This window comes from Chlorocebus sabaeus, chromosome 20, assembly GCF_047675955.1.
Source record: "Chlorocebus sabaeus isolate Y175 chromosome 20, mChlSab1.0.hap1, whole genome shotgun sequence".
Taxonomy (NCBI): domain Eukaryota; kingdom Metazoa; phylum Chordata; class Mammalia; order Primates; family Cercopithecidae; genus Chlorocebus; species Chlorocebus sabaeus.
The window spans coordinates 116,795,518-116,865,508 of NC_132923.1; the positions used below are offsets into that span (position 1 = coordinate 116,795,518).

At 49.8% G+C, this 69,991-nt stretch overlaps 3 protein-coding genes across 5 annotated transcripts; 1 reads left to right on the forward strand and 2 right to left on the reverse strand.

Moving 5' to 3' along the window:
- Nucleotides 1-2,424: 2,424 nt before the first annotated feature.
- Nucleotides 2,425-9,671, reverse strand: UBXN10 (UBX domain protein 10). 3 transcript variants are annotated; one of them, XM_007980218.3, is made up of 2 exons: nucleotides 9,600-9,671; nucleotides 2,425-5,234 (listed from the first exon to the last, which is right to left on the reverse strand). In XM_007980218.3, the coding sequence occupies exon 2, from the start codon at nucleotides 5,217-5,219 to the stop codon at nucleotides 4,371-4,373; it is 849 nt and encodes a 282-aa protein (XP_007978409.2). In that variant the 5' UTR covers nucleotides 5,220-5,234; nucleotides 9,600-9,671; the 3' UTR covers nucleotides 2,425-4,370. The 3 variants fall into 3 exon arrangements, with proteins under 3 accessions (XP_007978409.2, XP_072863848.1, XP_007978410.2); XM_073007747.1 differs by lacking the exon at nucleotides 9,600-9,671 and adding an exon at nucleotides 9,234-9,586; XM_007980219.3 differs by lacking the exon at nucleotides 9,600-9,671 and adding an exon at nucleotides 7,168-8,873.
- On the forward strand, nucleotides 9,292-33,157 carry PLA2G2C (phospholipase A2 group IIC). The gene is made up of 5 exons (XM_073007748.1): nucleotides 9,292-9,394; nucleotides 18,749-18,864; nucleotides 21,438-21,582; nucleotides 23,682-23,785; nucleotides 32,066-33,157. The coding sequence occupies exons 2-5, from the start codon at nucleotides 18,825-18,827 to the stop codon at nucleotides 32,230-32,232; spliced, it is 456 nt and encodes a 151-aa protein (XP_072863849.1). The 5' UTR covers nucleotides 9,292-9,394; nucleotides 18,749-18,824; the 3' UTR covers nucleotides 32,233-33,157.
- Nucleotides 33,158-45,880: 12,723 nt separating this feature from the next.
- PLA2G2F (phospholipase A2 group IIF) lies at nucleotides 45,881-57,193 on the reverse strand. The gene is made up of 6 exons (XM_007980224.3): nucleotides 57,125-57,193; nucleotides 56,740-56,865; nucleotides 56,046-56,098; nucleotides 52,621-52,765; nucleotides 51,542-51,651; nucleotides 45,881-48,018 (listed from the first exon to the last, which is right to left on the reverse strand). The coding sequence occupies exons 2-6, from the start codon at nucleotides 56,853-56,855 to the stop codon at nucleotides 47,843-47,845; spliced, it is 600 nt and encodes a 199-aa protein (XP_007978415.2). The 5' UTR covers nucleotides 56,856-56,865; nucleotides 57,125-57,193; the 3' UTR covers nucleotides 45,881-47,842.
- Nucleotides 57,194-69,991: the final 12,798 nt, after the last annotated feature.

A 69,991-nucleotide genomic window follows, 5' to 3' on the forward strand; every position in this document is an offset into this window, starting at 1 on the left:
TTAAGTGAAACAGTGATCTTAGTTTTATCTCTTAATTAAAACAATGAATAGCTTTGATTTTCTCTGTACACTTTGTCCAAACACACTCATGCATTTCCTTGATGTGAATGTTCCTGCTGGTCAGTGTCTTTCCCCTGCCTGCCATGTGCTTTGCTGCTGTGGTGTTTCTTTGTTTGTTTGTTTTTGCAGAAACAATCCACGTTGGCGATATTGGTCAAGCTAAGTCCACTTGGGTAAATTCCAACTTGTCAAATTATTCTTTTTTTTTTTTCCTTAAGAAAATGGATTATATTCCAGAATCTGGCCACCTCTCATGACATCTCTGGCTACCACCCTGGCCCGAGCCACCATCACCTCTCGCTGAGTCACCTTCATATCTCCAGCGCTTAGTCTTCCATCTTCCACCCCAGACCCTCAACACGGCAGCCAGAGGGCATCTCTGAGCAGGACAGTCTGAATGAGGCTTGCTCAGTTTTACCCGTGGGCATTTGTCACCACAGTCGTTCAGCCTCTTGGGATAGGATTTAAGTGTGTCCAAAAATACCTCCAGAGATTTGTGCTTCCGTGTCGACTGTTAGGAGGGCTGCTGCTTCCTAAACTGTTTGAATGTAAAGGCACACAGATGAACGTCAGAAAGGGCTGGGAGAAGCTTTCCCTAATAGGAAAGTGGCACGCCACCCGTGTAGACAAAAAATAAAACACCCAATTTTAGTTTTATGAGTTGCTGTCTTGTGTGTTGGTAACTGAGTCACCAAAAGTCTGTTCTCCTTTGATTGCTAACTCCTCCGAAGTGACCCTGGGTCTTCCCTGTTACATGGTGGGGTTTGGTTGGTTCTGGTTTCTGGATGAGAGTCAATAGGCTCGTGAACTTTCAACTTCATTGTGGGGTGTTGCCTTAATGGACTAAGAAAACAGATATTCCTGCTTAATTCTCAGAATGACTTCTAAACTAATGCTAAAGCAAAATAATATAGCTTTCTTCATTATTCCATTTAAAAGGTAGAAAAGTAGATCCTCTTACCATGTAAAAGGCTCTTTTATCTGAACTTATTATGAGGACTTTATTTTAAAAACTATGTGAAGATAAACATCTTTGTCCCAAGAGGCAGAGTGGCTTTATTTGACATTAGAAACCCATTTAAAATGGCAGATAAGAGCATTAACAAAAGCATAGTTCCTCGAATGCCTGCTTTTGTGACGTGGGTGGATCTGGCTGTAGCCTTTAAGGTTATTAATTGGCATGAATGCCCCAAGGCTGCTCTCAGTTTCTCTGTCTGTGAAGCATTTTATGTGGGAGCTCTGGGGTGACTCTGGGTCCACAGTCATGTTCACAAGCCATCTCTTCCGCAGGACTGCCCTGGCTTGACGGCTGTTGGCTGGGTCCCCAGATACTCTCAGGGCAAGAACTGTTGTGTTATAACCACCTGCCATCTGTTGGTGCAAATTTTCTGGATTCTAGATGATGAATCACTTACTTCTCCTGCTGTTCCTTCTGCTGCCAAAACTAATTTACCTATTGGACTTTATCAGGAATATACTGGAGTAACCTATCATGAAGGTTTGTCCTATGCAAAGTTCCTACTCCATCACTAGAAAAGGTGGGGAAGGGTTTTCTTAGCATCTCCAGAGGTAGGGAGAAGACCCAGTAGTAACAATGTGGGATCCTCACTCTGGGGTCCTTTGCACATAAAGCTATAGCCACTGACTTCAGTAAGGTTTGAGTTGAGAGTTCAATGGTGGGTTCATATTTTCTTGCTAACACTTTCTTGCCAGGACACCCATGCTTGTCTTGAAGTGTGGCACCTGGTAAGTGCTCAATGACCATTGGTTAAATGAATAACTGAGGTCTGTGACCCCAAATGGGGCAAGGCTGACCCACCCAAAGCCACCAAGGGGAGTGTGTTAGGCCAGTTGACCCCATTTAGGACAGGGGGCCTCAGCTGCAATGCCACATGAGGAGCCATCAGGAACTCTGAATCCTGATTTAGTTTGTTCTTGCCAACCCTCAAAATCAGAGTACTTGGAATGATGTTTAGGAAAAATTCAGGTGACTCTTATCCAGACAAGCTAAGCGCTGTGACAGAAGCTGAGAACAGGAGCCCCGGAGCTTCTGCAGTGGGCATCGGAAGTGTCCAGGGAGGAGGACATGGTCCTAACAGTGGAACAAGTGCTTTCCCAGTGAGAAAACTGAAGATCAGGCTAACACACCCCTTTGTCCAGTTGTGTGTGGGAGGTGAAGTCTTAGGTTAAAATACGAGATGCACTTCTCCACTGACTCAGTTTCACACAAGTTGGTTTTTATTGTTAGTAACATCATCTTTTGTCCAAAAAAAAAAAAGTTTATTATGATGGTTTGAGTCTAGCTTTATTCATATATCCTAAAATATTTCTATGCTTATGCCTTCCACTTTTTCCCAACCCCAAAATTCTAAGCTCACCAGCAGCAGCAAATCCTAAGCGTAGAAGATTCTAACTCCTTCAAGCTTGCTCCATTTCACTCAAGTTTTCTAAAGCTTTCCTGTCTGGAGAAATTACCAAGTCCCAGGTGGGTGGCATTTTATTCTTACCACGGAGTAGGTGTGATTTTATGGGAGGCTCTTCCCCCAGCCTCCTAGATCAGACGTAGAGTTACATGCCCGAGTCCTGGTGGGAAGTGAAATTCCTGTACTTTTAGGTTCTGGGCTCAAGTTCCCTCTGCTGTGGTCATTAACGGGAAGAGGTGGCCAGTTGTGTGGGCCTGCCCGAGGCACCACTGGCCCCAGCTGACCTTTCCAGTCAAAGGAATGGCTGACCAAACCAGGATGGTATTAAGAAATTCTGTAAAACGTTCAGAAATAACCTATTCTAGAGTGATCTGGGTGGTGTGGGATACAGTTAGGACAAGGCCAGCCACTTTCTTCTGAGCAAATGGCAGTGGTGCCCATCTCCACTGCTAAGCCTCAGTATGCAACAAAAACACTCCCAACCATGCACCTTATCTGAGCACAGGATGCGCTTGTTGCTGGGGTAGCCATATTTATATGCTTCTGGAACTCCTGATTCCTGCCTTCTCTCTGTATACCCAGGAGGCGGGGGCACACACCAGAACTCAGGGCTTCGTGATGACCAAGCTCTGGGGGAACAACATGCCCAGAACGTCTGAGTGTTCCCTACTCTGAAGGATGATTTGGCCATAAAAGGGATCAGATGAGTCACGGAGTCCGGCTGAACTTGCAGTAGAAGAGAACATTGGCAAATCGTCCATATCATCACTTCAAAGTTGGAAACACAAGACTCCATGGTCTTCAAAGCAGCTCAGGCTAAGACAGGCTGATGTACTTCATGACGGCCAACCAGATGCTTGGGGCACATGGTCTTTCAGTACAGGCACAGCAGAGTAACACCAGACCAAGGCAACCCCCTCCTCCTCCAGAGGTTCTAAGTCAGAACAGGCACCTCTGTCACAGCTCCAAAGGACACTCCATGTTTGAAGTGGGCAACACACTGAAACTGGGGAATAAAACAACTGCTCCAACCCCAGATAAGCCAAGGAAGTTGTCAGTACAAACCCGTTTAGACTTAGAGGCTTGCACATTTTAAAAACAAAAGATTCCATTACTGACAAAAGCAAAAGAAATCAGATTGCACTGGCTTTTTCTGTTTTGGAAGATTTCAGCCCACAAAGTAGCTACCAGAAGTTGTAAACCTAGTCAGTCTCTATTTAAAAGTAGCTACTGGGTAATCCATGCTCACGGAAGCAACTTACTTTCAAGCTCTAGAACTATTTTAGAAAAGCTGATGTTTTGGGGGAAGAAAACCCATTCTTCCCTTCGATGCCACCTCATACAAATAATAAATCCCTAAGAAACTAACCATGTATGACCAAGGGCTACTTCCAAAGACGGGGTCAACAGCCTGTTTCTTTAAAATACTTGCAAGAAACACAAATGCCAGTTAGATAGTTCCTACACCCTGGTTATTTACCAGACTAGAATCCACTCTGGGAAGTGTTTAATACTGCATCAAATACAGAAAGGAAAGCATTGGCTTCAAGAGAATCGGAGTTCACTGTAAAGGCAAGCTGGTGTTCCAAAAGGACCATTAGTTTAGAAGGACCCCAAACTCTGGAAAGGAGAAGTCGTGATCACCACTGTTTCAGGAACAGCCTTGGTAACTTGCCAGTTATGCTGGTGGCGGAGAGAATGGAACAGCTGGAAGGGAGCCTTCTCAGCGCACTTGGCGCAGGCACAGATTTCACTGCTTCAGAGGACATGCAGTGGACACGAGAGTCCCACGCTTCCCAGTTGCACCAGGTCCACATGGCACTCGAAACAGGCTGTCTGGGAGGCCACGACGCCCAAGCATGCTCCTTTGCTCGGAGACCCAGGACCTCAGCTGGGTGGCCAGCTTTCCCCATCTTCCAGTGAGATGCCCAGCACAGACTTGTGGGGGATTCGGCACTCTTGTAGAGATTTGGTGAGGTCAGAAAATCGCCTCCTGGGCACCTCCATTGTTTCAATGCTGCAGTGTTGGTAGGAGGTTTTGTTTTTCTGTTCCGCCACAGCAACAATGGTTTGCAAATCATCAGTTGGCCGGAAATGGCGTACAAACCTTTGGCCTGTTGGTGATCTGACAGCAAGCAGCAACCTTGGTTCTTCGTCCGATGGTTCCTCCAGGTTTCCAGCCCTGGAAGAGCCCTGTTTCTTGGTTCGGATGACGAATTTCCTCTCCATGGCAAAAGCTTGAGCTCTGGAATCTTGTTCACTTGTCTTCATGCTGCAGGTCTCCTCTTGGTAAAGAGCCTGGATACTGCTCAGTTGCAGTGAGCTGGCCTTTTTGGCGACGCTTTCCACAGCCTCCTCCTCCGGGTTCTTTCTGTTGATAGAAGGAAGGACTGGATACTTATTGAGAGAAGAGGAAGCTCCAATGGGAACTTGCTGCAGCAGCTCAGGGATCTCATCAGAGGCTCCCTGGTTTGGAGATTTGGGTGCACAGGCTCCTGGTTTTTGGCTGCTTGGCAACTCATAGGGAATGGCTGGAGGCGGAGATGGTATATGATGAGCGCACACCTCTGCGCCCTGGGATTTTTGCAGACTTGGTCTTGTCCGTCCCTTGGCGGACTTGGGCCTTATCATGTGCATATTTAGTGAGTTTGGCTGCCAAATGAGGTTGTCAACTGCTGTGCTGACAACAGTGCTACACTCAGGTGGTGCTATATTCACAGGGGCTTCTGTGGCCATTGCTTCTCAAGACCCCTAAGGAAGCAGGAAAAAAACAGGAGACCGTGGGTTAAACTTCCTGGGACTCCTAGATCCAAGCCATTCCCTCCCTGAGTGCCCAGAATAAGCACAAATTTCTGGCATCTAGAAAGGGGCACCAGCTGCAATTTATTCATTCAGGCATGCATTCATTTATTTTAGGCACTTGGGAGACATCAGCGAAACGAAGTCCTTGCAATGTAAATCATTATAGTGAGGAGAGACAGGGGTTAAAACCCACAAGTAAATAGTCATTTTCAAAGAGTAACAACTGCTATCAAGAAAATAAAAAGTATTGCACCTAAGCGTGATTAAGGTGGGGGACTAATTCTTACTCTTTTAGGAGGGGGGAAGTTTCTGGTAAAAACCAGAAAACCTGCTGTGTTTCAATAAAACTTCATTTTTGGACTCTGAAATTTGAATTTCAGATAATTTTCATGTGTCACAAAATACGCTCTTTTGATTCTTCTTCAATGATTTTAAAATGTGAAAGCTATTCTAAGTTCATGAGCCACACAAAATAGGTGACAGGCCAGATTTGGGCTGTGGGCCATCATTTGTTGGTCGCTGTCCTATAGCAACTCTGGGCATATGCTAATTCTACAGATGTGTGAGCCAGAAAGGTAGAGTGATTTCCTGATGGTCACACAGCCAGCTGGTGGCAGAGCAAGAGATAGGACCCAGGTCTTGTGACACCCGGTCCTGTGTCCTCTGTACCCATACAAGCTGCTTCCTGAGCCCAGCACATCACATTCTGTATGTCTACTAGCTGCTCACATTTCCTTCTTTCTTTCTTTTCTTTTTTTTTTCTTTTTTTGAGACAGAGTCTCACTCCATCACTCAGGCTGCAATGCAGTGGCGCGATCTCAGCTCATTGCAATCTCCGCCTCCCAGGTTCAAGCAATTCTTGTGCCTCAGCCTCCCGAGCTGTTCAGACTTCTGTCTTCCCAGCTACCTGATAGGCACCCTGGGGCCTCTGTATCTGGATCTCCCACCAAGAGTCTATGTGAGTGCTGGTTAAATCCGCCAGAAGCAATGAACCGAAGCATGGTGGGAGGCGTGAACATTTCTCTGTGCAGACCCGGAATTGCTAAACCATGACACCTCCTCTTTCATTGCCATCTTGGTGGCCACTTCACTAACACTACTACCAGCACCTCCTCCTCCCAATCTCCAGTTCCATCTTTCCCTAAACATTGCAGACATCTTGTTGGGCTCCCTGCCTCCCTCTGAGTCCTGACCACCACTGTGACTCCTGACTTTTCTGCTCACAAGTGAACCTGGCCTCTCCTAGCCTTCTAAAGACCTTCTGGTGACTTTCCAGTGATTCATGATCCCCAAGAAACAGCATATTTGGGAGCAAAGGACAGAGGACCGGGTGTCACAAGGTGTGGGTTCAATTTCAGCTTCTCTGCCACTGGCTAGCTACCTGATCAAGGGGCAATCACTCTACCTTTCTGGCACAAAACTTTCCTCATCTATCAAATTAGCTAAATGATCTTAGAAGTATTACTTAAATACCTCAGAACATCAGTCTTTTTGTCTGTAACATGAGGATAATAACATGAAATAATGTAGGTAAGGCGGGAAGCACCAGGCTTAGTGCATGGTAGAAACTTAATTAAACGTTAAGGGATTTTTTTGTTGTTGTTGTTGTTGTTTGCTTTGGGTTGTCTGTTTAGTGCTTTCTGTGTGCTAAATTCAAAAGCCTTCCTTGTTTTGCTCTAGAACTTTTCCCCTTGTGTCCTTGGTGATTCTACTCCTAGTCAACCAGCTGGGTGAGTCCTGAAACTCATGCCTGCCCTGTCCACTACACAGAAACACAGGGAGGTGGATTGCAATGAGCTACCACCTATTCAGTTGCCTCAAAAACATGTGAAAAAAAAATCCTGAGTTGATCACTTCTCTTCTAATTCCACATTTTACTTACCTCAAATTCACTTCCCGTAGAATGATTACTTCCTGCAAATTCATTCCTTTCATCACAAAATCTTCAACGTAATCTGAGCCTCTCAGGGTATGTATTCTAACCTTACCATTCCGTGCATGTAACCACTGCTGCCTAATTTTAGGGAGTATCTGCTTCCTCTCCTCTCAAACCAGGACCAAACAAAACACAGTATCCCTGTATCTTCCTGATGTCCTGCTCAATTCAAAATCTGGGACAAAGCTACCCTCTTTTAAAGGCCTCTATGTCGGCTGCATTCTACTCACAGCCTGAGTCTCTCTCCACTCCCCATTTTCCACTTCTCCCTCGTCTTTCACACCCAGTCTGGCTGCTAGTAGCTCAGGAGCCTTCTCCTTAGCAAAGTTTTGGCATCAAAAAAGACTGCCCATCTCCTTGTTAATTTCATCTATTTTCTGATCAACTGTGAAGAATGTGTTTTTCCCCCTTTAGTCTCATTCTCAAGTCTTTCTCTGGCAATTAGCAGCTCTGCACTTTCACTCAGGATGGCAGGAGAAGGTCATAACTGTCCAACTGTTCTGCCAAAGATAAGCTCCACAGGCAAACCCACGCCCCTCTCGGCCCACCCTCCCCACTTGTGGAATGGCTATTAATTTGCCACAGCTTCTACAGAATTATCACAGGCTTGGCTTCCAACACCCACACATGCCTCAGGAAGGTTTAGCTGTCAGTGAGTTTGGTAACTTAGAAACCTCTTCCTTAACAACTTTGATGAGGAGAGTCATGTGTTCTCACAGGCTCTCTGTGGGATTATTTTTAACAGTAAAACTTGAGTATGTGCATGCACTTTCTATACCTTTTGGTTCTATATAATTATCCATGTTCAGGGGGTGTCATATTCAAGACACCCTGGTCATAAGATAACATGACTGTGAGCTATCTCAGAGAAAAACCTCAATTATGACTAATTCCTAGGAGCCCACTCATGGTTATTTAGAGACTAACACCTCCTTCAGGTAAAACCATTATATCCAACCTGCTTTCATAACCCACTGCCTCCTCCCGAGCACAGGGACCATCTGTTACACGGAGGGAACGCCAGCTCTCCCCAGCAGCCATCACACAGGGATGGGACGGTTGGGGAAACAGGTGTCTGGGGATCTGGGCCAACTGTGCCTTTATATTCACACCTCGGGTCCTGAACTCTGCCCGCCGCCCTCAGTCCAGGAAGGCTCCTAGCAGCAGCCATCATTATCCCTGCTCAGTTCATTTCACCACCTCTAGGCCTGGCAGCCGCTCAACCACAAACTGATTTGACAAGATCTAGGCGTAGGCATCTACCAAGCTGCCAAGCTGAATAGGCGAGTGGCCTGTTTACTTAAACACAATAGCTGCGCCCCAGAGGCCTGCTAGGAGTCAGGAAGCAAACACTGCCAACTGTTTCCAAGAAGTTGCCAGAAGGGCAGGTGCCCATTCCTTAAGATTCATCAGCAAATCAACCGGAAAGAAGGAAATGTGGACGGGGGAAGCTAAAGCAGGGCTCCCGCTTTCTAAGGGTGCCCACCACCCACCACAGGGTCAGACCACCCTATTTCACTCACAACCCAAATCTAAACCTACAGTATATGCAGTAAAATATAACCACCTACATACCATCTGCTGGTATATACCAAGATACATACATTTGAATTGGTCTTTTAAAACTGTATCAGTTAATCCTATCCGTTGCCACTCCCCACCCCCAACCCACACCCCCACCAGGCTTTCAGGATAAAAATGCTCTGAAGAACCAACAGGAGATGGTGGTTGGCCTGAGAATGAAAAACTCTGGTACCATTCCCAGTTCTACCCCAAACTAGTGATTAGAATACACTGTCCTATGCAGAGTGCCACACTGAACCACAAGCCACCAAGTGATCAAATGTTTGGAAAGAGAATTAGGGATGATTCCAGAGACAGAAGGGCAAGGAAGTGGTGGGGATAACTCAATTATGTCCAAGTTCCAGCGCCCTAGAAGGCAACAGGCTTAAGGGGTGGAGGAGGGATCTGGGGGAGGGGCGAGAAAGAGCGTTTAGAAAGTGAGAACTGACTTCAGTGAAAGAGCACAGGACTGGGGGAGGGTCCATCTGGTTCCCGTCTCTGCCCTGCCGGAGACTGGGACGTCCTTTTCTCTCCCTGGGTCTGTGTCCCCATTGCTACATCCCAGCCTGGAGGGCATGGCCCAGCGGTTGCATAGGTCCCTTTGGTAAAGGTGAGCTCTGGCCAGACTTGCTTTGCCTCGGGAGCAGACTTTTCTCCAGGTCCCTCGCCTGTCTCCCAGGGTTCGCGTCCCTGGGGCTGGGGCTGGGGAGGCCCTCAAGGGTGACGTGCTGGGGGCTCGGGGACTGGCTTCCCCCGGCCCCTTCCAGGCCCGGTGGAGGCCAAGGGCAGGCCGCCGGTCTGGCAGCCGCGCTCACCTAGCCGTTCCGCTCCATCCGCCGCCTGCGCCCAGCTCTGTCCCGCTGGTAAACAGCCCTGGTCTCCCGGGCAACGCCGCGGGGTGGGGGGCCACGTGCTTCCGCCGTGACCGGAACCGGCCTGGGTCGGGTGGGGTCCAGTTGGGTCTGGTCGGGTCGGGTCGGGTGGGGTCAGTGGGGGCCGCTGGGCCAGGAGCGCGGAGGCCATGAGCTCCAGGTCGGTGGATTGCCAGCCGTATTGCCTGGCCTGGAGGCGACAGGGACCTGCGGGCTCCTTCTCTCCTCTTCCTAGCATCACCTGCCTCTGTTTCTCGCTGGGGAGAGTGTCTGGGAGAAGGAGAGCCCTAGCCGGGGCGTGGAGGCGCGGGGAGCAGCACACTAGTCTCAAACCCCGTTTCTCACCTTGGGTCAGGTCCTGAGCCGCTTCTCAGTGTCCCTGGTTTTAAAATGAGGCTGTGGGACTGATGGATTCTCGGAACCCTAGACTCTGAGTGGATGCTTCTAGGGTATCTGAGTTGCGGGGAGCAGGGTCCCCATCCTCAGTACAGCCCTTTCAGCGCCAGATCCCTGACCTCCTCATTTTCACATCAGCCTGCCACTCCGGGCCACACTGGGAACCTTATCAACAGCATCTGCACCTCCTTTGATGTCCCCAGCCACAATCTCTTCCACTTCCAGCCGCTTGAGTCACTTCTGCTGTATCTGTTTTTCACCATCTTTGGGCTACCTGTCCATTGCTGTCTCTGCTTTCCCCCTCGCTATCAACCTGCTTCTTCCCTGTCCTGGCCCATCCCTCAGCATTCTCAAAAGGATCCTCCCTGCCCGAGTCCTGCTCTCCTTCCATCTGATGAAACCCCAAACCAATTCAGTCCGCCTACACACCGGTACTGAAGAAGTCTTTGCCAGCCACACACCTTGGTGTAACAAACACGAGGTCTCTAACCTCAATTAGACCATCAGCCCTGCACTTCCATCCCCGACCGACCATTGGGTTCTCTCTCCCTCCTTTCTTCTTTCTTCCTTTTTTTTTTTTTTTTTTGAAGGGGAGACAGGGTCTTGCCCCTTCACCCAGGCTGGAGTGCGGTGGTGCAATCACAGCTCACTGCAGCCTGGACCTCCCCAGCTCAGCCTGCCTTGTAGCTGGGACTACAGGTGTGCATCACCATGCCTGGCTAATTTTTATTATTTTTTGTAGAATAGGGTTCTGCCATGCTGCTGAGGTTGGTCTCGAAGTCTTGGGCTCAAGTGATCCTCCCGCCTCAGCCTCTCAAAGTGCTGGGATTACAGACATGAGCCACCTCACCCAGCCTCTGCTTTCTTCTCAATAGCTATTTCAAAACGTCGTTTTGCTCCCGAAACCTCCTACCTTTCCCTCTCCCACCTCCCTCCCTCCCTCCTCCCTCTAAGAAGATACCTTTACTGCCCTCTTAAGAGGAAAAAATAGAAGCCATCAGATGGAAACTTCCTCAGCCTTCTGCCATCAGGCCTGCAAACTTGCCTGCCTACGCTTCCTTGTTTTTCTCCCTTCCTCCAGTTCTAATGTCTTCTGATTCTCTCCAAGGTGAATTGCTCCTCCGTGGGTGCTTGGAAGCCCATTTCTGACCACACAGTCACACATATACACACCCTCACACTCCCTCTGACCCTAGAAGATTCCTCCCGACCCTCCTCATCTGCCTAATTCCCATTCACCCTTCAGGTCCCAACCTCATGGATGAAGTCTTTCTTCCAAGGTGGAATTAAGATTTCTTCGAAAGAAGTCTTAACTGGACTACTGTCTGCCAAACTCTGTTCTAGACTCATGGGATACACAGATGAATAATTTACTGACAGTATCATTAGAAGATAATGTTAGTAGACGTGCACGAACCATAGATTCAGGCCAAGCATGGTGGCTCACGTCTGTAATCCCAACACTTTGACAGACCGAGGTGAGAGGATCACTTGAAGCCAGGAGTTTGAGACCAGCCATGGGCAACATGGTGAGGCCCTATCTCTCCAAAAACAAAGAAAAAAAGAACGATAGATTCATTATCTAGCGTGTGGCAAAATATTTGCTATCTGGTCTGTCCTGGACATGTGGACACAGGATTGCGACAGGAGCGCAATTCTAACCGTCTTTCAAGACGTTCACAATCTGGTTGAGAGAATGCTTTTCACGCTGATGAACAGTTACAAATCAGATTATTTTCAATACAATTTGAGCCCAGGGTAGAATAGCAGGCATAGGCTGGACACAATTAGGTACCGAGTGATTAGCACAGACAAGGCAGTTCTTTGGGGGCCATGAAAGAAGATCATTTCAGTGGTGGTGTTTCTGCTCATCTCAGAAGGGAAGGCCGTGACCCATGGGAGTTGCTGGGGAGGGCCTGGGCTGGGCCGGGCCTCTCGTTTGGGTTGCCCCCTCACACACTCTGGTAATCCAGGAAGCTTCTGTGGCCCTCGGAATGTGTAAAAGATGGTGGTTTTAGGAGCTGCTGGTTTTGCAACTGAGTGCTGGCGGCTTATTTCTTGTTAATGATTCTGTCAAAAGTGTCTTAGCAATGCTCTTCAGCCCTTCAGCGCCCACCCAAAAAAGATTAAAGTGGATTCTTCATCAGCTATTTTAAAATCACCTAAGAATTATGCAATCCTTTGGAGAATCAAATTGGCTTCTCACCTCGGGTGTGTGTGCGTGTGTGCGCGTGCATGCCTTTGCCAGTGCACAGTGAAATGGCGGTCTGTTTAATGTCAGCAGTACGTGCAGTTAATGTCAGCAGTACTTGCAGTTAATGTCAGCAGTACATGCCTTTTGCTCTGCAGTGTTGTGTAATGCGCAGCCCCAGGGGGAGGCAGGAGAGGAGGAAAGGAAGGCGCCAGTCCATTGCTGTGCCTCTGCTGCCTTTGTCCCCAACCTTCTATAAAGAGGATATCTTCAAAGGATGGACCCCATAATGCCTGGTGTCTGGCACATACCCAGAGGGGATCTCAGTAAACATGGGCAGAGGTCATTGCCCTGCCAGCTGAAATGTAGACTCACCTTCCTTTCCAGCCATGTCCCGATCTACTCTCCAGCTCTCTCCCTGGGCTACAGCCAGCTTGCTCCCCAGATGGGCCCCAGCTTTTTCATCTCCAGTGTCTTTGCTCATCTCTACCCCACCCTGCTCCCTTCCTTGAAGTTAAGCCAAACTGACTGATCCTCCAAGGCCCATCTTAAAAGCCATCTCTTCTGTGAAGCCCTTTCCTGACCACAGCCTCCCCACAAAAGCTCATGTGCTCTCTCTGGTCCCCTTTGGTCCAGTGGAACATGCCCAGGATGGCGCTGTGCACCCTCCCTGAGTTGGCTCCTTTCATCTTCACAGTGCTCCTTCATGGAGGCATCATAGCCCTCCTTTGGTTTAGAAAACAGTGGAGCCTCAGGGTTCCCCCTGGTGAATGAGCAGCAGAGCAATTTTATAACCCACATCTAGCTGTTTCCAAAGCCCACCCTGGACCCCAGAGTCCCATGTTCGAGCTCCTCACCTGCATGTTCCCCCATGGTCCTTATCTGTACTGTCCGTTGCACTGGTCGTAGGGACCGCAGGCATGGCCTCTGATGCCAAAACTTGAGTCTGAATCCTGGCTCCACCACTTGTCAGCTGAAGACGTTAGGTAAATGATTCACCTTCGCTGGAAGCCAGTTTCCACATCTCCAGAATGGAGATGATAAGCACAGGATTGTTGTGCGGCTAAAATGAGAAAACACACGTGCCAAGGGCTTAGTGAGGGCTAAGTCTCATGACATCATCTTCACTTACAATGTACATCTCCTTCAGTAGGTGATGAGCTCCTTGAAGGCAGGAACTTGCCTGTCTCAGAATCCCCTGCTTTGCCCACACAGTGCTTACTTTGTGATAGGTACTCAGCCATGATGATGGTGGTGCTGATTCCAAGGCTAGCGTTTCCACTGAGTGATCCAGCAAGCTGCTTATTGGTATCCTCCCCAGCCATATTTGGCTTGGAGTTCAAATGACCTCCCCAGGGGCTGGCTGAAGGTGAGAGCCCCAGTTTCTTAGCAGCTTGTCCTCACAGAGTGGTTGGCCCCATTTAGAATTAGTGACTTCTAGATTTCAGAGTCGATAGCCAGTGTCCTGCTCCGCCTGTCCTTGGTCTCATTAGACATGTGGATTGAGATCATGGGTAACCTTTAAGCAGAAGGTGAACCAGGTGGATATTCTAGTAGCAAGGCCAAGAGGCTGGCAGTTAGTCATGGCTCCTGTGATCAGCTTCCCGAGGGGATCTGCAAGAAGGAAGTTTCTGGATGATGAAACTTAACCCTTGAAGTACAGTCATGGATCACTTAACAATGGGGATACATGCTGAGAACTTCATTGCTAGGCAATTTTGTCATTGTGCAAACATCTTGGAATGTGCTTACCCAAACCTAGATGGTCTAGCCTACCACACAGCTAGGTTATATGGTATAGCCTGTTGCTTCTGGGCCACAAACCTGTACAGCATGTTACTGTTCTAAATACTGTAACACAAGGGCAATTATAACACAATAGTACGTATTTGTGTATCCAAACAGATCTAAACACAGAAAAGGTACAATTTAAAATATGGCATAAAATATAAAAAAGTGTATGCCCATATAGGGCAGCTACCTTATAATCTTATGGGACCACCGTTGTATGTGTGGCCTGTCATTGGACCAAAACGTCATTATATGGTGCATGACTGTACCACAGTTTTTTATTATTTTCCCCGTTTTGTTGGAAAATATCCAAAAATGTATAGCCTACTTTCCAGTCTTGTTAAGCAGAACATATCAAACACTGTAACTCACCTTGGCTACTGTTGACCAAGTGTTTTCACCTTCAAGAGCCTGTGGAATCTTGCCGGCATTCTGTCGGGGGCCAGAATCATTGTCTGTACCTCTCTGGTGGAGGAAGCTGAGGCTCAGGTAGTTTAAATCTGTCAGGAAGTGGCGGAACAGCTCCAACCCCTTTCTTTGACATAGGCTCCTGAGTTCGTTGCTCTCCACCCTTGCAGTCTCTTGCACAATGCTACCTTTCCTTGGCAACTCGCAGTCAATAATTGTGCTCCAGGTGCACTAGTTTGATGTGGATGGAGTCAGCTGCCCCAACACACAGTGGCCCAGGCTCCTAGGCTTCGTTGATTATCGCTTTAATCACCCCTCTCTTACCTTCCTATTAAGAGAAGCTGCTCTAACTCCATTCCTGTCTGGCTGCTGGGCCTGATAAATGAAGCTGAGCAGCCTGTTGGAATTGCATCTAAAATAAGAGTCTAAGAGTGTTGTGATACTTGCTTCACTGCTTGGGTTGTTTGGGGTTTTGTCTTCTCGGTGGTGTTTTGGATAGACATGGAAGCAGGAGAGCTTTCAAGGATTAGGAGTGCCAGCTTTGGAGTCAGACACACCTGGGGTTAAGTCCACGACCCGTCAGTTTGCAGGGCAAATGACCTGACCTGTGCCAGCTTCAGTTACCCGTATTGGTAAACTGGAATTAATTGTATATGTCTCATTGGGAGGATTCAAAAGGATTCAAGGAGAATCCTGATTCACATCCTGTGCTTAGCCTCCTGTTGGTATTCGAGGGGTTGCAGTTATTGTTTTTATTTCTGTAACTTGAAGTATGATAAGATTCTTATCACTCATTCTCTCATTCATTCATGCCTCAAATATTTATTTACTGCCCGTCTCTCCATGCCTAGTTTCCTTATCTGCAAAACGAGGGTAATAATGGCACTTATCTAGCTGGGAGATATGAAGATTTAGTGAGTAAATATATGCTCTGAACCCCTGCAAGACATAACGTAAGTGTGATATATACGTTACCCATCATCGTCAGTAGTATTAGTTCGTGCCAGGCACTGTGCTAAGAAGGCACTAGGGATAAAGAGGTGAACAAAACAGACATGACCTCTGTCCTTAATGAGCTTGCAGGCTCCATCCACCTTGTTTTCTCTATGGGGAGGAAAGCCAACCAGTGTTTCATCACTGTTGATAAAAGCTGAATTGATGGGTCCAGCAAATGACCCAGATGGTGGCTCCTAAAGACCCTGCAACTTACTGGCTGCTGCCCTAGGGGCTGGCGTGGGAGGCAATGCCATGCTTTCTACATTCTTACCTCTCATCAAACCTCTGGCCCTCTGGTCCTGTGCTCTTGCTTTAGCTTAAGCACAGTTCTAGGCAGCCCCAAATGACTTATCAAATGGAGAGAACCATGCCTGAGTCATAGCTGTGAAGGTCAGTGCATGAAAATGCCCTCAAACCTTCAAAATGCCACACGAACGAGAGGTCTAGGCAGAGAGACTGGCAAGGAGGAAGAGCACTGGATTTGGAGAAAGGGACCAGAGTTTAAGTCCTGGCCCACCTCATAGCTGTGTAGATTTTTTCAGGTTACTTCGCTCTCTGAGACTTGGTCTCCTCCTCTGTCAAATGTGAATGTGATAGAACCCGCCTGGTAGGGTTGTAGTGAGGAGTAAACAGGAGCAGAGCATAAACTTAAGGGGAATTTAGGCCTTCTCAAATACCACGTCTCCTGGGAAGATTTCTGTGACCTTCTCAAGAAAGTTTACTGCTCCTTCCTCTGAGCTCAGAGGCATTTATTTATACAACCACTGGAGCAGTGCTCCTCACTCCACATGGATGCAGACTGAGGTCCCTAGAAACAGACTGACACAAAAAAGTATGTTGCTGGGAGGTTCCAGGAGATACAGCTGTCAGGAAGTGAGCAAGGGAAGAATGGGGAGAGGGAGAAGCTGACATGCAAGGGATAAACTGACACAGAGGGAGAAGCTAACACAAAAGGGAGAAGCTGGAACAGAGGGAGAAGCTGACACACAACAGAGAAACTGGCACAGAGGGAGAAGCCTATGCACAAGGGAGAAGCTGACAAGAGGGAGAAGCTGAACACACAGAGAGAAGCTGACACACAAGGGAGAAGCTGACACAGAGGGAGAAGGTGACATACAAGGAAGGGAGAAGCTGACACACAGAGAGAAGCTGACATAGAGGGAGAAGCTGACACACAAGGGAAAAGTTGACACAGAGGGATAAGCTAACACACACACACAGAAAACCAACATAGAGGGAGAAGCTGATACAGAGGGACAAGCTAACACACACACATGCACAAACTGACATAGAGGGAGAAGCTGACACAGAGAAGCCAACACAGAGGGAGAAGCTGACACAGAGGGACAAGCTAACACACACACACAGAGAGAAACTGACATAGAGGGAGAAGCTGACACACAAAAGGGAGAAGCTGACACAGAGGGAGAAGTTGACACAGAGGGAGAAGCTGACACACACCCACAGAGGCCAACATAAAGGGAGAAGCTGACTCAGAGGGACAAGCTAGCACACACACACACAGAAACTGACATAAAGGGAGAAGCTGACACAGAGGGACAAGCTAACACACACACACAGAAACTGACATAGAGGGAGAAGTTGATACACATAGGCAGTTGCTGAGGCCACAGGGAGCTCTGGGGCTGGGACTGCCTTTCAGAGCTATCCTGAAAAAGGCAAGGGATGGCCCTTTAAACCATCACCCCAACCAGGGATTGGCTAGAGACTCCTTCTTCTGTCTTCCCTGGGAGGGGCCGTAACCGTGGGCCACGCGGTACCTGCAGCAAAGGGTGGTTCCCAGTGAGGGAGAGCGTCAGCAGCTGCTGGTACCCTAGCCCTAAAGAGGGGGCCTGCCAGGACTGTGTGAAGATTCGGGAACTAATGGAGAACCAAGCAGAATTGCTGCCCACATGGGGCTTTGGGGCTATATTTGGTCTCTGTTTACCTATTTGGTCTCTCCAGCCAGCTTGGCAGCCTTCCTTGGGTCAGAATGTTCTCATTAGAAGAGCTCATAGTTGGTGCTTAGTAAGAGTCTATTGGATTTCATGACCAGTAATGCACCCAGGTCCCTTTCTGGGTCTCTCTAAAGTGTCATCACCTGCTCATTCAAAAGAACGAGCCCGTTTTTCGTGGGCTAAACCTGCACATGATTATTTTTTTAGACTCAAAAGAGAAAAAGGAAGCAAGCCTGTAGAGACAGAACCTAATTAAAAAACATCCCGCACAGCAGTTGAAGTGAAGGTTGGCTGGGACCAGGCCTGGTCAGGGCCGGGCCTCGCAGCATCCACCAGAACGTTGCCAAAGGGGGAAGATAGCAAAGACACCCTGATTAACTCTCCCAGGGATCTGCAGCAGGATGGTCATTTTGAAGTTTTCCTGGGAAGCTTTGCCACCAGGTGTAAATCTAGCCCAAGCTCTGCACCTGCCAAATTCTCTATTGTTTCACACTCCAAGTCCTGACATTACCAGGTGTAGCCTGATTTATGATGGGCTATAAAGACTGATCCCTGGCAGTTCCATGGCAGGGCTGCAACCCACATTCTCCTCCACTGTCCTCATATGGGTATCATTACCCATACTAATCGGAATATGAATTCTGTGTCTACCTGTGACTGCATTTTATAGTACAAAACGGTTTTACTTTCATTATTCCCACAGGTCCCACAATGGGTCTGTGAAGGAGATGGCTATGTGATCGTGAGGAATTTGTTCAACCTCTCTGGGTCTCAGTTTACCCATCTTCAAAACGATAATAGAACCTCAGAAGGAGTTGTAAGGGTTAAACCGTATAATACCTGTGAAGCCCTTAAAATAAAGGCTTGAAATTATTGACAGGAATTTCTAGTCTCACTCTACAGGAGAAGAAACCAAGATGCAGAGAGGTAAAGTTGATGAGTAAGATGCCCGGGTATCAAGGAAGGAAGGTGCTGTGGGACTAGATGCAAACCGAGCTAGGCATTCCTGTGTGGGATTTCTATTGTGAACAACATAGGTGTCTTTCCCGCTGGGGAGCAGAGGAAATACGGACTCCTCAAAAGAAAAAAAGAAGAGATAAAGGGATGATGTTGCTAAGAAAGAAATTTGGAAAAAAAAAAAAAAAAAACCAACATTTGCACTTTTAAAACCATGGAACCCTTCTTATTTTTATATGTTCAGGTCTAAATGCCAGAAAGGATACCATATTCAAAGGGAATGAGATTTGAAAACGATTTCTTTGAGTCCTCTGCCGAGGTCTTTCCAAGGCACTGCAATTAGGGTTTTGCACCCAAATACCCTTGCCTCATTTTGGTCGTTTTGTCCCGAACAGAGGTTCAACTGGGAGACCCCCTCACACACAGGTGAAGGCGTGGCCGTGGAACCTCAGACCCCTGGTCTCCTCAGAAATGAAGGTCATTGCCGTCCTCCTCCTCCTCTTCTCCTGCTGTAAGTAGAGGGCTTGCTGGGACAGCACCAGGCTTCTGTCTTCCTGTTTATGTCAGTGGGAGGGGGGACTCGCCAGGTGGTACCAGGTGAAGGAAGTCACAAGTCACTCAGAAAAGAATCAGGAATGGGCCGGGCGCGGGGGCTTACGCCTGTAATCCCAGCACTTTGGGAGGCCAAGGTGGGCGGATCACAAGGTCAGGAGATCGAGACCATCCTGGCTAACATGGTGAAACCCGGTCTCTACTAAAAATACAACAAGTTAGCCGGGTGTGCTGGCGGGCACTTGTGGTCCCAGCTACTCAGGAGGCTGAGGCATGAGAATGGCGTGAACCCAGGAGGCGGAGCTTGCAGTGAGCTGAGATCATGCCACTGCACTCTAGCCTAGGCGACAGAGCGAGACTCCGTCTCAAAAAAAAAAAAAAAAGAATCAGGAATGGAACGGGCTCCCCCCAACGTCCTCTTGCTTCTGTTTCTGCTATGAAATGGGCTGATCCCAGTGTTGGGATTTTATAAAGTGTCTAGGAAATCGGAGGTTGCCAACCATTTGCTAGAAAGGGAGTTTGACTACTATTTTACGCCCCTCTCCCCCAAGAGTCTCTTTTCCTTTGGATGCTAGTAGCCTTTATTTAAGGCCATTTGGATTCAGAACAAAAATGCAGACATACATCCAGCTAATTTAAGAATGATTAATGCTTATCAGAAAGACATTTTTATGGTGACTTATGGGATAATTGGTAGCTATAATTCATTGCTTATTGCTTACCTCTGCAAAGTGAAAAAAGACCACCTGGGAAACAGTTTGGGGTGTACTGGAGACTCACAGACTCCTTTGCTGGATTGGTAGAGTGGAGGTTTGTCCAGATCCATTTTCCTGTCTCTTTCAATTGAGTCACAATAACTTTTGAGTCCCTAAGTCAAAGATGTCAAAAACAGACTTCCTTTCCCCGCAGTGAGTAGTGGAACTTACACTTTTCAAGGTGATAGCGCAGGAGGATACCCGTATGCAGGGATGACCGCCTCTGCAGCCCCTCAGTCTGAAGATCAACCCCTGAGTGCGGCTCCAGGGACTGCTTGGGCAGCAGTGACCACCCCTGGGCTTCTTCCCCTCACACCCCTGTTTAGACTAAACACAATAGTGAGATCGAAGGCTCCTGAGCAAACTCCCCCAGACTCTATTCTGTTTCTCTTCTTCAAGTTCATGTCTTTATTGTATTTTTATTGCAAATTTACAACATGCTTATAATTAAAAAGTAAAATAAATGAGTATATAGCAACAAGGTAAAGCTCCTCCTCATCCTCCCCAGACCCTAGTGTTTTCCCTACCTCCAGAGGTGACCACTCTTAAGAGTTTGATATACATCCTCTATACAACCTTTACACACACACATGTAAAACACCATAATAGAAATGGAACACATGCTGGGTCAGATGCGGTGGCTCATGCCTGTAATCCCAGCACTTTGGGAGGCCGAGACGGGCAGATCACCTGAGGTCAGGAGTTCGAGACCAGCCTGGCCAGCTGGCCAAGATGGTGAAACCCCGTCTCTACTAAAAATACAAAAAATTAGCCAGGCGTGGCAGCGGGCACCTGTAATCCCAGCTAATTAGGAGGCTGAGGCAGGAGAATTGCTTGAACCCGGGAGGCAGAGGTTGCAGTGAGCTGAGATCGCACCATTATACTCTAGCCTGGGCAACTACAGTGAAACTCCATCTCAAAAGAAAGAAAGAAAGAGATAAAGAGAGAGAAAGAAAAAGAAAAGAAAGAAGGAAAGAAAGAAAGAAAGAAGGAAAGAAAGAAATAAAGAAAGAGAAAGAAAGAAAGAAAACACATACTTATTGTGCAAAGACATGAGACAGCAGAGATGTATATAAAATGAATGTTGACTGTTTCTTTCTCTCTCTTCAATCCCAATTGCCTAGAGATAGTGCTATCAAGTGTAGTTTATTTTTGAGACACATAATTTTGTTATTATCCCCCTGTCAGCGGACATGTGGGTGGTTTCCAACTTTTTTATATCACAGATAATGTTTCAGCAAACCACTTTGTGTATGCATTTGTGCCCACTCTCATAAGCATCTTGTAGAAGCAAAAACAGATGAGTTCATGTGTACTTGCCTTTTAAAAAAAATAATATTTGAGGATACCTTTCCTGCCTCTTAAGTATTTTGTTTCTCCTGTAAGATAGTGAAGGCCTGATGACATCTGGAGGGACTGGCATTTCTGGCTTTGAACTTTTCCCATTCATGTTGCATCAGACCCGAGGGTGTTCTGCCTAGGAAAGTGGATTCCAGCTTTGAGGGGGAAGACTATGGTTGATGGGAGAGCCTTGTTCCGAACCTCATGGGAACTGGGTATTCATCCGGGTTAGCAAAAAACTAGCTGTGTTAGAGGAGCAAATCTGAACTTATTTTCTTCCCCAGGAAAAGGGCTAATGATTCCAGCCATGACCCTTGCACTTCGCTTTGGGGATCTGGTGATATTTCGAATTTTCAGCATTCTAGTAAGGGGAGGGGACATCAAGGCAGCATCGTGCTCATTGCAACTTCCTTCTTCCTTGTTTCCTCATCGGCAGTGGCAGCCCCCACCCACAGCAGCTTCTGGCAGTTTCAGAGGATGGTCAAACACATCACGGGGCGGAGTGCCTTCTTCTCATATTACGGATATGGCTGCTACTGTGGGCTTGGGGGCAAAGGGGTCCCCGTGGATGACACTGACAGGTGGGTGCAGAGACTCTGAGGCCACCTATCATTTGTTTTGCATTAAAGTTCAAGCTCGAAGCCAGAGAGAGGGTGTTAGAATTCTTGCATGGCAAGTAACAGAAAACAGTTCAGGCTAATGGAAGGAAGAACTGAACGGGATTCGGAGGATGGGTCTTGAGAAACCCAGCGTCGGGGCCAGCTTCCTGAGTGTGTGATCTGTGAAGTTTCACAGGGCCCAGCACTCATAAAGGCCTAAATGTGGTCTACTGCTCTGCTGCCGCCATCTTGAAATTCTGAATAAAGGGCCCCACGTTTTCATATTGCTTTGGCCTCTGCAATTATGCATCGGTCCTGCCCAGAGCTCTAGAAGCTGTTTCATCTCATAGTAAAAGTGCTCTGCTTCCAGCTCTCCAGCTTTTAGGACTATAGGCACAGCACAACTGACTCACTAGTCCTACTTCCATATTCTAGGAGAGGGAATCCAAGTGGCCCAGTTTGGAGAAGTTGTCCGTCTGGGTGAGGTTGCATGGCACAAACCTGCTTCCCAGGCCTGCTCCGAAGGATGGGGGTAGGGGAGTGTGAGTTCCTAGAAAAAGTAGAAGTGGGTGTCATGTGGTGAGTGTGTGTGTGGGGAGGTAAGAAACGGGACAGTTTGCGTGTCATTTCATTTGAAGAAATAAGAAAGCAAAATGTTCCTTGCCACATTTAACCTAGTGTGGAGAAACATGTCCCCACAGTGGGGCCTTAAATATCACTCCTGGAGCTCAAGCCTTGTGGGTTGGGCTCATGGAACCATGGGAGGACCTCAGAGCCCTGGAAGGTCAACTGACACTTACAAAATGCCCATTATATGCCAAGCACTGGGACTGGCGATTGGCACACGAACCTAATTTAATTCTTTCAGGAAATGCACGAGACAGTGATACCAGCCCATTTGACAGGTGAGGACAGTGAGTTGCTAAACCACTTCCCGAAGGCAATGCAGCTTCTAAGTGGCAGGGTTAGAATTGAACAAGAATTTGCCTGTTTCAAAGTTTGTCCCCTCTCCTTGATGGTCTGTAGCTCTGCTGTCAAAGTCCAAAGGCTGATTAGAAATTGAACATCATTAGCCAAAGCTGATCAACAGCAGAGCCCTCACTTGCAGATGGGAATGGCGAGAGAGGGAGACTGAAACATTTTTCTTGGCCTTTCAGGCCTTAGAATCCAAGCTTAAGTTTCTGCCTTCCTGTGCCTTGAGCAGTGGCTGAGGACTTGGACTGAGCCCATTCTCCAGATGTTATTTCTCCTGCAGTGCTCTCCCATCCAGCCCCCAGCCAACTCTGGGTGCCATGAGTAGGACTACCTCTGCTTTTGCAGACAATTGTCTCCTCAGAGACCATCACAGTGCCTGGCTCACAGTAGGTGCTCAGTAAAAAGTGTTAAATGCGTGAATGGACCCAGATTTGTGTCCTGGGTCTGTCATTTTCCAGCTGCCTAAGTTTGGGAAACGGGCCTCTCTGAATCTCAGTCCCTCCCCTACAAAAGGGAGACAATGATTATACTTCATAGGTTTCTATGAGTAGCTAATGAGATAGCAACAGATACTAGAGAGGGCTCAGGAAATGCTACTGGTTATTATTATTTATTTTATTTTATTTATTTTTTGGAAGACGGGGTCTTGCTCTGTTGTCCAGGCTGGGGTGGAAAGGCTCAATCACAGCTCACTGCAGCCTCTGTCACCCGAGCTCAAGCAATCCACCCACCTCAGCCTCCTGAGTAGCTGGGACCATAGGCTGGTGCCACTATGCCTGGCTTTTTTTTTTTTTTTTTTTTTAAACTTAAAAAACATAGGAGGTATCCCTGTGTTGCCCAGGCTGGTCTCAAACTCCTGGACTGAAGCGATCCTCCTGCCTCATCCTCACAAAGTGCTGGGATTACAGGCATGAGCCACCACACCTGGCCTATTATTATTATTATTATTATTATTATTGATAATTCACCTCCCCACCTTCAATGCCTTCCTGCCTAGAGGAGGAGGCAGGTGAGCCCTTTCTAGTCCCCAGATAAGGTCCTCCAGCAGATTCCCAAGGGGCCCACTTCCAGGCACAGCCCCTCATTTCCCTCTTGTCTCGCCCCAGATGCTGCCAGGCACATGACTGTTGCTACGAGAAGCTGAAGGAGTCGAGCTGCCAGCCTGTGTTGAACGGCTACCAGTTCCACATCGTCAATGGCACAGTGGTGTGTGAGTAGCCTTTTCTGTGTGGAAATGTCTTTTAACCTGGGCCTTTCCTTAACATTCACCTCCTGTTTGACCCAGAGATGTTTTAGAAAATGAAATGCTTCCAAGTGCGTCGAAGGAGGCAATCCTGAGCTTTTCCCTGATGCTCCAGAGCTTCTCGGAGTGTCTGTGCTCATCTTGCCCTGGTCTCTCCCACCCGTGGGTGTACTTCCTGAACTCTCTGGGAGCCCAGAGCCCTGCAGATAGTACATGCTCAATACACACTTGTTCACTTGAGCTTATACTGAATTTTGAAGCTTCCCTTGACAACTGTTACTGTTGATAACATGTTTCCTTGTTTCTGTCATGTGTTAACAAAACGGCTCAGCTGTCTTCCAGTTGGACAAATATTTATTAAGGGTGACTGTATGCCAACCACTAAGATAGGTGCCACCAGGGCCACAAAAGCAAATAGGTGGGAAGGGAAGGGGGACTCACGTGTTATTGAGACCGTTCAAGGAGCCATGTGGACAAGTGGATCAAGTGCCCTGCACATGGGGCGTAGCCCTGGCATCCGGGGCATGTTCTGCTGCTGGTAGGGTACGGGTATGTGCATGGCAATCCTGGTCTAAACAGCAGGCACATTCGGAGGCACTGGGCAGTGGCCTTTGGTGAGTACCATCCTTACCAGCATAGCCAGGGTGGGTCCTGGGGTCCTGGGCTGGGAGGGTGAAGAGCACCGAATAAAGAAGTGGCCCCTTACAGCGTGTGGCTCACTTCCTGCCTGGCCTCGTGGGGTTGCATGAATCGCTTTCCTTCCCAGGTCTATTTGTTCACAGCTGTGAGTGCGTCTTGGAGTTCCTCTGTTTCCTCCTGAGGTCAGGGAACCACCACCTCTCCGCCACTCATTCCCTAGGGCGGGAGATACATCCTCCATCCCGTGGTGGGTCCCAGGGCTCAGACTTCCGGTCTCCTGAGCTCCCCGCACCCACCACTCCAGCTCAGCACACACCAAGACCCAGAGTTAGGACTGTGAAGTCTCCCTGGAACCAGCTGTGTGGGTTGGGGCCTTGGACCCCTACACCGGGAGGACCTGCCTCAGTTTTCAGCCTGCTTCTTGGCCTGCACTACCCACTGCCACCAGGACGTGGTTGACAGGAAAAGAACCTTCTCTTGTTCCCCATGTGAGCTCAAGGAGACTGAGTTGGAGCTCTCTGGTGTGGTCCTTCTCAGGCCTAAAGCAAAGTGTCTTTTCTGTGACACCTCCAAGGCCATGTTCAGGAGAGGGGAAGGGATCAGGGTCTGGTGGGAGGGCTGGGGAGAGGGGACTGGAGAAGTTGGCTGCCAGGGACCGAGTTTCCCATAGCCTCTTCCCGCCCGTCTTTGCCACAGGGGTGGGGATGCCCGGCTGGCCCAGCCCAAGCCTCCACCCTGGGCTCCTGTGGACTGACTGCACTTGCCAGGGCTGGCCTGGGCTCTCTGTACCCAGGGAAACTTCTCTATTCAATGCTCTTCACTCTCCCAGCCCAGGACCCCAGGAGATGAGGGAGAGTGGAGCAAAGGTTGAGGAGCAGAGGCTGGAACCCCAGGTAGTGGCACTGCTGGGCGGTGGTGGAAGGTGCCGGCAGAGGCTGGGAGTTGGACCAGAAAGTACATGGCCTGGGCTATACTTTCTTCCCACGTTGCCCCTGCAGAGCAGAAGCAGCCAGTTGCTCCTGAAGCCTTGATCAGGGCTCCTGAGTCCAGAGCCCTGCTCAGGGCACTAGCGTGGGAGGAGGCTTCCGCATCAGTACCAGGGCATCAGCACCCGCCTCCCCAGCTGACCCAGCCAGTGAGGACCAGGCCAGCCTCTGTCATCCCTATCCCCACCTCGCCAAGCCCCTGCCCCCAGGAGCAGGGCTGAGAGCCAGGTGATCTGGGTTCTAATCCAGAGTCTGCTGCTGACACGTGCTGAGCCCCAGGCCATTGATTTACTTGCCCCAGTATTGAGTGAGCGTCCACTGGGTACCGGCCCAGTGCCGGTGCTGTGCCAGGGGCCAGGGGCACAGAATAAAGCAGACCCAGTCCCTGCTCTTCTGGCGTTCACAGTCTTGTGGAAACTCCAGAGCTAAAGTGCCCTTAGAGATCATCCAGATCAGTCCCTCATTGTAGCAATGAAGAGACTGAGACCCACAGAGAGGACAAGTTTGATCCGAGAAACGGACAAGATTAAGATGCATGTGTCTTGAAACTTTTCAGTGCTCTGGAACATACCGTCTGGCCTGAGTTGTGTGGGCTTTGGTTTTCTCATCCATGAAATGGGTACAGTAACAGCAGCTATAGTGTATGAACCTCTGTGGTAGATGCTGTACACACAGCACCTGAACTCACATGATAAACCTCTGAGGTGAGCATTATCTCCCGTTATCAAGGAGGACTCTGAGGCTCAGAGAGGTTAAGCACGATCGCCAAGGTCACACAGCCAGGGAAAGAAGAGCTGGGATTCAAACCCCAGGCGCCCTGTCTCACACCAGCTTCCCCTGTGGAGGGTGCTGTGTGTGTGCATGATTGGAGGCCCTCACACAGTGTAAGTCTCAGGATCTGCAGCAAACTGGTCAGAATGCTCTGCCCTGGCCCAGGGAAGGAAAGAGGGGCAGATGGAGTTTGCTTCTCTGTAAGGCCCCGGAGCTTTGTGTTCCTGCTGAGAGGCCTCGGAGTCAGGCAGCACTGGGTCTGATTCTAGCTCCACCCTTTGTATTAATAGTTGTATTATTAGATTAATGTGTGAATCTCCTCACCTGTGAAATGGAGATAATGCCTATACTTCATAAGGCTGCTGGAAGGATTAGCTAAAGCAGCCCAGCTACAGGGGCTGGCCTACAGTAGGTGCTTCATTAATGCCCTTCTTTTTAGATGTAGAAATTCCTCTTTTTGTCCAAGTTTTCTTTTCTTCTTTGCTTACAGCACTGGGATTTTCTTTAATACTGTTTGTTTGAAGAGTCTGCTCTGTACTTGTGCCCATCAGGCTAAGGTCAGTGACCCCTTATGGAATAAAACCCCTTTCCTGACCAGGCACGGTGGCTCATACCTATAATCCCAGCACTTTGGGAGGCTGAGGTGGGGGGATCACTTGAGCCCAGGAGTTCAAGAACAGCCTGGGCAACACAGTGAGACCCCCGTCTCTACTAAACATACAAACGTTTAGCCAGGGGCGGTGGTGCATACCTGTAGTCCCAGCTACTCGAAAGGCTGAGATAGGAGGATCACCTGAGCCCGGGAGATGAGGCCACAGTGAGCTGTGGTTGTGCCACTGCACTCCAGCCTGGGCAACAGAGTGAGATCCTACCTCAAAAAAGAAAAACAAACAACAAAAAACCTATTTCCCTATCCTAATTGCACTTCCGTTCAAAGAGCTGCCCCTGCAAGAGTTAACCATCTCCCTAGCCTCCCCTGAATTCTGAAATCCTGCACCCAGGCCTGGTCCAGGTTGCCTAGCAACCAGGGGCTGCTCTGGGATGCAGTAGGTAAGCAGGGGAGGGAAAGGAAGAAAACAACTTGGTCTGTCCACAACTCTAAATGTCACTGAGAGATCAGTGCAGAGAAAGGCCTGTCACCAGAGCCCAGGGCCCAATTTGCCTGGTGGTGGGGACAGCTGCCCTCAGGCCACCTGGGAAGTGGTTACCCCTCCTTTTAGTGGGCTTACATAAGTACTTGGCATTTTTCCAAGGGACTTTAAGCTCACTCAGCAGTGACACCCCCTCCGCCCACATGCACATACATGTGTGGTACAGGGAGGACCCTGTGTGGGAGGCAGAGATGGGGTTTCAGCCAACTGAACCTCTATTATCTACATCTCCCGGCCTCGGACTGCCTCCCTCTGCCAAAGCGGGAAGATGAAAATGGCAACTGCCGGAATTTGTATTTTGCAAGGACTTTTCTCATTTACTGCTGAATATATTCCTCATCTCAGCCTCCACTCACTGACACGCTACCCACCGTCTCTCCCAGCATTCATCTCTGCCTGAAATGATCTTGTTTACTTCTCTGTGTCTGTGTGCATCGACTCTCCCCCCAGCTAGAAAGTTCCGTGAGAGCAGGGAGCAAGCCTGTCTTGTTTGAGGGCACTGGTTCTCATAGAGCCCACAGAGAACCGTACCTCTGGACTAGGCAGTGTGTGGGCTGCTGGCTTGCACCTCTACTCCCAGCTCCTAGCCACAGACCGGACACATGTTGGGAGCTCAATACTTGTTTGTTGAATGAGTAGATGAACAAAAAGCACTCATGAAATAGGCAGTGCACGTATCTTTACCACCATTTGAAAGCTGAGGAAACAGGCTTGGAGAGGGAAGCAACTTGCCTGAGACCCCAAAGCACAGAAGCAGCCTATCTGGCCCAAGAACCTGGCTTCCTGTCTCCTAGGGCTCAGCTGCTGGCACTGGCCTGTAGGCCATGTGAGTGTGGCCAGTAAGGTGGTCAGGAAGGAGCCCTTACTGCATGTTAGGGCCAGGAGATCAGCAATGAGGAGGACAAAATCCTTACCCGGAAGGAGCTTGCATTCCAAAAAGAACAAGAGACCGTAGCGTATTTATTAACAAAGACACATTCAGACAGGGCCAGGTGCTCTGAAGCACCTCAGACAAAGCGACAGGCTGCAGAATGACAGAGGTCGGGGGTCAAGGAGACAGAAGGGTGCCTGCTTTAGGGTGGTCGAAGAAGGCCTCTCTGGGGAGGTGGCATTTGGTCTGAGACCTCAGGGCCAATGTGCTAGGAGCAGAGGAGCCTTGGGAAGAAGGGAGATGAGGTTGGACAGGGGGAGACACGCGCCTTCTATGTCAATGCAAGGGAGTCATTGGAGCGTGTGAAGCAGAGGATGCTCTACTTTTGCCCCAGAAAGATCACTCTGGCTATGGTGCAGAGAAAGAAGAGTCAGGGAGGAGAGAAGGGCCCCATTAGGGGACTGTTGCAGAGCATTGGGAGGCACAACCACAGCCGGGATCAGCACGGTGACAGTGGGGATGGGAAGTGTCAGATGCCGGGAATGCTGTGCAGGTAGGGTCGGGGCCGGCAGGACCTGCTGATGGATTCATTGTGGGGTGTGAAGGGAACAGAGGCTGCATCCCAGGCTCCTGGCCTGAGTGGGGGTTCCGTGTGGGGTGTGAAGGGAACAGAGGCTGCATCCCAGGCTCCTGGCCTGAGTGGCTATAGATAGTGGCACCAAATACTGAGTTCGTGAAGATGGAGGAAGAGCTGATGATGAAGGCAGCAAGAGTTTGGCGTCAGTCACCCTGAGTTTGAGACACGTGTCAGACATGTAAGGGGAAGGCAGGTGGACACGTGCTTATTGAAGTCCGGAGCCCAAGGGAGAGGTGTGGTCTGCAGCGGAGAAATTGGGAGTATTCAGAGTTCTGACACTGAACAAGAACACCCCTGAGAGAATTCAGAGACAACCAGGGCTGAGGCGAGGAGCTCAGACCGGGACCTGGGCCAGCCACAGGCAGGAATGCAGACTTGTTGCCTCTACTTATTTGTGGAAATGTAGTTCATGCAGCAAGAAAGGTGTTCCGAAGCCCTCCTTTCCTTTCTTCATACCTCAGTTTCTCCATTAGCACATTAAAAGATGCAAGGTCTAGAGTTAAGCTTGTTTTTAAAAGGCGGCTTCCAAAGATGGTTTTTCTTGGCCTGGGACTGTCTCATCATCCAGGTCATGAAAGGCCCGGTCCATGGTTGAGAAATGCCACAGAAGCGACAGTCCACCGCAAAAGACTACTGCTCCAGATCAATTCTGGAAGGCCTGGGGATAGGGCAGGTCACTGAAGTAGAACTGGATGTCAGATGCATGCATTAGAAAGGACAGGAAGACCAAATGAGAAAGGGAGAGGGGGCAGGGAGAAAGGAAGGAGGGTTAGAGACTCGAGACGAAGGAAACAAGAGATGGAGAAGAAGGGAGGACCAGAAGACAGTGAGATCAACAGAAAGAGAGAGGGATGAGAAAGAAGGTGGCTGAGGAAGATGAGAAAAGTTTCCAGGGCGACAGCAACTGCACCAGGCCCTCTGGTTGGACAGTGAGGCTAGCTGGGGGGCCTGAGTTCAAGTAACCCTCACCCCCTGAGACAGTGGGGGGCTACCTGGGGAACTGGGCTTGATGCATCTGGAAGGATTTTCACAGAGGCCGGAGGGGGAGTGGGAGGGCAGAGGGCACCCAGGCGCTACAACAGTGGGAGCAGCGAGAGCCGCAAAACCGGAGAGCCAGAGGAGTGAACATCCCTGGCAGATTTCCTGCGGGCGAGCAGAGGGGACAGGAAGCTCGGCGGTGTTGGCACAATGTGAGAAGTTCCAGGGAGGCGTGGGAGGACGGCTTCTGCAGGACGCAGACTTTGCAGAGGGAGAGTAGCAAACAGACTGACTGCAGCCAGCTCGGCCGGCTCCACAGGGCGCTGCTTTTTCTCCATGTGAAGCTGGAGTGCATCACCCTGAGAATAGCAGCAAGCACCCATAGGGCACCTTCTTTGTGCCAGGCACATGCAGACCACTCGTTGGTAGACACCAGCGATCCTCACCACCACCCCAGGAATGGGACACTGTCATGTGTTTCTGAAATGATTAGGTTTTAGCAGCATTTCATAGACGAGGAACCTGAAGCTAACTTGCCCAAGGTCACAAACCAGGGCGTCTGGTGGCCTCCCCTCCTCACTGCCAATCCTGAGAGCAGACTAGGGTGGAGTTATCTGGGTAGAGGAAGCTGTACCTGAGAGCCCTAAACACACACGCACACATATACACACATACATGCACACAACACATGCACACGCACGCACATACACGCACATGCACAGATGGACACATACCTGCACGCACATGCACACAGTGCTACAGCTCTGATTAGTAGGTAAATAAAACGTCCCCATCTAGTGGTGACTTGGCCAAAGTGCAGACACTCAACCCCAAAGGTCCATAGAGGCTTCATTCATTTCTTCTCTTATTCTTCATTCATGGTTTCTATTGAGCATCTGCTTTGTGCAGCATCTGTTCTGGATGCTGGGGACATTGTGATGAGCCAGATGAGGTCCCAGCAGCACACAGTTTATGCTTCTTTGAGGGGAGGCAGGCATAAGCCAGGAAACCAATAAGAGAAGTTCAGTAAAAAGCACAGTGAGTGAGACAAACGGGTATGGAGGGCGTGGCCAGAGAGAGCTTTAGTTCAGGCAGTCAGGAAGCGCCTCTCTGAGGAGGTGAAATGTGACCAAGCCTCAAACAGTGGCAGGGATCCCACCGCTTGCAGATCCTTGGGAGAAGCATTTTAGTCAAAAGCAACAGCAAGTCCAAAGGCCCAGGAACAAGGCAGAGCAAGACCTGTGACATGAAACAGCCTGGTGTGCCCAGAGCAGGGAGGCTGGGAGAGTGGAGGGGGAGGGTGATGAGGGTGGAGAGGCTGGTGAGGGTGGCATCCCGGCAAGTGTGCCTGGCCATGGAGGCCACGGGAGGAGTCAACCTGTCTTTCCCGAATAGGAAACCACACTGGGGCTGTAAGCCAGAGAGTGAACGTAACTCAGGTTACAGTTTGAGATGGTCCCTGCTTATTTCGTTGCATGAAGGAGGAAGAGCTGTTGATGACAGGGATTTGGGCAGTGGCCAAAGAGATGGAGAGAACAGGGCAGAGCATGGGCTATTTTAAACACAGAGAAGATTAGCGGGAACTGCTGGCAGACCGGATGTGAAATGTGGAAGGAGCAGGAGCAGCGAGGTCGACTCCTGGTTTCCTGAGAATGTGGGTGAATCACGGGCCCACAGGCAGAGGGAGCACTAGGATGTCAGGGGTTCCCTTGTGAATGCCTCAAGTTGGAGATGCCTAAGACATCCAAGTGAGATGTCAAGCAGGCAGCTGGAAATAGGAGATGAGCTCTGGGAAAATGCTCTGTCACCCTGGCCTGTGCACTGCCCGGGTGAACTCACTCAGGGCCCCTCCATGCATCCCACACCCCCCTCCTCCTGCTTCCTTCTAGGCTTCTCCTCACTGCAGCACTCATGGGATGCTCAGATGTGATCAGGAAAGGGCTTGGGGATGCAGGGAAGCTGTGGCTGAGAGCCCTAAACACACACATGCACACGCACACACACATACACAGACACATGCACACACGAGCATACACACGCACACATGCACACAAATGCATATGCACACACATGCATACATGTATCCCTTTCAGTGGCTTTCCTTTCTGTCCTCAACTCTTGGCCCCTTGCAGTGAGCTCCCTGCTCTCCCCAGTCTTGGAACCAAACCCTGGGGCTGGGCTGGGAGCCCCCAGTGACCCTCTGTGTCTCTGCAGGTGGATGCACCCTTGGTCCTGGTGCCGGCTGCCACTGCGGGCTGAAGGCCTGTGAATGTGACAAGCAATCTGTGCACTGCTTCAAAGAGAGCCTGCCTACCTATGAGAAAAACTTCAAGCAGTTCTCCAGCCGGCCCAGGTGTGGCAGACGTAAGCCCCGGTGCTAGGGACACCACAGGGTCCTCCTCGTCATCCAGCATCTGCTCTAGTGTTGCTCTTCCGGGAAGCCTTCTCAGATCATCCCCGACAGGCCCCTGTTCTTCCCCTTGGAGGGAGGACAAAATGTCTCCTGCAGGGCAGCTCACCATTCAGCATTCTGACCAAGGGGACTCCTCAGCATCGGAGGACTGGAGAGCAGAAATGGGAAAGACGAGATCCCTGCCCTGAAGGAGCTGGCATTCTGTGGAGCGGGGAGGACTACAAATGCGTGAATATAGAAGTAAGAGACACATTAGACTGTAGTAAGTGCTATGATGTAGTAAAACAAAGGGACGGGATAGGGATGCACCCGACCCCACATCCCAGGGTTTCCAAGAGGGGAGAGGCCCCAGGATCTACCCCAAACTCTCTCTTCACCCCAACTGCAAACCAGGACGCGGAGCAGACTTGAGCGCCAGGCCCACACCCAGCTCTAGCTGGGAACAAAGCCACCACTTTCCTTGCCTCCCTGTGTCCTTACTTTTTATGATGTCATTCTTAGCTTTTCTTATCAAGAGGCAGAATCTGTTTTCCCCACCCTGAGAATCTGAACTGGTCTTGTGGGTTAGTTCGGTCAACAGAATGTTGTGGGAGGGATGGTTTACCAGTTTTGAGCTGGGCCTCAGGAGGTCTAGGGCACGTCTACTCTCTCTTAGGATAGCTGCCCCCACCCTGTGAAAAAGCCTGGGCTAGCCTGCTGGAGGATGACAGCCCACCTGGATCAGTTGTCTCAGCTGATTTCAGACACGTGAGAGAGAGCTCAGTGAGACTCAGCTTGTAGCTGACTACAAATGCATGAGGGAACCTGGCTGAGACCAAAACAACTGTCCAGCTGAGCCCAGGCTAAACTGCCAGCGTGCAGAATTGTGAGCTAAATAAAGGCTGCTCTTCTAAGTCACTGGGTTTTGGTATGGTTTGTTAGGTAGCCATAACTAACTGGTGTAATTGATCCTCATTCCCTTATTCACTGAGAGTGATGGGTTCTCAGCCCTGAGCTGGACTTGGAGGTCATGGAAATGTCGTGGACATGGCCTTTGTTCCTTACCTTGAAGGTGCGGAAGGAAGTCAAGTTCATGGAATAATGGAGAATACACAGCTGTAATCGTTTGCTTGTTCAGGCAACACACATTTATGGAGCATTTACTATGTGCCAGGCACAGTGCCAGGCAGTCGGGATTCAGAGATTTAAAGAAAACAAACACAAATCAGGTCTAAAACTCCTGGGGAGAATGCTGAGAGTGGTACCAGCTTGTAGGAATTCAGACACAAGATCTGGATTGAAAAACGGACAGATGTGACGACAGAAAAGGACACCAGATGGGGAGGGTCAGCGGAGGGTCTGGGGGCCCCGGCTCCTGCACTTTGGCTGGCTCAGCTTGTACTATCATGTGGGTGACTGGCCTGCTCTTCTCCCACACACACACATGGGTGGAAATTGCAACTGCAGATGGGCAGCGTGAGGTTTATGAACATCAGGGAGATTGTTAAGCCGACCATGAGGGAAGCAGCTGTAGAAAGGTGGGCATGGAACCAAGATGGCCAGGCCCAAGCCAGCAGGCACCCCCCCCACCTCGGGGATCCTGACCACCACAGAGACCAGCTCCAGACTGTGAAGGTGCCTGGCTGACTGACACAGTGGAGGAAGAGGGGCGAGGGCCAGGCTTAGCGTGGGGGACAGGGTTCCCATGTGAGATACAGGCCATCTTTTTCAAAAAATGTTTTGAGACAGAGTCTCGCTCTGCCTTCCAGGATGGAGGGCAGTGGAATGATCACGGCTCACTGCAACCTCTGCCTCCCGGGTTCAAGCGATTCTCCTGCCTCAGCCTCCCAAGTAGCTGGGATTACAGGCGCCCACCACCACGCCTGGCTAATTTTTGTATTTTTAGTAGAGACAGCGTTTCGTCATGTTGGCCAGGCTGGTCTGGAACTCCTAACCTCAATTGATCCACCCACCTCAGCCTCCCAAAGCGCTGGGATTACAGGCAGGAGCCACTGCGCCTGGCCCCAGGCCATCTTTTTCACTCCCTCCTCTCTTCCATCCCCCAAACCTATAAGATAGAAATGATGGGCCCTTGATGGTATGCAAGCCCCATTTGTTTGGCACTGATGCCCTGATTCTCGGAGAGCTGAGGTGGGAGGGTAGAGGGATGTACAGACTCTCGCTGGGAAAGCCTGCTGTCCTCAAAAGGAAATCATCCATTCCATAAGCACATGTTACTGAAGACCTACTCCAAGCCAGGCCCTCTGCACCAGACTCCACGGAGCTCTCAGACCAAAGGGAAAACACGTAAGCAGGGGATTGCAGAACAGGCTGGGGGTGCTGGGATTGGGGTGGGCTTGGGGAACAATGCCCACCTCCTGGAGGGTGAGGGAAGGTTTCCTGAGGACTGCTGGGGGTCTGACATCCAATCTGAGACTTGATGAGGAGGACTTAGGAGGGCTGGTGGGGCCATGCAGAGCCTCCCAGGTTGAGGGTTGGGGAAAAGCAGCATATGTCTATGCAAGCTCCTTGTCCACCTGCCTCACCCATCTCCGCCGAGGGCTCTTCATCATTGGTCCCTGCAGCCCAATAACCTGGGTGATGAATTCTCATATTCTGCATCCCACACCCAATCTGTTGGCACTACCTACAAAATGCATCTAGATTCTGTATTTATAAAATGTTTCCATCAAATGTTTACATGGAAAAAAGAGAGGGGGAAAAACCTAGAAGCTGGCCACTTCTTATGACTTTCACTGCCATCTTCTTGGGTGGGAGCCACCATCACTGGTGCCTGGGTCACTGCAGCTGCTCTATGTCATTCTCTCTGCACCCACACTCGGCCCCTCCGTCTCTTCCTCACACAGCAGTCAGCCAGCAGTGACCGAGCCTGGCACTCTCTGCTCAGACCCTCGGTGGCTCCCACTGGGCTGTCTTTACAGTGCCACCCCTTCAAGTCTGGACTGGAATCGCACCTTCTTGATGAGGCTTATGCTGACCACCCTATTCAATCCTGCCCTCTCCCACCAGGGTTGCCCATCCTCTCTGCCCTCCTCCTTATTCATCTGATGAAAACTGGGGACCAGGGGAGGGGACTGGTGACTTGTTGCGGGTCACCAGCTAGTGCCCAGCAGGGCTGGAATGTGAACCCCTGTCTTCTGATTCCTGATGTCTTACTTCCCACCCACTTTCTCAAAATGAGGAAGTTGGATCTGATGCCCTCTGAGTCTCAAGCTCTGGAGTTGGAGTTCAAACCCTGTGTTTGTTGCAAGACCTTGAGTCATTTACTTGGCTCATCTGGGCCTCAGTTTCCTCCCTGCAGAAGCAAAGCTATGAATAGTCCCCACCGCAGCAGGATGAGCCGCCGACAAAACCCCTCAGACACCGGGTTAAGGAAGGATTTGGCTTTATTCGGCCAGGAGCTTTGGCAGACTCTCATCTCAATGGCTGGGAGCTTCAGCAGACTCTTGTCTCAAGAACCAAGCTCCCCAAAGACAGAGTTCCTGGCCCTTTTAACTTACAACTCTAAGGGGTTCCACGTGAAAGAGTCGTGATAGATTGAGAGCACATGTGGTTAGAGTGGGGGGTTAATCTTCTAACCTCAGGCCTGGTCATCAGTGGCACCGGCTAGTCTTGCCACTGACTTCACTTCTGTTGTTTTTCAACTTTTACTTCCTCCTCCTCTTCAGAGACAGGAGACAGTAAGAGAAATGGCTTCTCTCCTCATTCCCCCCTTTGAGAACCTCACTCACTAGTGAGAGTTCTCACTCTCATCTTCACTACCCAGGTCTTCCTGCCAGTCCAGTTCCATTGATTCCTAGAGTTGCATACTGTCGTGTTTTCCAACAGGGATCAAGTAGTTCTAATGGGTTATAGCACACATCAGGCTGGTCACTTCCTGGGCTGCATACTTTGTACTGGGTGGCATTATACACACAAGTCCCTTTTAAACAAAAGGACTATTTTAACTTTTTGCCCTGTCTCAGTCTGAGGAAGGTCAATTGAAGTCCTTACTGTACAAGTCCAAAATTTAAGGAAAATGAGTCCAACAATGAGTTTCCTCATGCTTCGGCCATGTGCTGACTAGTCAATTTCTGGGTGTGACTGGAGCAGGGCTTGTCATCTTCTTCAAAGTCACCTTGCATGGGTTGTCCAGGCTTGGTCTCACCTCCCAGGTCTCAGATGCTACAGGTTTTAAATGGCTGTGGTGGATCCAGGCTGGGATTCCTTCTACTTTTACAGCTGTGGGAGTGGTCAAAATGATGGTCTGGGGTCCTTTCCACTATGGCTGCAAGGAGGCTATGTTCTAATCCTTGATCCATACCCGATCACCTGGGGAGAAAGGGTGAACTGGGGAGAATAAGCTAACAGGGCACCTCTCATTTACCCAGGCTGAAATTGTTTGTGTAATTTTCCCTCAAACCTGTAGCTGTCGCTGTAACTCAATTTCACCTAGCTCTTGAGGAGTGCCCGGGAGTCCCCGTAGTATGGAGGGGCCTATGACATAATATTTCATAAGGGGAATATCCTGTTCTTTTAGAAGGGGTACATCTAATCTTAAACAATATCATAGGGAGAGCTTATACCAACTTTAATCCTGTTTCTTGACACACTTTCCCTAAACTATTTTTGATAGTCCGATTCATCCGTTCCACCTTTCCGGAACTCTGTCGTCGGTAAGTGGTATGTAGTCTCCATGTGATCCCCAATACCTTTGCTGTCTTCTGTACCAAGTCAGCTACAAACGCCGGCCCGTTGTCCGAGCTGATTCGTAAGGGCAGTCTAAACCTAGGGATAAGATCTCGGAGAAGCACACGGGTTCCTTCACGAGCTTTCCCAGTTCGTGTTGAATAGGCCTCTACCCACCCAGAGTATGCACACACTAGAACTAGCAAATACTTGTTACCGCCACATTTGGGCATCTCGGTGAAGTCTACTTGGAGATCTTCAAAGGGGGCTGCTCCATAAGCTTGTATGCTGGGCGGAACGGTTGGACCTTGCCTAGCATTGTGCTGCTGGCAGGTGACACACTGCTGCACCACTGTTTTGGCAAGGGCTGACAGATATGAGATGTAGAAGTACTGGCCCAACAACTTTTCAAGTGACTCTTGGCCTAAGTGGGTGGTCTCATGCACAGCCAACACAACTGTGGCTCCTAGCAGTTGTGGCACGGCTATTCTTCTGTCCAATAACCAGATGCATCCCTCTTCTACCACCTGCCCTCCCTCTGCCTGGAGAAAGTCCTTCTCTTCTTTAGAATAAGTAGGTACAAGGTCAGGTGCCTGAGGGAGCAGGGGGGCTGTGACTGATGCCCAGTACGGGATGGATGCTGCTTTTCGAGCCTCTAAGTCAGCTTGGGAGTTCCCCGAGGCAATCAAGGTAGAAGCTCGCTGGTGTCCTCTGCAGTGCAGAGAGCACGGGCTTCCGTACTGCTCTGCCTCTAATAATTGCAGGATCTCTTGCTGATACTTTATGTGTTTTCCCCCAGAGTTCAACAGGCCTTTTTCTTTACATAACACCCCATGCACTTGGAGGGTTAAGAAGGCATACTGAGAGACAGTATATATATTTACAGTCTTACCTTCACTTAGCTATAAGGCCCGAATTAAAGCAATGAGTTCGGCCTTCTGGGCTGAAGTACCCCGGGGCAACCATTTGGCTTCAATGACAGCGGCGTCCAGGGTTACCACTGCATATCCCGCACACCTCTCTCCTTGTGGGTTGACAAAGCTGCTCCTGTCCACATACAGTTCCCAGTCTACTGATGTCCAAGGATAGTCTCAGAGGTCAGGCCTGCTAGAATAAACTGTGTCCAACACCTCTACACAGTTATGTTCAACTGGGCTCTCTGATACAGGGAGTAAGGTGGCAGAGTTCAAGGTGTTGCAAACTTCAATGGTTATGTGGGGATTTTCACAGAGCAAGCTTTGGTACCTAGTTAGTCTAGCATTCTTTAGCCAATGATGTCCTTTGGTATTCATTAAAGTGATCACCACAGCATGGGGGGCCTTTATGTTCAGGTTTTGCCCAAGAGTTAGTTTATCCGCTTGTGCTAGCGGGGAAGTTGCTGCCAAGGCCCTCAAACATGGGGGCTAACCTTTAGAAACTCCATCTAGCTGTGTGGACAGGTAAGCTACCAGTCTTGGCCAGGGCCCCACCATCTGGGTTAAAACTCCAACCGCCATCTTTTCTCTCTCTGACACATACAGTGTTAATGGCTTCGTCAGGTCAGGTAGCCCCAGGGCTGGAGCTGACATGAGCTTCTCTTTTAACTCATGACAAGCTCATTGCTATTGGGACTCCCATTCGAAAGGTTCTTTGTTACCGCCCTTTGTGACCTCGCACAGAGGTTTGGCCAGTACTGCAAAGTTTGGGATCCATAACCGCAGAACCCCACAGCTCCTAAGAATTCTCTCACCTGCCTTCTGGTCTTAGGCTCCAGCAGGTTGCAAATGACCTGCTTTCTCTCTGATCCCAGACTGCACTCCCCCTGTCAGAGAGTAAATCCCAAGTAACATACCTGCTGTCAACAGATCTGAGCTTTCTTTTTGGACACCTTATACCCATAGTACTCCAGGTGCCAGAGCAGGGTATCCATTCTCTTGGCGCACCCGACCGCTGTGGGGTGTCCCGGCAGGAGGTCATCGACATACTGGAGCAACACGCAGCCTAGGTCCCTGGTGGGAAACTTTTGCAGGTCTCGAGCCAGGGCCTCCCCGAAGATGTTGGGGGGGGGGGTTCTTGAACCCTTGGGGAAGCCAGATCCAAGGGTACTGAGTGGTAACACCTGACCCCAGATCTTCCCACTAAAAGGCAAACAGTTTCTGGCTCTCAGGGGCTAGTCTGATGCTAAAGAAAGTGTCCTTCAGGTCCAGGCAGGTGAACCAGCTGTCCTCAGCTGGCAGCAACCCCAGCAATGTGTACAGGTTAAGTACTGTTGGGTGTAAAGTCACTGTAGCTTGATTGACCAAGTGCAAGTCCTGTACTGGCCTGTAGGCCTTGGTCCCTGGCTTGGGAACAGGCAGGAGGGGAGTGTTCCATGGAGACCGACATGGGACTATAATTCCAAAGGCCCTCAGGCACTTGAGGATGGACCTGGATACAGAGCTTCTCTGGGGACCGGGTACTATTTTTGCCTGACTGGCTGGGCCTCAGGCTTAACTTCTATGAGTACGGGGGCCTGGTTGATTGCCAACTCTGGAGTGTTGTCTTCCGCTCACACCCTTGGCCACCACTTAGCCAGAGCTGGTCCTATCCCTTGGCCTGGCTCAGTTAAGAAGAGTCTCCATTCCTCCTACTGAGAACCTGTAAGGGCGATGATGATTCCCGTTCCACATAACTTTAGCTGTAAAGAGCCGTGCTTTGTGAAATAGATGGCGGCTCTCAGTTTGCTAAGTAGGCCCCTTCCTAGCAAAGGCAAGGGGCAGTCAGGCATGTACAGGAACTGGTGAGTCACTTCATACCCCCCTATGGTACAGGTCTGGGGCAAACAGAGAGCTTGCTTTGCCGAAACCCCTATGGCTCCAATTATATCAATAGTCTTTTTGGATAAGAGGGCAACCAGGGTGGTCACTACGGAATGTTCAGCACCAGTATCAACTAGAAACTCAATGTTCTTGCCCCCGACTGTCATCCTGACCATGGACTCTTTTGGGACACATGAGCCGGGTCCCCCTCTGTCCAGTAACCCTTCTGCCAGATTGAAGAAGGCTCTTTCATCCTTGTCTGAGACCCTCTGCTCGGAGTCACCTTGTTTCCTTTTCAACTGGGGGCCCTTGTCCTTCCAATGTCCTATTTCATTATAGTAAAGCACACTAGTTATGCTGCAAGTGTGGACGGCCAGATTGGGTATTTTTCCTGGGGCCCCCCTTCTCTTGCCTCTTTGTGGGGGACTCCTCTAATAGCTGCCACTAGCAGGTTGGTGTTTTGCCGGGCTTGGCGTTTGCTGCCTGTGGTTCTCTCTGCGGCTTACTGCATCTCTATTTAGAAACACCTGGTTAGCTATCTCCAATAACTGTGATGTATTCATGCCTGCAAACCCAGCCTGTTTCTGCAATTTTCTTCTCATGTCTTCTGTAGTTTGACTAAAGCCGTGTTAATCATGCGCTGATTTTCAGGGCTATCAGGATCAAAGGGAGTATACATACGACAGGCCTCACATAGTCTCTTGTAGAATTGTGTCCGGCTCTCATCTTTCTCTTGAATGATCTCAGAGACTTTGTTAACATTTGTGGCCTTCTGAGCTCCCTTCTTTAACCTTTCCAGAAGGGCTTCCCTGTACAGGTTCAGGCTTTGCATACCCTGTCTTTCATCTGGGTCCCACTGGGGGTCTGTACCTGGTAGTTGGATCCTCACGTAGTCTTGAGGGTTTTGGTAATCAGCAGGAACATGTTCTTCCAGCCACTTAGTTGCTGCTTGGAGCACTCTCCTCCTTTCATCTGTGTTAAAGAGGTACATGAACGGCCGGGCGCGGTGGCTCAAGCCTGTAATCCCAGCCCTTTGGGAGGCCGAGACGGGCGGATCACGAGGTCAGGAGATCAAGACCATCTTGGCTAACACAGTGAAACCCCGTCTCTAGTAAAAAATACAAAAAACTAGCTAGGCGTGGTGGCGGGCGCCTGTAGTCCCAGCTACTTGGGAGGCTGAGGCAGGAGAATGGTGTAAACCCGGGAGGCGGAGCTTGCAGTGAGCTGAGATCCGGCCACTGCACTACAGCCTGGGCAACAGAGCGAGACTCCATCTCAAAAAAAAAAAAAAAAAAAAAAAAGAGGTACATGAGCAACTGGTGGCAATCACCCCAGGTGGGGTTGTGGGTCTGGATAATAGTTTAGAGCAAATCAAGTAGAGCTTGAGGCTTTTCGGTATAGGATGGGGCATTGTTTTTCCTATTGAGGAGATCGGTAGAGGTGAAGAGCTGGTACACAAAGGCACGCCTTTCCACCATATGCCCGTCCTTGTCTACCCCAGTATACCGTTGCTCTCTCAGGGGCATCTGTATCCCAGTTCTAGGCCTCAAACAGGCTGCCAAGGGAGGCATTTCTCCCGAGAGCTCGCATCCTTTCTTTTCCACTCTGGATGGCCTCGGGGTATATAGGCCTTGTGGAAGTTCGGGCACAGTGGGCTCAGGAGTGGAAGGCCTTCCTTCTTGGTAAAAGGGGGAGGCCACTGGTGCCGTTTCTTGCCGTGAATCCTCTGATGTTGGGTTGGACAGGACTTTAGGAGCCGATTCCCCTGGGCGCGTGGAGTGGGATTCTTCCTTGGCTGTCTGTCCCTTTGCCACTAGTACTACTACTGCCTGTCCTCTTCACCACTGTGGGAGGTCTAAAACCAGCTGTAACCAAGTGTCTATGTATGGAAACTGGTCTAGTTACCTTTTTACCAGTTACCTTGTGCCACACCACTGAAACAAGGGACCTGTCTAGGCTTCCTTCTGATGGCCAACCCACTTCTAATGCCTGCCAGTCTATCTCACACAAAGTTCTAAGTTTTCCCGGTGTCACAGTTAACTCCATAGTCTCCACTAAATCCTTCCTTGAAATTTTTCAACGTAGTTCCTAGTGGAGTGGGCTTACTTTGCGTTCCACCCATCTTCCTCCCAAGACAAGACAACACTCACACCACAAGAAGGAAAGGGTAAAGGGGTCACTCCAGTCTCGCCCGTCTCAAACTCAAGCACTCACTTTCACTTTCCTTTTTGCAAACAAGTCAAGCCAAATCAAAATCAATGCTAAGACCAAAGTGCCGATAAGGGCACACCGTGGGTGATCAGGCCACGCTTCCACTCAAATGGAGTGGGGAAATTCCCAGGACCGGTCCTACTGTATTCCAGTTGTCCAGATTCCAAGTGCCAGCTCCTTCCCGGTTTTCAACCACTGCATTGATCCTCCGCGGGGGCCTGCTGTGCACCGCTCTGACAAGGCGTTCCACTGGGGCAAATGCTTACCGGGGAGCACTCTCAGGATCCATGTAGCCCAAGCTGGCCAGAGCCCCCCACAGGGATACTTTGCAGGGCAGGCCTAAGCTGCCTAAGGGACTGCCTCAACTGTCTGTCAATTACCTCATTTCCCAGTCAGGGAACCAAGAAATGTAGCAAGACGAGCCACGGACAAAACCCCTCAGACACCAGGTTAAGGAAAGATTTGGCTTTATTTGGCCAGGAGCTTTGGCAGACTCATGTCTCAAGAACCGAGCTCCCCGAAGAGAGAGTTCCTGGCCCTTTTAAGGGTTTACAACTCTAAGAGGTTCCACGTGAAAGGGTCGTGATAGATTGAGAGCACATGTGGTGAGAGAAGGGGGTTAATCTTTTAACCTCAGGCCTGGTCATCAGTGACACTGGCTGGTCTTGCCACTGACTTCATTCTTGTTGTTTTTCAACTTTTACTTCCTCTTTCTCTTCAGAGACAGGAGACAGTAAGAGAAATGGCCTCTCTCCTCACCCACCTCCTAGGGCTGCTGAGAGGGTTAAATGAGAGGACACACGCAAAACTCTTGGCACAGTGATTGATGTGCTCTGCTTTTCTTACTTGGGCCCTGACATCTTGAGATCCCAGACCCCCTTCCTGGGCAGAGCATGGGTGTTTTAGAGGGGTTGACGTTGGCAGGGCAATACATCTTTTTTTTTTTTTTTTTTTGAGATGGAATCTCACTCTGTCACCCAGGCTGGAGTGCAGTGGCACGATCTCAGCTCACTGCAAGCTCTGCCTCCTGGGTTCACACCATTCTCCTACCTCAGCCTCCCAAGTAGCTGGGACTACAGGCACCCACCACTACGACCAGCTAATTTTTTTTTTTTTTTTTTTTTGGTATTTTGTTTAGTAGAGACGGGGTTTCACTGTATTAGCCAGGATGGTCTCGATCTCCTGACCTGGTGATCCGCCCGCCTCGGCCTCCCAAAGTGCTGGGATTACAGGCGTGAGCCACTGTGCCTGGCCCAATATGTCTTTAAAAAAAAAAAAAAAAACTGCACCCCTGTCTCCTGTTGCTAGGAGCCTTGGTGTTTTTCTCCAGAACTTTCCTTGTTGTCACAGTTGGTAGCATCAGCTGCTTGTTAGAAAGTCACAACTGGGGAAGCCAACAGCTAGTGTTACCATGCCAACCTCTGGAGGAACGGCTGCCTCTCTGCATTCATAGTCAGGGCTGGGCTGAGGAAGTGTCGGCTCCTAGGCCCAGCTGGGGGCAGGGTCAGTCAAGGCCCCGGGTGCCTGGCTGTGGCTTAGGGACAGCAAGGGTCCACAGACCCTTCCCTTCTGCATCCTCTCCTCCTCCTCCTCCCACCCACTCCCTTTCCCCCTCACACTCACAGGCAGGGAGCCAGATTTTCTTGCTAAATAGCAGCTTTGCTTCTGCCAATTTTCTGTTTGGGGAAGAATGTCACAGGCAGTCCACTTCCATTAGCAACAACTTCTTCTACCTGCCGCCGTCTGCCACCCCTGCCTGAGGGTCTTTTGCCCAGGGCATCAGTCACCTGCTCTAGACAATTTCCCTTCTTCATGCCAGGCCTTGTGCTAGGGGCATCCTCATCCCTGACCTCATGTCATCCTCAAACCCTATGGGGTGTGCTTCATTATCAACCACATTTTACAGAAGGGGAAACTGAGGCTGGGAGGGGTGAAGCGACTTGCCACATCTACCCTCCCCCCGCGAGGGACAGGGCCAGGGTGCCACCCAGCCTGTGCTGTTTGCTTTAAGGGCAGCACTTCTTGAGAGGCGGTGATGACAACAATGAGAGGATGGTGGCGGCCACACTGATGGCTTCCTGTGCTCTCCTGGGCACTGTGGGCCTGGGGCAGGCCCTCAACAGAATTCCACTCTGGGTCCAGGGCAGAGGGGCGGCAGGGGTGGGAGGGGTGGAGCGGAGCGCCGGTTGTGACCCGTGATGTCCACTAGGTGTCGCCCACGTTCTGGAAAACCTGTCAGCGACGCCCCACAGGTCCGAGGAAAGGGGAAAGGGGCCTGAAGGGGCATGGGTCTCCCGAGGGGGTAGGCGGAACTAGGTCTGGGCAGAGATGGCAGCCCCAGGACAGAGAGGAGCACGGACAGACCCCTCCTTACGCTTTAGCGTGGAAGACTTCAGTCCCCGGATGGAGTCTTCATTGGTCCCCAGGGGAAGAGATCCCCAGGCGGTAGAAGAAGGGGCCTCTCCTCACAAAATGTGACACCCTGCTACTCCTCTCCACGCCAGGGAGACCCCAGCTGCACCATCCCAGCTGCACCCATCCCCTTTTGGCACCTTTGGGACTGCCACACAGACCTGGGTTCTCTCACCCGTGTGCTCCCGGTCACACCACTCAGCACCACGTGTCAAGGTTCGGAGCTCAGCGTCTGCCTCCCACTTGGGCTGCAGACTCCCCGAGGGGGCAGGGGCTGGAAGCCCAGCACCACAGCTGGCACCCAGGGCACTCTCATGCAGGGCCGCTGAGTGAACGAATCCGCGGGTGAGCTTGTCCAGGGATTTTCAAACTTAAAATATTGAGCTGAGGAATCCCTCTTCTTGCAGGGTCGTGTGTGAAAGCTTCCCCATATAACACAGGGGTACCCACTGATGTCCCCAGCTGATGTCCCCGGGGAAGCCCATGGCTTTAGAGAGCATGAGAAACAGCCGCCGTGGTCGCTGCGGGGGAGGCAACCGATGCCCATACAGGAAGGAGCCTGAGCCGGGAAGGGACCAGGACCCAGCTGCCCTGCGGGACCCTCATGGTCCCACTGTCACTCCCTTTCACTGTGAAGAAATATCCAGCCTCCATACTAATGATCTTGACGATAATAATCTCCTGCCCGCTTTCCCCTCCCCACCCCACTCAGCTCACAAGCCCTTTCTTCCCCGCTGTCTCAGTGGTTGTCACAACAAGCCTGGGACTCTTCACTGCAGAAATGTAGTCCCATTTCACAGATGGGCCCACCAAGGCTGGACAGATGTCAGGGGCAGAGCTGGAAGGAGAACCGGATGGGCCAGCATCAGGACCTTGGTCTCTCCTACCACTGCCCCAGGTGCCCAAATCATCATTCAGGAGCTGCAAGGAGCAGGGGTTAAAAGTCAGAGGCAGCCAGGAGTGGTGGCTCACACCTGTAATTCCAGCACTTTGGGAGGCTGAGGCGGGCGGATCACTTGAGGTCAGGAGTTCGACACCAGCCTGGCCAACATGGTGAAACGCTGTCTCTAATAAAAATACAAAAATTAGCTGGGCGTGGTGGCGCACGCCTGTAATCCCAGCTACTCGGGAGACTGAGGCAGGAGAATCGCTTGAATCCAGGAGGTGGAGGTTGCAGTGAGCCGAGATCGTGCCACTGCACTCCAGCCTGGACAATATGGTGAGACTCTGTCTCAAAAAAAAAAAAAGTCCAACACATAGGACTCAGAGCCCAGAGCCCAGCCCCATCACTTGTGACCTGTGTGACTTGAACTCTCTGGGCCTCAGTTATTCAACAGAAATGGGTGGAGAGAGTATTGCAGAGATCTGTGCCTGAAAAGTTCTTAGCCCTGTCATTATCATCATACCACGGTCATCGTCCCACTGCTGGACCATGGGGCCTAGGGTCCATGGCCTGGGCACCACTTCTCACCCCCAGGCTGGGGGCAGGAGGGAGATGGTGTCATTCCAGCTACTGGGCATGGGAACCCACCTTTCCCAGAGCTGGAGAAGCAGGGGGAGTCACCGTGCCCTCCCTTGACGCCTGGCCAAGGAGGGCCCAGCCATGGGGAGTTGAGGTAGGAGGTCTTTATTCATTTGAGCAGGGGAAGCCAAGTCCTGTGGAGATTCTCTGGGACCTGCAGCATCCGAAGCACCTGGGGTGAGTGAGGGCGGGCAGGACCCCTGGGCAGCAGAATCCCATCGCCAGATCCTGGCCTAGACTTTCTGTGGGACACGGGAGGGTGTGTGTGCGGGGGGGAGGGGTACAGCTGGGAACCCGCATTCCTCCCAGCCAGAGGACCATGGCCAGCAGGAGGCAGCGGTGTGGCGTGGGGGGTGGGGGACGTGGGCCCCTCCCACACTGACTGTGGCATTGGGTGGCAGTGTCCTTGTCTCCAAGACTGGGGCTCTGGAAACCGCCTCTGGTGAGGCTTCCTGTCCTCTTTTTCATACGTGCCCCTTCTGCCTCCTTCTCCACCCTTCCTGGCTCTCCCTCCCCAGTGACAATGGTACCCCAGGGACACTGCCAGGCAAACTTGCTGGCGGCTGTTGAGTCCAGGCGGAGGATGGCCTCAGTGGTCCTTAGGCAGGTGGGGCTGGCTCCATGGAGGCCGCTGACCCTGAGTTGAGGTTCGGGCAGGTAAGGAGGAGGTTATGGTGCACCTGGAGAAACAACAGTGCTGGGGGCCGCAAGGCCGTCCCCTCTACTTCAGCCCCAGCTGCACGCCCCACACAGGAACCCAGCGTCATAAGGCCCTGCCCCCCAGCTCCTCTGTGCTGCCTGGAGGCCCCTCCCTGCTGGCGGCTGTCACTCACCTTGTCTCTCCATGCTCCCATCTTCTCCCCTCTCCTTCACCATCCTGTTCCTTACTGCCTTCTAGAAGCTTCCACGTAGCCTCCTACCTTGACCCTCTTCTAGAAATTTCCAGGCAGCCTCCCGCCTTGATGCTCTCCCTGCTTATGTTTTCCTCTTCACTGAGGTGGGTCTCAGCCCTCAGCCTCTTCCCCACCAATTGGACTTGTGACGCCTGCCCACAGCCCAGGGAGAGAGGGTGTGGGTCCCCCTCCATTGTTTTGGCTGCTGTTCCAGGTGCAGGCCAGGAGGGCAGTGTCTGTCAGGGACCCAGAGGGCGGGGGTAAAGGCGCTCCTCAGACCCACGTGGTGTGGCAGGGCAGGGTTGGGTGACATGCATGGGTCGATGGGGGGCACAGAGAAGACTTGCAGGTTTTGGAGGCCACATTTTTGTGTGTCCCCATATTAGCCTGTAAGGTGTACCTGGGTGTGTGGCTCTGTCAGTGCCCAGGAGCCTGCTCAGAGGCTGGACTTCGGGGCTGGGACGCTCAGCACTGCACATCCCCTAGGGTCTGAACTGGACTCATGGCCACCTCAGTGAGGGCTGGGGTGGGGCACCTGCTCTGTGAGTGGGGCTCTAGAGAGCCTCAAGCCCAAAGTAGCCACCACCCCGGGCCATCCTGTGGGATCAGCTGAGGGGCTCCCGGAAGCCAGGTTTCGTGACCAGCAATCTGCCTTCCTGTGATCTTGGGCCGAGGATGCACTTATCTCTGGACCTGGGCTGGCAGCTCAGACTCTCGAAGGCTCCGGGGAGTCAAGCTGGCTCCAGCAACAGAGGCCCCACTCAGAGGCCCCTCCTCCTCTCTCTCGGGTCTTCCCAGCCACCCTCAGGAGAGACTCCTACAAGCTCCATGCCTCCCACCCAGTCCAGAACCAGCGGCAGGATGCACCCATGCTTGGGGCTGGGTTGGGCTGGGGGAGTCAAGACCCAGGCCTTCCTGAGTCCTCTGGGGGCTGAGCCCTGGCTGGAGAGCTCCAGGGGGAGGCAGCCAGCAACCTTTGGGCTCCCAGCCTGGCTCCTACCCTCCCTGCTCCTCATCTGGTCCCCTCCGCCCGCTCTTCTCTCTCAGACCTCAGAGGCTCTAGGGAGGGGTGGGGGGCGCCGGGGATTGGTGACTCTAGGTGACCTCCTCAGGGGGTGGTTCATAGATGCTGCAGCTGGGCGTGGGGCCCTGGCAGTAGACATTGAGGAAGCCGCGGTACTCCTCTCGGTACATCTGGTTCATGAGGCACAGAACCACATTCTTGTCACACACGCATGTCTGCTTGTCACACTCTGTCTTGTTGAGGTCACCTGTAGGGGGATGGGGGCGGCAAAGGCTGTGGATGGAAGGGGCAGTGGCTCCCCCAGGACCACTGCTGGGGAGGGGAAGCACACAGACTTGGAGAACCCAGTGGTCCTTGGAATGTGTTCCCTGGGTGGCAGGACCAGCACCACTCACGGGCCCCACCCTCCACCTGCAAGGTCAGCAGCTCTGGGCTGGGGCCCAGCAGTCTGTGTTGTAACAAGCTCTCTAGGTGACTCTGGTGCATAGTAAAATTAGGGAAGCACTGAAGCCCAACACAGTTATTGCATAACTGGGGAAACTGAGCCCCAGAAAGGGGGATGGGTTTACCTAAGTCACCCACAGAACTAAAGCACCTCCCACACCCCCAGGCCCGTTACTTCCTGCCATCCCAGACCTCTTCCCTTCAATCACAGATTCAAAGAAAGCCCACTGAAGAGGGAGTTATTGCCGGGCATACTGGCTCACGCCCATAATCCCAGCACTTTGGGAAGCCCAGGCAGGCGGATCGCCTGAGGTCAGGAGTTCGAGACCAGCCTGGCCAACATGGTGAAACCCCATCTCTACTAAAAATAGAAAAATTAGCCAGGCATGGTGGTGGACGCCTGTAATCCCAGCTGAGGGAGACTGAGGCAGGAGAATCGCTTGAACCCTGGAGGCCGAGGTTGCAGTAAGCCGAGATTATGCCACTGCACTCCAGCCTGGGCAACAAGAGCCAAACTTTGTCTTAAAAAAAGAAAAGATGGAGTTATTGGTAAGAAATGAGTGGGGAAAACACTTGTCAAAAGCTTAGTCAATGCCTAAGAGCCTAGCACATGCCTAATCCAGGGCAGATGCTACTGTTGTTTGTCCCTGTGCTGTTGTTATAATTAGTAGATTTCAGGAAACACCCTCAGGTGCACAATAGAATCAGCTGGAGGGTTTGCTCCAACTAAGACTGCTGGACCTCACCCCTAAATGTCAGATTCAGTAGGTCTGGGTGGGGCCTGATAATTGGCATTTCTAACAATTTCCTGGGTGCTGCAGCTGCTGCTGTTGCTGGTTCAGGGACGACCCTTTGAGAACCTCCAATTAGCTTGATCAGTCTGCAAACTTTTCATACTTTCTACCAACAAAATCCTGTCTCTTAAATGAAACTGTGTAAAGAAGGCTGGTGCATCAGACAGCCCCAGAAGAAGTTGCTTAATGATAAAATACACTAAAGTACCAGCTGAATCTCTCAGGAACTGTGTGGCTATCACCTCTCAAGGCCTCTGGCTCCAATGGTCCCAGGGATCCCCCAAACCCAGCATGAAAGTCACTGCTTTAGGTTAGTCCATTACCCCTGGTGGGTGGTGGTGGGGGGAGAATCTGTCTCCTCCAGCTGCTTTAATAGGGGGGCATCTGCTGTCTCAGGCCAGCCCCTCCACCTCATGTTTGAACAGCAGAACATGAGGACCACAGAGATCTGGGCTCCCAAGGGGTCCCAAATTGCACCCCAGTCTCCACTAGACTCCTTCCCAGATGACAGGAGATGTGAGTGTCTTTGCAAAGCCAGCATTGCTCGTGAGCTATTAATAAGCAACAACTGGTAGTACCAGGTGAAGACATGGGGGCAAAGAAGGCCCAGTGGCTGCTCACAGGCTGGGCCAGGGGGGAGTCCTGCCTCAGAGAGGGGCACAGAGTGGAGCAGGGCAGGGAAAACTGGGCACTGCTACCTGGATGCCACTTGCGCTTACCTACATGTCTCAGTTGGGAAATAGCCACAGCAAGTTCATGGTAAATGAGGGAACACACCAGGCCAGGTGCTAATACCTTGGATCCCTAGAAACACTGGGCGTCCTGGGATGGAGCCACCTCTGCTGGTGGGGTCCGAGTGACAGAACCAGAAGAGAAAGAGTCCGCTCTGATCCAAACCTCTCAATGGAGCCATGAGTGAGGAAACTGAGACCAGGTGGGGAAGGACCTGCCCAGGGCTACACGGAGCGAAGAGATGGCGACAGAACCAGAGTTCAAACCCAGGTCCCCCGACTCCCAGGCCAGCGTGCCTCAGAGCTTCCCTGCAGAGCTGCAGCCTCAGAACCATCTGGGGAGCTGGCTGAAAGCCAAATTCCGGGGCCCCACCCACACCACTGAATCAGAATCACTCAGAATTTGGGAGACAGGAGAACTGGGATGCCAATTCCAGGACTGGAGCCTCAGAGCACCTCAGGGAGATGTTCTCGAGCCACAGCTAGGCTGGTCAGTTTTAGATTTAGCAAAAAAAGCAAAACCAAAATCAAAACACAGGATGCCTGGTTAAATTTCAATTTCAGGCTGGGCTGGCTGGTGGCTCATACCCATAATCCCAGCGGACTCTTTGGGAGGCAGAGGTGGGAGGATTGCTGGAGGCCAGGAGTTCAAGACCAGCCTGGGCAACATAGTGAGACCCCATCTCCGCAAAAAACACAAAAATCAACTGTGCGTGGTGGCACTTGCCTGTAATCCCAGCTACTCGGGAGACTGAGACAGGAGGATCACTTTAGCCCTGGAGGTCAAGGCTGCAGTGAGCTACAATGGCACCACTGTACTCCAGCCTGGGCAACAGAGCAAGACCCTGTTTTAATTAATTAATTAATTAAAATTTCAGGTAAATAGTACATGTTTGGCTGGACGCGGTGGCTCACACCTGTAATCCCAGTACTTTGGGAAGCCGAGGCAGGTGGATCACAAAGTCAAGAAATCAAGACCATCCTAGCCAACATGGTGAAACCCTGTCTCTCCTAAAAGTACAAAAATTAGCTGGGCATGGTGGCGTGCACCTGTAGTCCCAGCTACTTGGGAGGCTGAGGCAGGAGAATCACTTGAACCTCGGAGGCAGAGGTTGCGGTGAGCTGAGATCGCGCCACTGCACTCTAGCCTGGTGACATAGCGAGACTCCTACTCAAAAAAAAAAAAAAAAAAAGAAAAAAGAAAAAAAAAAAGTACATGTGTTAGTAGAAGTATGTCCTAAACATTTCATTTTCTATAAATATTAATTAATTTTATACTAGCATTTAGTTTTGAGTATCAATATGTCCCATGCAATATTTAGGACGTATTTAATATTAAAACATTTTTATTGTATATCTAAGAAATGAGTTTCACTAGGCAGCCTGTATTTCTTTCTTTTTTCTTTTTTTTGAGGCAGAGTCTCACTCTGTTGCCCAGGCGGGAGTGCAGTAGTGTGCGATCTTGGCTCACTGCAACCTCTGCCTCCCAGGTTCGAAGTGATTCTCATGTCTCAGCCTCTCCAGCAGCTGTGATTACAGGTGTGCGCCACCACGCCCGGCTAATTTTTGTGTTTTCAGTAGAGACGGGTTTTCATCATGTTAGCCAGGCTGGTCTCGAACTCCTGACCTCAAGTGATCCACTCACCTCGGCCTCCCAAAGTGCTGGAATTACAGGCGTGAGTCTCTGCACCCAGCTGGCAGCCTTTATTTAATCTGGCAAGCCTGTCCACCATCCCAGCACAGCATGGTGGAACCAGCCACTCCCTTCTCCAGGGGCCCAGGTGACAGGGGAGGAACTCACTGCAGACTATCTCAGTGTTGTTCTCAATGGTGTGATCATAGTGGTCCACATAGGGGTGACAGCCCTGGTCAAAGAGTTTCTGGTAGCAGCAGTCGTGGGCGTGGCAGCACCTAGGGAGCGGCAGAGGTGAGTGGACAGGCATGGCCGGGCTGGCCCATCTCCCACCAGCAGAAACCTCTGATCATCTCTTCCAGTCTCTCACAGGTCAAATGTTCTAACTGAAGCCCAGAGAGGGACAGTTACTTGTCTGAGGTCACACAGCCAAGCAGAGCTGGGGCCGGTACCCCAGGTTCCGATCCTCACAGCTTCAGCTTTGTGGCACCTGCCAGGCCTGCCTACCCCAGGACACATTCTCCCCTGTGTCTTTGTTCTATCCACAGGGCTCCCAGCTTTCCCGCAGAGCCCTGGCTGCAGCTGTAGGAGGGTTCAGGGGCTGCCTGGGTTTACGTCAAGGTTGGAGGAGCATCGACTGTAGGCAGAGGCTACCCCTGGCAGTGCCTCATGGCCAGGGAGGGACAAAGGTCTGGAGTTGTCAACAGGGACTAGTAGGATGGGGGACAAGAAGCACGGGCAGTGTGGCTGTCCCTCAACTCTAGGGGAGTGAAGTCAGCTAGTCAACATGCATTTATTAAGCTTTGTGTGATACAAACTTGGTGCTGGCTGCTGTTGGGCAGATAGGAAGAGAAGACAAACCATGGCTGCTGGGAGCTCCCAGACTGATGGAGGAGGCACGGTCCTGTCTTCCAGAGCCTCCAGCCTGAGGCAGGCAGGGGTCACAGTCCTTGCCTTTGTGGGGTGTCAGCTGTATGACTGCTCTACCATAGTCAAAAGTCCCTTCCTAGAGAGAGGAGGGGCTGAAACACTTCCAAGCCCGTGACCTTGGAGATGGACAACAGAAAGCGCCCAAGACAGTTTGGAAAGAACATAGTCAAAGACCAGGCTCCGGTCCCCAACTCATCAAAGAAGCCGGATCCCTTGGGGAAAGAAGGTCTCCCCCTCTCAGGGATAGAGGGCAAGTTCAGTCTGACCTTCAGCTGTCCTCATTTGGCCCCTGACAGGAGCCCAGGTCTGGTACCTACCAGTCCACCTCATCCTTGGGCTGGCCACGGCCCCCCAGCCCACAGTAGCAACCGTAACCCACGAAGGACAGGATGGCGTTCCTCCCTGTGACGGCCTCCACCATGGCCCTGAGGTTGAGCAGGCTGCTGTGGGCTGTGGACAGAACTGCAAGAGAACCAGGGGGGTGCTCTGAGCCTCTGCCCCGTGGCTGGCTGCTCCCATCCTCTCTCATCCTGAGAGTCTGGACTGACCATCCTCTCAATACCTAGGGTAGGTAGGAGAAGGAAGGAGAAAGCAGGAGAGGAAGCTGGGGCAAGAAGGGTGAGCAGCTAAGCAGGAGGAAAGAAATCTACAAGGTACCATGCATGGTGTGCACCCACATCCCAGCAGTAAGCCCTGCAACCCCAAGAAAACAATGCAGGTCATCCTTGCTGGGGGCTTGCTCTGTGCCAGGTACTGTCCCAAGCTCCTTCCGTGCATGAACCCATTGAGTGCGCACTGCAACCCTATGCACGCTCTTGTTATCCCACTATGTCGATGAGAAGACTGAGGCCCAGTGCATTTCGTAACTTGCTCTAGGTCCTATTGTCAGAAAGCAGTGGAGACAGAATCTGGACTCAGGCAGTGAGGGTTTTGCACCCACACCCTCTGCCACTTGGCTGTACACACTTCTCAAGGGGGATGCCCAAGCGCCTGGTATGCTGGAGGAGGCTTCGCAAAGACCACATGCTGTTAGCAAGCTCAGGGGGTTGATTCTGGGTCCCTTCCTGGCCTCTGCCTCCTGCCTCTGCCCTCCTGGAGGCCTCAGAGTCGCCACCATGATCCCGGGGCTGGTGCATCTCAGGATCAATCCAGAGACAATTCGGTGCTCTGGTCGTTAATGAAGAAACAGAAAAGCCTTTGTAGTACAGGCTGATACTGGCTGGGGGTAGGACGAAGGAAAACACTCTCCCCACACACATACAGAGGGAGAAATAGTGCAAGGACACTCCCTGCACCAGTGAAATCAGCTTCATGGCACCTGCCAGGCCAGCCCACCCCAGGACACATTCTCCCCTTGTCACTGCTTCTCTCTGTCTTGCGGTCTATGCCCGTGCAGTGGCTCTCTGAATCGCCTGCGCTGCCTCTGCACATCCTCCTGGATGCAGCACTGGGTCCACACGCCCAGTCTGGCACCTACAGTCCTTAGCTGGGGGAAGCTGCCCTACATGCACCAGCAGGAGACCCAATCTATCACCATTTTATGGGTGAGGAAACTAAGGCTCAGAAAGGTGCAGGCTTGCCCAGGTCCCACAGGCTGGAAGGGGCAGAGCCCAGACTGCCTTGGGTTTGTGTGCCCTGGAGCTGGGAAGCTAACCACAGCGCAGCGCAGCTCTGCCTGCTTCCCCCACCCCAGCCATTCCAGCTGCAGTCAGCGTGAGGGGCCTAGCTTGGCACCCTTCCTGCTGCTCTCTCCGTGTCCCCACCCTGCTCCCCAGCCTGAATGAGGAAATGTACTGGGAGAGGGGAAAGTCAACAGTTTCAGAAACTGGTGGCTCAGGGGAATCCCAAAGGCCACTCTTGCTTGCTTCCAGAGACATGGTATCCGACATCTCTAACGACAGGGAACTCACCACCTCAATGTGTCTTAGTGGGAAGAGCATTGACTCTGGAGTCAGACAGACCTAGGCCAATAACCAAGGCCCGCTGGGACTCCCTGGGGCTCTGTTCTCCCATCTGTAACATGGGAGTAACAATCTCAACCATGAGAGATCAGGCAGGCCAGTGCCCTGCTTGAGGCTTGGCACATACCAGCAACCTCTCAGATTGCAATTCCCAAAGCAGAGGATGGGGATAATGATGCCCTCCTTGCAGGGTACCTTGGAGGTTGAAGTGTGATCACGAAGGTGTGTAGAGTGCCTGGCCCACACAGCGCCTTAAGGAGGGACCTAACCACTGTGAGGCCCTGGCCTCCTCCCTATCCACCCCTGGCCTTGTAAATGTTACCCCGGGGGAGGGGGCACCTCCAGTCCCCGGGACCCCCTGACCAGCAACTCCCATGTGGCAAGAGAAGAAGAGCAAGAAGCCTACGCAGTCATGCAGAGGGTGCACACACACACACACAGACACACACACACCCATCTCACACACATTCACACACCTGCCCACCTCACACTCTCCTCTACACACCACATACACTTGCACACACACTCACCCCCAGACACCTCAAACTCACCTACACTCACCCACACACACCTGATACACACACACACGTTCCTGATACACACACACGTACCTGATACACACACGTACCTGATACACACACACCTGATACACACACACATACCGGATACACACACACACGTGCGTGATACACACACACACTTGCACACTCACACCCTCGTGCATTACAGATGCACTCACATACACAACGCATCCAGGGGAGAGTCAGGGGCCCGGCCCAAGGCCACATCCACACTGACTGTCCCAGCGAAGGAATCCAAGTCCGCATTCAGTGGAGTTGAAGGCTCTGCCCCTAACCAGTGGCTTGGGCTGAACTCAAGCAGTCATCTTCTCAATAACAGGTCACTTTGCCTGAATGCAGCCAGCCCTCTCTCACGTGGAACTTTATTTTGGTTTTTGGCATTTATTTCTTTTCCTCAAGCCAGGCTGTGTTCTGGTGAGGTTTAACGGGCTGCATGAAAGGCCAGCGAGACGCCCAGCCAATGGTCCATGGAACTGGGACACCTGCCACATGAATGATGCTGGGACGAGTGGCAGGGTCAGATTTGTGTCAAGAGCCTCACACAACAATCCTATGGGGGGGCTGCCCAGAGCAATGATACCCTGCGTACCACCCCCAGAAAGAAGCCCCTGACCTCCCACCACTCTGCAGTACACAGACACCCATCCTACACACACACACACACACACACCCTTCTGCAGATCTGTGCACCCTACATCCGTAAGCACGCTCTGGAGACACACACCCCAATTAACACACGCTTACACAAAGAGACACAAACGGGCTTGCACTCAGGTGCCTACAGTGTCCCATACTTTATAGATGCATGTTGCACACATAGACATCATCAAGTGCTCGGGCACACCTACACACACATAGATACCTGCGTCTGTCTGCACACAAAATCATTAACTCCTGTCTGATGGACACACACTAATACACAGTCAGGTACATAAATGCCCAGCCAACACCAGCATTTTATGATACTTGCTCAGCCCTGCACCCTGCCCCCTGGGGCTCATAAAAGCCTGTTTACAGGTGGCTGGAGGGGTAAACAACCCCAGAATTGGGTGCAGCCTGCTGGGCTGAGCCAGGAAGCAAAGACCCAGAGAGAGGAAGGAACTTAGGCTGGTCAGTGGAACCATAACTCAGGCGCCCAAGGTCATGGGAGACAGGCCAGGAGCGGGAGAGAAGGAGGAGCCCCCTGGAGTCTTTACTCACCACTGCTGGCAAGGATGGCCACAGCAAAGAACTTCTTCATACCCAGGCTAGACCTGAGGGAGGACAAAACCCGGAGCTTGAGTCCATCCCCTTCACCCCTGGCAGTGCTGGACCTGCTGCTCCCTTCCTGAGCCTCATGACAGGTGTCATCAATGATGTCCCTGGATGTCCTAGTTGCTGCTCCTAGTGCTGTCATCAGCACCTGCCCAGCCCCTCCTGGAGGAGCACACCCCAGATGGCAGAGCCGGGAGGCACGAGCACCTCCTTGCCCCCCACTCTGGCAGGAACCCCCTCTACACATCAGCCTCCAGGACAGGAAGTCCACTGTCTCAGGCCGGACCTCCCATGCACACACTAGGGAGTTCTGGATGGAAGTCATGTGACCCAGCCTAGCAGCTGGGTCTTGAACCCAAAGCCAGGAGTCTTAGGTCCCTGGATTCTGGTCCCAGCACCGCTTCCAAAATGTGTGGCCTCAGCCTCCCTGGGCCACATGAGGGTTGTGGCCTCACTCTCCCTGGGCCACATGAATGCCACGTAAGGGTTGACTAAATGATCCCCATTTAGTGCTGGAAAAGTAGTGACCATCTCAGCCCGCCACGCAGACTCTCAGGAGAAAGGAATTCTAGGAACCAGTGCCTGACCCCTGTCCCTGCCTCTCCCTGGGGGATTCCATCTCAGGGTAGCAGGCACCTACCTGGGGGTTCTTGAAGGACAGGAGGCTCGGAAGCGTGGGTCCCTCCACCCAGAGGAGCATCTATCCAGCACCTTCTTTTTGAACGCTTTGGGGTTGGCCTGCGCCCCATCTGCCATGTTCCGGGTTCTGGGGGGCCAGCAACATAGGTCTTGAAAGGTCTGAGATACGCTCCAGAGGCTGCGGGGAGCAGGCTCCAGCTTCAGGCTGCCTCGCACACTGGCAGGGGAGTGCCGGGGCAATGCCCCTGGGCAGGAGGCAGGTGACACATGCCCTAGAAAAAGGAGGCTCCAACTCCTCCTCCCACCCCCACAGCCCTGCCCACAGCCAGTTGGTACAGTCCCCACCCCTGGGTGCTCTGGCCTGCCTGACTTGGGGGTTTACATACCAGATAGGAGAATCGGCCTTCCCCATGCATCCAAAAGGAAATTAGCCCAAAGGCCTCTTTTTCCCCATCTGAAAGATGTTAAAGATAAAACATCACTCAGTGACACTTGCTGAAGCATGAAGCACAGTAAGGCAGGCTTTGTTCAAAGGGGCCATAGGGACAGGTGTTGGGCCATGGCAGTGGGTTCCGCAGTGGGGAAGAGAGACTGGACTCAACAGCAGATACAATAAGAAAAAGCGGGAATTCATAGCCAAGGAGCAGGGTGGGGTCTGAGGATGAAAAGTTAACCAGAAGAAACATCAGGGGTCGTGGGGGGTTGGGAGACTCTGGCTAAACCGATCCACCAGGATTGCTGCTGAAGGCAGGTGGGTTGCTCAGACTTCACCTGGGGGCCATGGAGGATGAGAAACCCAATCAGATATGGAGGACAACATTGGGGATTCTACCTAAACAAATTTAGCAGGGTTGTGACATTGCCAAATTTGCCCTCGTAGGGGGCACAATTATCTGATGGAGAGCCTGCGGGGCCTGGGCCTTGTCAGCACCGTTTGCCTTTTTTGAAGGGGGGTGGTATGTATGAGAAAGATGGGGCTGGAGAGAATCCAAGGGGATGTGAGCTCTGGGAGCCCCTCTCAGGGCTGGGTCACCTGGGCTGAGCCTGGGGGTTTGAGCAGTCGCACTGATAAAAGATCCCATGCCAGCACCCCTACTTCCCTGCTATGAGGCCTTGGTAGGAGAACTCCCTTCCCTGGTCTCTGAGTTCTCAGCTGTAAGTGCACATAACAAGGCCTCACCAAATAAGGATGATGTTCATACAAGTTGGGTGTCATGTGGTGGGTGGGGGCAGGTGTAGGTGCCCAGTTAAAGATCTGATTGTTACAAAGTAGAGGCCTAGGCACAGCGTAGTCACTCACACCTGCAATCCCAGCACTTGGGAGGCCAACACGGAAGGTTTGCTTGAGGCCAGGAGTTTGAGACTGGCCTGGAAAACATAGTGAGACCCCATGTCTACAAAAAGCAGCAAAGTAGGGGCTGACCTCCAGCCTTGGGGAGAATTGAGATACTGGGAGGAGATAGCAAGGGAGGCAGAAGAAGAGGACTCTTGGAAGCTGACACTGCAAATAATCCCCTCACCTTCAAGTTGCCCCATCTCTCTCAGTGTCCTCTCTCAGTGTCCTCTCTCAGTGTCCTCGAACCTGCCAACAGGGGCAGAAGAGACCCCTGGGGCTTCCCTTCCTGCCCCTAGCTTTGCCAGCCTCCTCTTCTGGCTATACCAAACCACAGTCCACATGTCATCCCCCTCGCCCAGCCCCCACCTTCCTCTGCCCAGCTTCCTCTCTGTGGATCCGGGTCCGTCTCCTCTCCAGGAAGTTTTCCCGGAAAAAACCCACTGCATCCAATCACAGGTCCTTGCATGGGAGGGTGTTTATTTGCATTTGGTGATGCATTCCAAAACATATACAGGTGTTGCTAACTGTATATGTTTTACGTTTTGGTTTATGAATCTTGACACTTCCTTCAGACTGGGGATCCTGGAAGGAAGGGACCTTTGTTTTTTCCAAAAGCCTAGGGCTTCCCCCTTGGGACAAGGCTGCATCTGCTTCATCAGACTGGGAGTGATTGGAGAACAAGACTAGTGTTTGCCTTCACTTGTCTGCACAAAGTTTGGCTTCTATCTTTGCCCCTAGTTTCACAAACACCACTTAATGATGTCACCACATTCCAAAGAAGGAAAAATCGAGAAATAAGGCCCAGTATGTCCAAATCCTGAAGATACAGCCTCCAACCTGCAGATATCTAGAGCCACTCCGACATAGGTCGAGGAGGCCAAGGCTGGGGCCGGGGACCCCTGAGAGCCTCTCAGCAGCATCACTGCTACTTTCTCAACTGGAATTCCCACTGGACATGCTGGTTGGGCTGGTCTTCAGAGAGGCTTGATCCTTGAGGAAGAGGACGAGCTCTTCCCTTTCCTTCTACCCTCCCCCTACCAAGCTCAGGGTGCTCAATAGCGAGTCAATAATAAACTGGTTGATCCAGTAATTCCACTTCTGGGACTGCAAACCAAATGCCAACTTAAGTTGCTCCTAGAGACAGAAGAGGGACACTGAAGGGGTGTTTTCTTGATGCTCCCCCCACCCCATTAGAAGCAACTTAAATTAGGGGTTCGTTAAGCAAATTATTAGTCATCCATCCATAATCATGTTTTCAAATAATATTTATGATACAAAAAAAACACCCTGTACTACAAGGTAATAGCATTTTTAAAAAGGAGTTGGTGTACACAGGTATAAAAATTTTCTAGAAGGATGCAATGTAAAAGCGTTAGTAATGGACATCTTGAGACAGTGGAATAACTGGTGGTTTTTATTTTTTTATTTGTAATTTTTGGTATTAAAATGAGTGTAAGAATACATTCAACAACTACAATAAAATGGTCAATTTCCTCAAAAGACACAAAGTCACTCAAGTGGAAATAGCTGTGTATCTATGAAAGCCACTGAATGCATAGTTTAAAACCTTCCCATAAACAAACTCCAGGTCCAGATGGCTTCACTGGTGAACTTGACCAAATACTTAAGCAAGAAGAAACACCAATTGTATTAGTTTGCTAGGGCTACCATGACAAAATACCACAAATGGAGGGACTTCAATAACAGAAATTTATTCTCTGCCAGTTCTGGAGTCTGGAAGTCCAAGATCAAGATGCTGGCAGGGCTGATTTCATTCTGAGGCCCCTCTCTGTGGCTTGAAGATGCCACCTTCGTCCTGTGGCCTCAAGTGGCCTTTCCTCTGCACATGCACATCCCTCGTGTCTCTTTGTGTGTCTAAATTTACTTATCTTATAAGGACACAAGTCATGCTGGATTAGGGCCCACCCTTGATTCCACTTAATCACGTCTTTAAAGGCACTATCTCCAAATACAGCCATATTCTGAGGTACCAGGGTTACAGCTTCAAATTACACATGGGGAGGGGGGGAACAGTTGAGCCCATAACACCAATTATACACAAATTCTTCCAGAAAATTTAGATAAAGAAAGTGCTTCCCAATTCATTCTACTAAGCCAACATTATTCTAATACCAAAACCAGATAAGGACATTACAAGAAATGAAAACTACAAGACTACGATTCCTCATCAACATAGATAAAAAAAATTCTTAACAAAATATTGGCAAACAGGCAAATGCTGGTAAACAAGAAAATATACCATGACCTAGTGGGGTTTATCCCAGGAATGAAAGATTAGTTTGCATTAAAAGTCAGTCAATGTAAATATACCATACTAACAGACTAAAGAAGGAAAGCCATATGGTCATCTCAACAAATTCAAGAGAACAAAACAAATGCCATTTGACAAAATCCAGCATCCATTCCTGATTTTAAAAAATGTCCACAAACAGACAGAATGGAACTTCCCCAACTTGAGAAAGGACATCTACGGCCGGGTGCAGTGGCTCATGCCTGTAATCCCAGCACTTTCAGAGGCCGAGGCTGGCGGATCACCTTAGGTCAGGAGTTCAAGACCAGCCTGTCCAACGTGGTCTGCTCTCTACTAAAAATACAAAAATCAGCTGGGTGTGGTGGCACAGGCCTGTAATCCCAGCTTCTCAGGAGACTGAGGCAGGGAAATTGTTTGAACCTGGGAGGCGGAGGTTGAAGTGAGCCGAGGTTGTGCCACTACACTCCAGCCTGGGCGACATCTCAAAAAAAAAAAAAAAAAAAAAGGATAAAGGGCATCTACAAGAAACCTATGGCTAACACCAGGTTGAATGGTACAAAACTGAATGCTTTTCTCCCAAAGATTAGGAAGAATGCCCACTCTCATCACTTCTATTCTATATTGTACTGGTGATTTCAGTTAGTGCAACAGCCAAGAAAAGAAATGAAAGGCCTTCAGATTGGAAAGGAAGAAGAGAGTTGGTGTCTATCGGCATCAACATAATAGTCCATATAAAAAATCCTGTAGAAGCTACAAAAAAGCTACTGGAACTAACAACTAAATTTAGCAAGGTTGCAGAATATAAGACGAAAATATGAAATAGTTGTAATAATTGTACTTCTACATACTAGCAATGAGTAATTGGACACTGAAATTTTTTAAAAATACATTTACAATAATATCCAATAATATGAAATATTTAGGGATAAAATTGACCAAAAAATGGATACTTGTGCATTAAAAACTATAAAATGATGCTCAGAGAAATCAAGGAAAACCAGAGTAAATCAAGGGATACGTCATGCTTATGAATCAGAAGGCCCAATAATGTTACAATGTCAATTCTTATTTGCTCTATAGTCAGTGCATTCTCAATCAAAATCCTAACAGACTTTTCTTACAGAAATTGACAAACCGATCCCAAAATTCATATGGAAATTCAAGGGGTCTAGAATAGCCAAATCAACTATAAAAAGATTAATAGTATTGTAGGACTTATACTACCTGATTTTAAGACTTATAAAGTGGGCCAGGTGCGGCAACTCACACCTGTAATCCCAGCACTTTGGGAGGCCAAGGTGGGAGAATTGCTTGAGCCCAGGAGTTCAAGACCAGCCTGGACAACATAGCAAGACCCTGTCTTCACAAACAAACAAAATAAATTAGCATGGCTTGGTGGCACACACTTGTAATCCCAGCTACCCGGCGGGCTGAGGCAGGAGAATTGCTTGAGTCTGGGAGGTCAAGGCTGCAGTGAGCTATGATTGTGCCTTGCATTCCAACCTGGGTGACAGAGGGAGACTCTGCCTTAAAAAAAAGTTACTGTAATTGAGATAATATGATATTGATATAAAGATAAATAGATCAGTGGAACAGAATAGATGATTGAGAATCAGACTTACACATATGGAAAATTTATTTTTGACAAGGATGCAAAGGGAAGTTCGTGGAGAAATAACAAAATTTTCAACCATGTTGCTAGGCCAACTGACTATCAACAGAAAGAGAGAGAAATAGAAAGAAAGGGAGAGAAGCAGGGAAGAGAAAGAAAAAAGAGAGAGAAAGAGGGAGAAAGAAAGAAATGGAGGGAGAGAAAGAAGAAAGAGGATGAGAAGGAAAGAGGGAAACAGAACAGGGATCAGGGGAGGAAGGAAGGGAGAGAAAGACAGAAAAGAAATCAGGGGAGGAAGGAAGGGAGAGAAAGACAGAAAAGAAATAAGAATTTCAATTCATACCTCTAACCATATACAAAAATTAACCAAAACTCATCATAGTGCAAGGGTGCTAAGACAATTCAATAGGGAAAAATGGTCTTTTCAACAAACATGGTTGAGATAACTGGATACCCATATGCAAAAGAATGAAGTTGAACCCCTTCCTTACACCACATATAAAAGAATGAAGTTGAACCCCTTCCTTATACCATATACAAAATGGACCAGAGACCTAAACGTAAACTATAAATCTTTTACAAGCCTGGGCAACATAGTGAGACCTCATCTCTGCCAAAAAAAAAAAAAAAAAAAAAAAAAAAGAATGAGTGGGCTTGGGCATGTTGGCACATGCCTGTAGTCCCAGCTATTCAGGAGGCTGAGGTGGGAGGATGGCTTGAACCCAGGAAGTCGAGGCTGCTTTGAGCTATGATGGTGCCACTGCACTCCAGCCTGGGCAGCAGAGTGAGATTCTATCTCAAAACAAAAAAAAAAAACAATAAACTTTTAGGCTCGGTGCGGTGGCTCACACCTGTAATCCCAGCTCTTTGGGAGGCCAAGGCGGGCTGATCACTAGTGGTCAGGAGTTCGAGACCAGCCTGGCCAACATGGCAAAACCCCATTTCTACTAAAAATACAAAACATTAGCCAGGCATGGTGGTAGGCACCTGTAACCCCAGCTACTCGGGAAGCTGAGGCAGGAGGATAACTTGAACCTGGGAGGTGGAGCTTGCAGTGAGCCGAGATAGTGCCACTGCACTCCAGCCTGGGCGACAGAGCAAGACTCTCTCTCAAAAAAAAAAAAAAAAAAAAAAAGAAGAAGAAGAAGAAGAAGAAAAGACAAAAACAATAAACTTTTAGAAGAAAACGTAGGACTAAGTCTTTGTGACACTGAGTTAGCAACGGTTTCTTAGTACATCAAAAGTGCAAGTGACACAAAAAAGATAATTTAACTTTATCAAAATGAAAAATATGTGTGCTGCAAACTGTACCATCAATAAAATTTTAAAAAAAACAGAATGAGAGAAAATATTTGAAAACCATATGTCTGATAAGGAACTCGTACCTAGAATATCTAAAGAGCTCTTAAAACGTAGCAATAAAAAGATTACAACCCAATCTTTAAAATAGGAAAAAGATTTAAAGACATTTCTCCAAAGAAGATAACCTTATGACCAACAAGCATGTGAAATGATGCTCAGCATCATTAGTCATTAGGGAAATGCAAATGAAAACCATAATGTGATACCACTTCACACCCACTAGGATGGCTGTGATCAAAAGACAGATGATACCAAGAGTTAGTGAGGAGGCGGAGAAACCGGAACCCTCGTACATTGCTGATGGGAATGTAAAATGGTGAAGGCACTGTGGAAAACAGCTTGGCAGTTCTTCAAAGCATTAAACATGGAGTTACCCTAAGACCCAGTAATTCCACTCCTCGGCTGATAATGGTTTGGCTCTGTGTCCCCACCCAAATCTCATCTTGTAGCTCCCTTAATTCCCACATGTTGTGGGAGGGACCCAGTTGGAGATGACTGAATCATGGGGGCAGATCTTTCCCGTGCTGTTCTCATGATAGTGAATAAGTCTTATGAGAGCTGATGGCTTTAAAAACACGGGAGTTTGCCTGCACCAGCTCTTTCTTTGCCTGCTGCCATCCATGTAAGATGTGACTTGCTCCTCCTTGCCTTCTGTCATATTGTGAGACCTCCCCAGCCATGTGGAACTGTAAGTCCAATAAACTTTTTTCCTGTACAAATTACCCCGTCTTGGGAATGTCTTCATCAGCAGCATGAAAACGAACTAATACAATACCAAGAGAAATGTCTCTATTTTAACACTTTGCATTTTTAACATTTTCGCATCCACACACAAAAACTGTACACTGATGTTCATAGCAGCATTATTGATTATAACCAAAAAGTGGAAAAAAACAAATGTCCATGGACATTTGGTTGATAAATATGGTATACCTATACAAGGAAATATTCTCCAATCATTAAAAGGAATAGAGTAGTGATACATGTTATAACATGGCCAAACCTTGAAAGCACTATGTTAAATGAAACAAACCAGTCACAAAAGTCACATTATCACATGATTTTGCTCTGTGAAATGTCCATAGTAGGCGCAGCTGCAGAAACAGAAAGTAGACGATGGTTTCCAGGGGCTGAGAGAAGGGAGTGTGTGGTGACAGGGATTGGGGAATGACTACTGATGGGTAGCGTTTCTTTTTGTGGTATCAAAAGTGTTCTAAAATTAGAATACTTGCAAATGGTTGTAAATGGTTGCAAAACTATGGATACACACACACACACACAAGCCCATTGAATTATACACTTGAAATGAATGAATGATATGGTATATTAATATCTCAATAAAGTTTGTGTTTTTTGTTTGTTTGTTTGTTTTTATTGGTAGAGATAGGGTCTTGCTATGTTGCCTAGGCTGGTGTCTAACTTCTGGGCTCAAGCAATCCTCCTGCCTGCCTCAGCCTTCCAAAGTGCTGGGATTACAGGTGTGAGCCACTATGCCCAGTCAATAAAACTGTTTTAAAAAGTGGAATTTATTATTCAACCTTAAAAAGGACGGAAATTCTAACATATGCTACCATACAGATGAATTTTGAGGACATTGTGCTTAAGTGAAATAAACTGGTCGGAAAAGGACAAATACTGTATGATTTTACTTACACGAGGGACTTAGTCAAATTCACAGAGACATGAAGTAGAATGGTGGTTGCCAGGGGCTGAGAGAAGGGGAGAGTGGGGAGTCAGTATTTAAAGTGTACGGAGTTTCAGTTTTGCAAGATTAAAGGAGCACTATGGATGGATGGTGGTGATGGTTCCACAACAATGTGAATGTACTTAATGCCACTAAATGGTACACTAAAAAATGGTTAAGATGATAAATTTTATGCTGTATTTGCCACAATTTAAAAAAATGAATATTTAAAAAATGGATCATAGACCTAGATATAAAACCTAAGCTTATAAAATTTCTAGAAGAAAACCAGGGAGAAAATTGTTGTGACCTTGGATTAGGCAGATTTCTTAATACAACACCAAAAGCACAATGCATAAGAGAAAAAAAATCAGTAAAGAGGACTTCATAAAAATTTACCTTCAGGCCGGGCACAGTGGCTCACGCCTGTAATTTCAGCACTTTGGGAGGCCAAGGTGGGCGGATCACCTGAGGTCAGCAGTTCAAGATGAGCCTGGCCAACATGGTGAAACCCCACCTCTACTAAATACAAAAATTAGCCAGGTATGGTGGAAGGTGCCTGTAATCCCAGCTACTCGAGAGGCTGAGGCAGGAGAATCGCTTGAACCCAAGAGGTGGAGGTTGCAGTGAGCCGAGATCGCACCATTGCATTCCGGCCTGGGGGACAAGAGGGAGACTTCATTTCAAAAAAAAAAAAAGAAAATTTAACTTCTGCTCTTTCAGACATCCTGTTAAGATAGTGGAGGCTGGACATGGTGGCTCATGTCTGCAGTCTCAGCACTTTGGGAGGCCGAGGCAGGAGGATCACTTGAGCCCAGCCTAGCCAATAAGGCAAAAACCTGTCTGTACTAAAAATACAAAAAATTTAGCCAGGCATGGTGGCATGCACCGATAGTCCCAGCTACTTGAGAATATGAGGCACTAGAGAATCACTTGAACCCAGGAGGTGGAGGTTGCAGTGAGCCGAGATAACACCAGTGAACTCCAGTCTGGGTGACAGAGTGAGACTCTGTCTCAAAAAAAAAAAAAAAAAAAGGTAATGGGAAAACAAATCGCGGAATGGAAGAAAATATTTGCAAAGCACATATCCAATAAAGGACTTACATCCAAGATATAGAAAACCACTGCCAATACTCATTGATAAGAAAATAAACAACCCAATAAAAAATGAGCAACAGATTTCAACAGACGCTTCACTAAAGAAGGTATACAGATTGGCAAATTAGCACATAGCATCATTAGTCATCAGATAAATAAGAATTAAAAACATGAGGTTCTGCTGTGCACCTATTAGAATGCTTACAATTTAAAAAGGCGGACCAAATCAAAATTTAGCGAGGATGTAAAGCAATGGAAACTTACCTGCACTTGTGGTGGGAAATGTAAAATGGTACAACCACTTTGGAAAACAGTTGGGCAATTTCTTATAAAGTTAAACATGCACTTACCATATAACACCCAGTCATTTTACTCGTTGGCATTTACCCAAAAGGAAAAAAAAAAAAGCATGTGTTCATACAAAGACTTACTTACAAGTGTTTATAACAGCCTCATATTCATAGTAGCCCAGAACTACAAACAACCAAGTGTCCGTCAACTGAAGAAAGGAAAAACAAACTACGATGCCTCCATCCAACAAAATACCATTCAGCATTAAAATTCACACAGCAATACGAATGAACCTCAAAAGCATTAGGCTAAATAAAAGAAGCCAGATACAAAATCCTACAAATTGTGTGATTCCATCTATTTAGGATTCTGGAGAGGGCAAAAGTCACCTACAGTGACTGAAGTGGACCAGTAGTTGTCACTGGTCTGTTTCTGTCACTATCTTGCAAATGCTTGACAAATGTCATATATTTGTAAAAATCCATGAAACTTCAAATGGATGTATTTTATTTTATATAAATTGTACCTCAATAGATCCTGTCTCAAAAAAAAAAAAAAAAAGAAAAAAGTTCTAAAATTAGATTGTGGTGAAGGTTGCAAAACTGTGAATCTACAAAAAAAATTTTTTTATAAGAAACAATTTCTACATGTATAACAAAAATATTTAGATAATGACCATTTCACCAAATATTTCCTAATCATTAAGCTGTTAACTCTGGAGAGGGAAGCATCAAATGTCATTTTATGTGTTATGGAGTTGTTTTATGGAGGTGGAAACTGAGGCAGCAAGCTGGGAAGCCATGTGTCTCAGCCCCATGAACCAGGGAAGACCCGACTATAGGCGGCTCCCTGAGGACCAGGCCAGTCCCTCCGAGCAGGTCTCTGTCCTGCAGGGATCGTGTGTGCATAGCTGGGGTCCAGCCAGAGGGGAGCAGACAGAAGAAAGAGAGCAATGACCTACCGGCTGCTCACCTCCTCCAGGAAGTCTGCCGTGTATTCATTATTTTCTCTGGCCTTTCTTAACACCTGTGTTAGTTTTCCAGCACCGCCATAACAAAGTCCCACAAACTGGGTGGCTTACACAATAGAAGTTTATTTTCTCACAGTTCTGGAGGCCGGATGTCTGAGAGGAAGGTGTTAGCGGGGCTGGTTCCTTCTGAGGCTTCTCTCCAAGCTTGTTGATGGCCACTTTCTCCCTGTGTCTTCACGTGATCTTTTCTGTGTGCCTGTCTATGTCCTGATCTCTTCTTCTCCTAAGGACCCCAGTTATATTGGATTAGGGCCCATGCTAGTAACTTCATTTTAAGTTAATCACCTCTTCAAAGGCCCTATCTCCAAATACAGTCACATTCTGAAGTATTGGGGGTTAGGACTTGAACATATCGATTTGGAGTGGGGGACACATGGGCTGTGGTGCTGCCCATGACAATACCATATGGCTCCTGACTGTGGGCCTCTTGGGGGAAAAAAATTAGACTTAAGGTGAGAAGAATGGGTTCTGGTCAGTCCTTGGTTAGAGACCCTTCTTTTTGGGATATGAAAAATGTTCTAGGCCTGGTGTGTTGGCTCACACTTGTAATCCCAGCACTTTGGGAGGTCGAGACAGATGAATTGCCTGAGCCCAGGAGTTCAAGACTGGCCTAGGCAACATGGCAAAACCCCATCTCTACCAAAAAAAGAAAAATTAGCTGGGTGTGGTGGTGCGTGCCTGTAGTACCAGCTACTTGGGAAGCTGAGATGGGAGGATTGCTTGAGCCCAGGAGGTTGAGGCTACAGTGACCCAAGATTGCACCACTGTACTGCAGCCTGGGTGACAGAGTGAGATCCTGTCTCAAAAAAAAAGAAAAAGAAAAAAATTCTAAAATTAGATGTGGTGATGGTTGTGAAACTGTGAATCTATAAAAAAAAAAAAAAAAAAATCCAAAAACCAAAAACTAAAAAACAAACAAACAAAACCAACAACATTGAATTATACATTTGAGTGAGTATCTCAACAAAGCTATTTTTTTGTTTGTTTATTTGTTTGTTTGTTTGGGGTTTTTTTGAGACAGAGTTTCGCTCTTGTTGCCCAGGCTGGAGTGCCGTGGCACAATCTCAACTCACTGCAACCTCCGCCTCCCGGGTTCGAGAGATTGACCTGCCTCAGCCTCCCGAGTAGCTGGGACTACAGGTGTGCACCATCACACCCAGTTAATTTTTGTATTTTTAGTAGAGATGGGGTTTCACCAAGTTGGCCAGGATGGTCTCGATCTCTTGACCTTGTGATCCACCCGCTTCAGCCTCCCAAAGTGCTGGGATTACAGGCGTGAGCCACCACGCCCGGCTGATACAGCTGTTTTTAAAAAAGATGAAATGACTCAGCCTGAAAAATGAAGGAAATTCTGACGTATGCTACGACACAGATGAACTTTGCGAACATTGTGCTAAATGAAAGAAGCCAGGTAGGAAAGGAGAAATGCTGTATGATTTCACTTATGTCAGGTACTTAGTCAAATTCATAGAGACAGGAAGTAGACCCTGCAGAGCCCCACCAACCTCATCTGCACTTGGAAAAAACAGTGCCCAAAATATAAAATGTGCTTCGAGGAGCGAGAAAGATAGAAGGTTCTGTGCGTGCCCAAGTGCTATTATTTCCTGTGGAGCGGATGGTGGACCCTTCCAGGCTAACCCTTGTGCCAGATCTCATGAGGCTGTCAGCCCCTATGGGATCATATTAACAGGGAGAAATGGCTCTGTACCACCCACGTAAGTCAGCCCGCCGGCCCTCCCAAAATAATGCCTTGCCATGTCAGCTGAGCATCTCCAGAAGCGTCTTGGGAGCCCCAGCTGCTCGTATCCCTCTGCTCTGCTCCCCTGCTCCCAGTGTTGACATCCACTCACAGCTACTAATGGAAGCCTTGGCACCCACAGAGATTGGGCCTACCCCAGGGTGCTGACCTTAGATTCCCTCAAAGCTGGAGACTCTTGAGGTGCCAGGAAAGTTACCTTGCCTTCCAGTGTCAGAGCCATACCATGCTCTGCACAGAAAAGGTGCGTGCCCCCAGTCCCATCCCACGCCACAGTGACACTCTATCACCTGTGCCTTGCATAGCCCCTCTTGGTGACCAGAGGGGTGCCAGGAGGTTCTAGAGGGTTCTTGCTGCAGGACTCAGGCCAAACCCACCAGACAATTATCTTGCTGTCCACAGTCAGCCCTTCATTCCAACTCCTCAGGCAGGGCAACCCACTTCCATGCAAATCAGTGTGAGCCTCTCACCTGCACCCACTGGACAGGCCACAAACTGTCTGCACTGCCCAGGTCCCAACCAGCTGGAAAGGTGTCTGGTCACTCTGAGGACACTGTAAGTTCCTGGTGGGCAGGGCCTTGTCTTGCTCCTTCGTCTCTGCTCCCCGCACAGTGTGCTGAGTCTGGCTAGGGCTGGCACACAGTAGGTGCTCAGGAATGTCCGTGGAATGGAATCATGTGCTGGGCTCCTGTGGGGCTTCCTGGAAGTGTGCTGTTTGCCTCCCATGAGCTAATACTAATAACAACACCACCCACCACCATTATTGAGTGTTTCTTGGGCACGAAGCACATTGCCCAGTGCCGTGCATGCCC

Excerpts from the sequence above, each read along its gene's own strand:
- PLA2G2C (XM_073007748.1), top strand. The coding sequence starts at position 18,825 with ATGAAGGTCATTGCCGTCCTCCTCCTCCTCTTCTCCTGCT. Across the intron at positions 18,865-21,437 it reads CCTCCTCCTCTTCTCCTGCT|TGGCAGCCCCCACCCACAGC; the intron begins GTAAGTAGAGGG and ends CCTCATCGGCAG. Across the intron at positions 23,786-32,065 it reads CGTCAATGGCACAGTGGTGT|GTGGATGCACCCTTGGTCCT; the intron begins GTGAGTAGCCTT and ends GTGTCTCTGCAG.
- UBXN10 (XM_007980218.3), bottom strand. The coding sequence starts at position 5,219 with ATGGCCACAGAAGCCCCTGTGAATATAGCACCACCTGAGTGTAGCACT.
- PLA2G2F (XM_007980224.3), bottom strand. The coding sequence starts at position 56,855 with ATGGCAGATGGGGCGCAGGCCAACCCCAAAGCGTTCAAAAAGAAGGTG. Across the intron at positions 52,766-56,045 it reads GGCCATCCTTGCCAGCAGTG|TTCTGTCCACAGCCCACAGC; the intron begins GTGAGTAAAGAC and ends GTTCTCTTGCAG. Across the intron at positions 48,019-51,541 it reads CAACACTGAGATAGTCTGCA|GTGACCTCAACAAGACAGAG; the intron begins GTGAGTTCCTCC and ends ATCCCCCTACAG.